At 41.7% G+C, this 72,089-nt stretch overlaps 1 protein-coding gene across 2 annotated transcripts; it reads right to left on the bottom strand.

Moving 5' to 3' along the window:
* Positions 1-32,523: 32,523 nt before the first annotated feature.
* LOC120305318 (dimethylaniline monooxygenase [N-oxide-forming] 3-like) lies at positions 32,524-59,247 on the bottom strand. 2 transcript variants are annotated; one of them, XM_039336987.1, is made up of 9 exons: positions 59,093-59,247; positions 57,593-57,730; positions 51,166-51,354; positions 46,902-47,064; positions 45,490-45,632; positions 39,481-39,680; positions 35,521-35,879; positions 34,974-35,046; positions 32,524-32,972 (listed from the first exon to the last, which is right to left on the bottom strand). In XM_039336987.1, exons 2-9 carry the CDS (start codon positions 57,722-57,724, stop codon positions 32,627-32,629), a joined length of 1,605 nt encoding a protein of 534 aa, XP_039192921.1. In that variant the 5' UTR covers positions 57,725-57,730; positions 59,093-59,247; the 3' UTR covers positions 32,524-32,626. The 2 variants fall into 2 exon arrangements, with proteins under 2 accessions (XP_039192921.1, XP_039192922.1); XM_039336988.1 differs by lacking the exons at positions 57,593-57,730; positions 59,093-59,247 and adding an exon at positions 53,373-53,463.
* Positions 59,248-72,089: the final 12,842 nt, after the last annotated feature.

The raw sequence follows: 72,089 nt of genomic DNA, 5'->3' as shown, positions 1-72,089 counted from the left end.
CGCTGCTTCATTGGCTGCAATTTCTCTCAAGGCATCTTGGAAAGAGACGTCTTCACTTGGAAGATCTTCTGTTGCAGCTCACAAATTCTCAGTCCACAAACTAAATGATCCTTAAGTCTCTCTTCCAGATCCTTGAATTTGCATGGCCTAGCTGCTTGTTGTAATGCAGCAATAAAGTCCGCAGCAGACTCACCAGGCCTCTGGTCCCTCTGCTCAAATGTGTGTCGCCATGCAATTACCAAAAGCTTCGGTTCAAAATGTTCTTGCAGCATTCTTTTCAGCTCAGAATAAGCAATTGATTCAAGTGGTGCTGGGGCGACCAGATTCTCTGCAATATCGAATGTCTCTTGCCCACAGACACACAGTAGCGTAGCAGCTTTAAGACCATCTTCTTGGATTTGGTTTACCCGAAAGTAGTTCTCTACCAGGGCCATATAAGAACTCCAGTGTTCCAGATGAGCAGTGTCAAATTCAGAGAGACGGCTTAGTTTGGACATCATTACTGCCCGGTAGCCTTGTCAACAACTCATGCTGCAAAGGGGTCCCTTTTGCCAAGCTCTCCTCCAGCATTCTCGTACTGGCAGGCAGAGTCGCACTCTCTGGACACCGAACTTCCCAGTGCTTCAGGCCTCTCTTGGTGAGTCAGCCTATCTTCTTTCATTGTTTCCCTTGCAGCAGATCCAATCTTTGTCACCAATGTTCTGTTTCCAAGTAAAAGGCATTGAGACGAGGAGGAGTAACAACAGTCTTGTCTTTATTCCATTCACAACAGAACCAAAACAATATGGCGCAGATTCCTTTAATACCCCATCTGCAGGGATAGTGTCAACCAATCAATGAAATGTATTTTCCCGTCTTGCGCATGTGCAATAGGCTGGAGACAGCCTGTCTGGTCCCGGGCATCCATGTGGCCTGCCTGGGCCTTTCTGCAGCCTCCTGCACCTGCTGAATGACTCAGCAGGCCCAGGACATAACACTAATTATATTAGCAAATGAGCAGTGATACATTTGATACCCTAAGATTAATATTGATTCCTATACCTCAAAACAACAGAAATAAAAAAACCTGCCTTTTATAATGGCTCAAAGGCTTGAAAGGTTCTTAGTGGATTTTATACATTCTGATCAAAACGGCTTCCTATCCAAAAGATACATAAGAAACAATGTCAGGACTATTTTGGACATATTGGAGTATTATGAAGTGCATAATGAAAAACAAATGTGTTTAATTTTTCTTGATGCACAAAAAGCATTCGACAATGTAAAATGGGATTTTATGTTCAACCAATTATTGTATATGGATTTCGGGGAAAATTTCCTAAATATGTTTAAATCAGTCTATTCTAAGCAGGTGGCCAAAGTAATAATTAATGGAGAACTGACAGAGAGCTTCCAAATCCAAAAAGGCATGAGGTAAGGTTGCCCACTATCACCACTGTTGTTTATATTATCTCTTGAGGTGTTAACTAGAATAATCCGACAAGATGAACAGATCAAAGGTTTAGAGATTAAGAAAGAGACATTTAAAATACAAGCCTTTGCAGATGATTTAGTTTTCATAATAAAAGAACCATTACAATCAGGGATAAGATTGATGGAAACACTGAGTACATATGGGGAAATAGCAGGCTTAACGATAAATAAATAAAAAACTAAAATGCTCATCAAAAATATGACCAAAATACAGGAAAATGAATTGGTTGACAGAATAGGTGTTCAAATTACAAACAAAATTAGATATTTAGGGATACAATTGACTGCCAGATGTGCTACACTTAAAAGGGATAATTATGACTGCTCTTTAGAAGGCCAGATCCTGAAGTTGAAACTCAAGTACTTTGGCCACCTAATGAGAAGGAAGGACTCACTGGAGAAGGGCCTAATGCTGGGAAAGATTGAGGGCAATAGAAGAAGGGGACGACAGAGAATGAGATGGCTGGATCGAGTCACTGAAGCAGTAGGTGTGAACTTAAATGGACTACAGAAGATGGTAGAGGACAGGAAGACCTGGAGGAACGTTGTCCATGGGGTCGCGATGGGTCGGACATGACTTCGCAATTAACAACAACAAATAGAACAGATCCAAAAAGACCTTGATATTTGGTCTAACCTACAGCTCACTTTTATGGGCAGAATTGCGGTGATTAAAATGAACGTATTGCCGAAAATCTTATTCTTGTTCCAATGGATACATATAAAACTAGAAAAGAATTTTTTTCAAAATTTGAATAAAATAATGCTCAAACTTATCTGGCAAGGAAAAAGAGCAAGGATTAAACTAAAATTATTGCAGGATTCAAAGGAAAGGGGGGGATTTGGCCTTCCAGACTTGGAGAAATACTACCAAGTTATAGCACTAGTATGGGTAAGAGATTGGATATTATTAAAGAACAGGAGATTGTTATGTCTGGAGGGCCATGACCTACAAATAGGATGGCACGCTATATTATGGGATCATAAATATAAAATACATAAATATTTTCGAAGACACTATATTAGATAAGATCTTATCGATGTATGGGCAAAAATTTGGCAACCAATTTATACCCAAGTACCTAGTTGGATCTCACCGTTAGAAATATATGTACACCCAAAATTTACCCAATTAGGTAAGATCATAACATATAAAAACATTTTAGAGGGGAATTGAAATCCAGGAAAACCCTCCAGGATGAAGGGATAGAAGTAGAATTGTGGGCATACCTGTAACTGCAGGTGAGATATTGGAAAGATAAAAAAGAGTTAGGCATTAAATTAGAACCAATAGAATTGGATAAAATAATATTGGGATCGGAGGATAAAATGATTAAAAAATTATACCACTATTTGTTAGATCTGGCATGTATGAGGAACAAGTAAAAGTGACTATGTTAAAATGGAGCAAGGATTTTGGTCTTAATTTTGATCTGCATATCTGGCAAGAACTATGGGCAAGAAACAAGAAGCTTACTTTGGCCACCTCTTACAAAGAAAGCCTCTATAAAATGTTCTATAAATGGCATCTCCCACCCATAAGATTATCTAAAATGTGTCCTAATGTCTCCTCTAAATGTTGGAAATGTAATCTGACAATTGGAACATACTATCATATGTGGTGGGAGTGCACGTGAGCTGGTGATTTTTGGAATAGGATCAAAGAATGGTTGGAAGAAATATTAGAGTGAGCGGTAGAGCCAAAACCAGAACTTTTCCTATTAGGTATAACCACGCAAAAGTACGACAAAGGCGTACTTTATTTAATGTTACACATTCTAACGGCTTCCAGACTTGGTTTTTGCTCAAAATTGGAGGAATAAGGAATTCCAACGGAAGAAGAGATCCTGTATAAAATCCTTTCATGTGCTGAGATGGACAGGCTTACAATGATTATGAAGGACAAGACAGAATTCGAATACTTCGAAATCTGGGACAAATTTTACTGTTGGTATGAATTAAGAAGAACGGCTTGGATCTCAAGTTAATGATAGGATTGAAATGTATATATAACTGTACATATAATTGTATATTTAATTGTATTACATAGAAGGATGAGGCTTATATAGAGGTTAAGAATGGTGCATTATCTTTTTGTACCACGAAAAACAAACTATTTGGAATACTTACTCTGGAATGTCACGCTTGTCCATTTTTGTTTTAATTGTATTACAAATAAAAAACTTAAAAAAACCCTGCCTTTTTACATAATCTAATATATTGGTTTATTCTTGTTCCAGTTTCTATTAGATTCTAGGCTAAAACTGTATAATTAGAATTTATCTTTCTTCCCCTGCATGCTAAGAAGAACTTCAACTCCTTAGTTCTAATATGCCTTTTATCACAGGATATTTTTTTTTTTTTAAAAAGCAATCCTTGTGACAAATCATGAAGCTCCGTTTTATTTAATTATTTGAAACATTTATGTAGCCGGCTATCTTTTAACCAACTCTGGAGTATAACAGTGGATTACAAGTTGTGCCATGATGCCCATCTGTAAGCCAGTACTGCTTCCCTCAGCCCAATTCTATTGCTTTGGTTGCCCAAGTAGCAGTCAGTGAATAGGATGAAGCCTGAGGACTCCTTCCTAGTGCTATACCAAATAATTGCATACTAACGTGCAGTGCTTTTGTTGTAAGAAAAAAGGTGCTGGAATTCAGCCCCCCTCCCCCCTGCCAGGCCATTCCTTGATTGGTAACCTTTATCTCCCCTCCTGAGCTGGACTGCCATACTACGGCGGATGGGATGGGTGGGATAGGCCTGGTCCCCCTCTGCCATTTTTGGACCCAGGGGGGGAGTGATGGTGAATGGCTCCGCTGCCACTGTGCGCCTCTGGAGGGGCTTTCTTTAAGCTTCACTCCGCAGATCACCTGCCCAGGCGCAGCCACCACCTCCTTGTCCTCTACCAACTCTCCCGTGGCTTGCACCATGACTGGTCGGAACAAGCCTCCCCCGCCGCCTCCCTCCACCAGTCCTTTGTCACCTGTCTCACAGAGAATGGAGAACACAGTAACTCTGTGCAGGGATGCAGAGCAGATAACAGCACTCACTTGCCGCCCTGCACTGCCCCACATCTTTGTTTTCCATTCTGGAAATAGCAGTCCCGTTTCCTGCCACTTCTCCTCCTGGCGCAGCTCCTCCCTCTTCCTGAAAGCAAAAGCATTTCTTTGCTAACCTGCTTTCCAGCTCTAGCGTGTTTCTCTTCTGCTGCAGACAACTGGAGTTTGTGGGACTAAAAAAAGTTCAGCCAGATCTTCCAACTCCTTGAGATCTTTTTTTTTCCACAAGAAGTTGGAAGGTCTGACTGAACTTTTTTTAGTTCGACAAATTCCATTGAAAAAAGATGCCGGAATGCCGTTCCATACATTCTATGACAAAAAAAGGCCCTGCTAACGTGTATGTGTATGTACAGTATATATAAGTTAGCTGTAGGCTAGAGGGTGAAGGGATTGGCTCTATAAAGGAAATGCGTGGAGTAGAGGTTTTTAATAATAATGCTGAACTTTATATTCTATTTGCAAGCAAAAATCTGAACAAAAGGAAGCAAATAGAAGGAAGAGCTGAAACTTTTTGTGTATCCTGCCACAATTCGTTTCTGGAAAGCAAAGCCAGCCCAGAACCCATCTAGGGCATTACAAAATCTGATTTACATAGCTAGGGTAAAGATTGGGTTGTGGGAATAAGTCATTTCTGCCAAAGATCAAGAATAATGTTTAAGTTTTTCTTCTTTTTCTTTCCCTCATTTTTATTTGAAAACAAAAACCCTACATGGAATTGACTATGGCAAAAGGTTCAGTTACCCGCACATTTTCCTGAAGTCTAAGTCTGTATGTGAATAGAGTTGTTCCCCTTTCATTATGATGTTCATGAACCAATTGAAAAAGGATAAATTAAAAGGAGTCTGATAACACTTTTTTTTATTGAAAATTTTCAAATTTTACAAAACAATTCCCTTCCCCACCCCCCCAACCCTCCCATACCCTCCCCCACCTCCCCAAACCTCCCATACCCTCCCCCAACCTTCCCAGAGCTGAGTACAGGCTTAGTTAAAAATTTTCAAAAAAAACTTAAAACACATATAAATCCTAAGCAAATCTAAATACATTAAATTAAACAAGTTATCTTCTCTTAAAAATAATAATTACAATCATTAAACACGTTGTAATATACTCTAAACATTTTCTAATATCATACTTATATTATTATCCATCATTCTTTATAAACTCCCTCCAAAACACAATTTTAAACATTACTTAGAACATTAAAATTCCCTTATACATATTTAAAGCAAAATGTTCCTTTAAATACTCCTTAGATAGCTATACATACAATATAAAATCTAATCTCTCCCTCTTTCTTTATCCTAAGACACAAAAATAAACATATAAACATTCATTATACCATTAAGACTAAATACTCTTTTAAATAGTACTTAAGTTGCTAAACTTAAACTTCTTATCTAAAATTTTTCATTCGATCTCCATAATCTTCTCTCCTATCAAAAAAAACTTAAAACAAATATAAATCCTAAACAAATCTAAATACATTAAATTAAACAAGTTATCTTCTCTTAAAAATAATAATAATAATAAAAAAACCATTTTTTTTATAATTACAATCATTAAACACATTATAATATACTCTAAACATTTTCTAATATCATGCTTATATTATTATCCATCATTTTTTATAAACTCCCTCCAAAACACAAATTTAAACATTACTTAAAACATTAAAATTCCCTTATACATATTTAAATCTTTACCAATAACCAATTCCATCCACAATAAACACATTCCTTATTAGTCTCTCTTATCCATAACCTCGAAAGAAGTGTTTTAAAATCTGCCCTTAAAGGTTGCTCCAAAAAGTTTATAAATCTTGCTTCCCCCACAGACTCAGGAACCAATACTTGTGAGGCTTCCTTAACCTCCTTCTTCTGTTGCTCCTTTTCTTTACGTTTATGTGTTGCAAGAGTTGTCTTCTGCTCCTTCATCTCAACTTGTTGAGGCCCCTCGAAGTGAGATTTCCCATTTTTCATTAATATAGGCTCTTCAGACTGCAATTCTACCCTTAAAGGTTGCTCCAAAAAATTTATAAATCTTACTTCTCCCGCAGATTCAGAAACCAATACTTGTGAGGCTTCCTTAACCTCCTTCTTCTGTTGCTCCTTTTCTTTACAGTTATATGTTGCACAGGTTATCCTCTGCTCCTCCATTTCAACTTGTTGAGGCCCCTCGAACTGAGATTTCCCAATTTTCATAAGTATAGGCTCTTCAGACTGCAATTCTACCTTCTTGTCTTCCAAAGCTTTAAACGTAATAGATGGCGATGAACATACCCCCAGGACCGAAATGTAGAAGTCTTTTGCTTTAAAAACAGTATTAAGTCTATAACGTATCCCCAGGTAACTCACCACCATTCCAGTCGGAGCATCCCATCTGAACAAGATTCGTCTCTTTTTAAGTTCATCTGCTAAAAAACCAAACTCCTTTCTTCTTCTTAAAATTTTAGATGGGATCTCCTTTAAAATTATAACATCTTGTGAAGCAATTTGAAACCTCTTCTTATAAAATGCTTGTATAATTTCCTTGCGCAGGGATCTTTTCCCAAAGTAAATTACCACATCTCTTGGCAAATTCTTTTGCTCTGCCACCACAGAGTTAACTCTAAAAGTTTTTTCAATTTCACTAAGTATTTCCTCTTTTTCTCTATTCAAAATCACAGCAAAGTCATTTGCAACCATCTCTCTCAGATCTCCTTGCACAGACTCTCTCAAGCCTCTAATTCTTAAAGCATATTCCATTTGTCTATATTGAAGCATAAGAATCCCATCTTGAAAATTTTCCATCTTTTTCCATGCTTTCAAATTTTCCCTCCATCAGTTCCACTTTTTTACTACCTCTTCTACGCGAGAGTTCAGCTTTTCAAGAACAGCTTTTAAAGCCAAAATTATCTCTTGCCTCAAAATCTTATTATTTTCCTCTAAAATCTCTTTCATTTCTCCCCTAATTTGAGATATAACATTTCCCATCATATCTTGCAAATCCTTCACCATTATTGACTGTGCCAAAAAAGAGGGTGAAGCTGTTGATTTAGGTTGTTGCGCTGATGATAACACCGAAGAAGAAACCACCTTAGGAGCTGTAGGAATTACTGGACGCTTTGGAGCCATCTTAAAAAAATCTTTACTCCTTCTTAAAAATTACAAAAATTAAGCAAAAGAAAAAGAGAGATTAACTCCAAAAAATCAAAAAATCCTTCAAAAGGAGATCATTATAATAAAAAGAAAAAAGTTAAAAAAAAGAAAAGGGAAAGAGAAAAAAATGATTAAATAGAAAAAATCCATTCCATTTTTTTTAAAAGTACAAAAAACAAAACAAAAAAGTTAAACAAAAATAATAATCCTTCTAAAATCCAAACCCAACATCAAAAAATCATTATAAATAATCAAATCCACATTCCGTTCCAGTCATTAAAAAAAAGAGGAGAAAGGGAAAAAAAAACACCGAAAAGCCTGCCGATCGCCATTTTACTTTCCCTTTCAACAAAGGAAAAAAAATAAAAAAGAGGGAATATAAAGATAAATCTTTAAACTTAAAATCCAAATAAAATCAAAGAAAGCAAAAACCAAATCCTCTACTCAGCTCTGTCTGCTTCTAAGAAAAACTCACCAGGTCACTTTAATCGTGGAGGTGGTTGCAGCGGCTTGTTTTGTCCCCAGAGACAAAAGCAGCTGGGAAGCGGAGACAGTCTGAACTCCGTGGGAGCACTCCTCTCACCCCCCCAAAAAAAGCCTTGGGGGTGCATAAGAGGCTCTACCACTATTCAGACAATCCTCTTCCCCCTCCCTTTGCCCGGGAGGGGGATTTTGAACCGCTGAACAGCTGATGTCCACTGTTCATAGCGATTCAAACACTTACCCAGGAGGACGGCTACAAAGTAGCCGCCATCACGCGCGCGGATCCACCAGAAGTCTCATAACACTTTTCAGACCATCAGATTTCATGAATTAAGTCACAGTTGCTATGTCTTTTAATAAAAGTCTGAATAACTGTTGAATATAATATAATAAATACTATACTTCTGATTTTTGACTAATTCTCCTCCCACAATGGGGATAATTTTTCCCAGAAAAGATTTTATGTGAACATCTATTTGGTTAGTTTGAATTAAATGACCTGCAGATTTCAAAATTCTGGAGACACATTTGATCTGGGTCACCCAGTATTTCCCCACATAGAGGACATGTGCTTTGAAAATGCCTGATCTATAAAGAGATGTTAAGTGAAACCTGAAAATGATGTGGGAAGAATTGTAATAGATTATATTCCCTGTAATATATGTAAAAGGAAAGTGTTATTTCCCATTTTCCACAGGCTAAATATTTTGTAATATTTTCCACTTCCTTTTTTTTATACGATTGGGACAGTCCATTTGTTAAACTTGAAGTGAGTTATCAAGGGAGGAGCCAAGATGGTGGACAGGCAGCAAAGATTGTAAAGAGCTCCTCCAAAAGTAAAAGCTTTTTTTATTTTCTTTTATTTTTCTTTTAACTTTTTAACCCTTTTTAACACTGCATTTTTAACCTACCCATTTTTAACCTATTTTAACCCCTTTTAAACCTATTTTTAAACCTGTTTTAACCCTTGTTTGACTTTTTATAATAGTCAAAGACTTTTTACAAAGGATATATACTTGGAGAGGCTACCATTGTTTTACCTACATTTTAATAACTCTACAAGCCAGGATTACCAAGAATGGGGAAAAGAAGAAAGAGACAGCATGTTCACTCAGCAGCACAGAGTTCTTCCAAGCCACTGAAGCAGCAGAAAATGGAAGATTTCACTGCAATTAGACAACCTGTTCCAGTAAGTAACTCATCTGTATGTGACTCATTGGAATGGGATTTATAAACTGAATTTGAAAACAAACAGCATATAGAGCTTTCTGTTTCTTTCACAGAAAATAGCTCCCCTCCCTGGAATTCCTCGCCCGCTTTTCCTGGGATAGTAACAAACTCAGTAAGGGAGAATGAAACAGATCTCCTTTCTAGACAATGTTTGCTCACAGCTCAAACTGTAAATTCAATCTATGAACTTTTATCAATTGTCACAAATAAGGTTGACTGCTTGAAAGAGTCTTTTGCAAAGTTTATCAGCAGTCAACAAACATTGCAGAAGGACTCAGGAGAACACATAATGATAGACATGGGATGGAAAAATGGAGAAATGGAAAGTAGAATAGGCCCCTTTCTCCCCTCTATAAAAGAGAGAGGAAAGAATATCCACAAAGAAAACAACACTCAGTCAGATAGTTCTAGAGGTGACCATTATAACCTCAGTTTACAGACAAACCAGGTTACCTTACAAATCTATGACAGCAGATGGAATAGAGGACGTTGGAGTGATAGAAAAGCTGTTAGGCAGTCTCTGAGCCAGCTGCTCCACTGTGAGTACATGCAGATTGGTTTATTACATACAGAGTGGCTGCCCGCAAGAAGGCAATATATGCGGATTTTGCTATCCTTCAAGCTGTCCATAATTTCCCTCAATGCTTCTTAGAATGAAGCACTTCCTCAGTACTTTTTCAATATTTCAATACGTGTTTTCTGCTCAGGGAACCTGTGCCTTCTCCTGGTTCAGTCTCTCCATGAGGGAACTATCGCTTTAAATCCATGCGGCAACAGACCTCATACTGATAAGTTTGAAACACGGGCAGTTGAATCAACCTTGAGAAAACAGAGAAGTGATCCACAAACAGAGTTATCCAGTCACTGATTCTGCTGAGGACGTGCCAGAAGAAATGTTGATAGACTTTAACGATATATTGCCAGATCCTGAGCAAGCTAATTATACACAGACTGGATGATTTAAATGAAGCATTGACAATAACTACTCATGTTAATACATCAAATAACAATTATCATAACCATCCTCCAACAGGTGCCTCTATGGAGAACTTGAACTGACTATATGAAGGCCAGTGCAAGATAAACACTTTAAACATCATGTCATGGAATGTAGCCAAGTGATATCATTTCAGAGGCCTTTACCACTTTGATTCTCTGAAAGGTAAGGATATTATATTGGTGCAAGAGACTTGGACTATTGATGATCTCCTGCTTAAGGGCCTTCATGCATATAAGCTGGAAGCAAGGCCAAGCAGAGGCCAAGGGAAACTGAAAGGAGGGCTAGGTATATTTATTTCTACCAACTTGAGAGCAATGTCCACACTTATTACCCCTTTAAACCATTCAGCTATGGCACTTCCCCTCAAGTGGGACTCCCTCCTTCACTAAGAAAAGCTGAACCCACTGCTGTATGGCTGGAGTTGGAACACTACGTTAATAAACAACTCATGGAACACCCAAATGCCAGCGTCCTACTAGGAGGAGACTTTAATGCCAGATTGGGACCAGATGATTATACATTATTCATGAAACATCATCAATACCCACCATCAGAGGTCCCTATACAAACCAACGCCCCCCTTATATGACTCTCTAAAGACATTAGACCTAACTATGCTGGCCTCTGTCTTGCCAAGTTGGCAAATAAATGTAACTTCTTCATATCAAATGGCTCACGGCCTGGTGACTATCCTGGCAAGTTTACATTCATAGCAGGGTCCAGAACTAGCACCACTGACTACATCTTAACTTCTATGGACTTAGTACATCATATAGAAAATTTTGAAGTCTTGCCTTACCTAGAAAGTTATCGTCTTCCTTTGTGTATATACATGAAGCCCTTTATCAGGCAGATACCCTCCAAGGATCATTTTATCCCTGCAATCTCTAGAGCTGGCCTAACAAGATGCTGGGTCAAATGGACCCAACAACTTGATCAGAAGGTAAGGAGAGCCCTAACAGGATAATTTTCAAAAAATCCACACAGCCTTTATATCAGCCAACCTGACTCAAGATTTATTAGAACTATATAAAAGTTTAGTTTATGAGCTACAACCATTATTAGCACATGACTGAAATTTCTCAGCTAAGAGGTCCTGTACTACCTCCAAACCATGGTTTGATAAGGATTGCGTAGAAGCCAAGAAAGCCCTTAACTTGGCATACAAGGAGTACAAAAGCAAGACTGGATATGGAAATAAAGCAATTCTTAATCAGTTACTTACACTTAAAAAACAATTCAAGCAGCCTCATAAAGCTTTTCCAATATAAGTTTACAGTTTAATTGTGAATGAGGTTTCCCCATTTTAATAGTAGTTGAAGAGAGTCCCTTTTTTTTAGTGGAGGCTGTATTTAGTAAAAGTTAAACAATATCCACCCCCACAATTCCCACAGCTGCATCAGCTTATCTTTTCTCTTCAAGAATAGTTTGAGGGTCAAATCCACCTCATCTCCAAACACTAAGCAGCAATTGCAATGTTAACTTTTCACCACTAGATGTCCTCAATAGATTAAAAAATCTTTCCCAGACACCATTTTTTCTTTTCCTTTTTTCTGTCTTTTAAAGAAAAAGGTGGAAAAAGAAATAATCTTTCAGTATAGAATAATAGTACAGCTCTAAAACAAAGTTTTTCCTGTACCCCAAAGTAGATAAAAATGAAATGTGACCATTAAAATTACAACACCTTTCTTCCCACGCAAATAAAAGCTGCTTTTTCAAGACAGGGAAATAATTCCAACGAAGCTTTTACAGGCAAAAAAAGACAAAATAAGGTGAAGAGAGGAACAGGAGGGGTCTCACCCGGATCGTCTGTGGTGGATCTTTAACGCTTAGATGTAGTTGTCGGCTGGTGCAGCAGGGTAATCGGCCATCTTACAGGACGATCTTTTGCTCCGTCAGCCCTAAGTAGATAGCTGGGACTGCAGGAGAAGCTGCCACCCTCCTGCAGTCACCAGCAAGCCCCCTTCTCAGTGGTCGCCCCTCCAGGGTGACTTTCGACCCACTGGGGGGGGGTCTACCGGTGAAGAAAACACAGCCGGAGTGGAAACGAGTCTCCAAACATGACTGGAGTCGCTGCAAACCGGAACTGGAAGTATGAGGCTACTGAAGAAATATGCACTAAAATGAAAGAGTACACTACAGAATTAAGAGCCAGAAGCCTTACTCCAAACACTCAAACTGACTTTCAGACTGCACCTGACTATTCTATAAATCAAAATACTCCAGAAGAGGAATCAATTGAGATTAAAGAGGAATTTATTTTACCTTACAAGCACTTCATCCATATCTTTGAGGATCAGAAGAATCAAAAACTGAGACGTGAACCCTTAAAGCAATGAGACTTTAAGGACAAGAGAAATAGATGCCCAATGCAGAGGATGGGATGTTGTTTACTGACTCAAATGACATTACAAGCAACAGAAGGAGATCTATCAGCTGAAAGGGAAGCTTTGTTATGGAAACCTGTCTGGCAGAAAAAGAAGGCTAGAATAAGACTGAAAAGAGAAACTTAAAATTAGATGTAATGGATTAAAAGGCACAAACTATGGACTGATTTAAAGATTAAGATTTAAAGTTAGAAGTAAGAGAAAAATGGGTGTTTATTAGAATATATATTTTAAATAGACTAAGGATGTATTTTTTAGATTAATAGGTTTATTTCCATGAAAACTATTATGTAATGGAATGAAGAAAATCCTTTAGATCTGGATTGACTCAATAATTAATTGAACATGTTAAATTAGTAAGATGATGTTTTTGTGTGATAATATGGGTGTTTTAGGCATGAAAATTACTTGGATGAAATTTGAATCTTACCTAGCAGACTGAAATGTTTTAAGATTTGATATTATTTCACTAGGTTAAAGAAATTGATTGATTGATGGAATATATATTTATAGGGTAGACTAATATTTTATTTTAATCAGGACACATAGTGTGTAGTGGAAAAAGAAATAAATAAGACCTGTGATAAAATTAAGAGATCAGAACTAGAATATATTTGGAAAGGATACCTGAAGTGATAACGCGTTTATTTAAGGCTAAAGATGACTATGGTAACTGTAAATTATAAGGTTTAGAATTTATAGAAATTTAATCTAGAAATGGATTATTTTAAATATATTATCTTATTTGAGGGAAATAGAGAGGGAATATTTAATGTATTGATTTGAGTTATTCATATATGGTTTATTCATTTATTCATATATGGTGAGACACACCACGGTGTGTCTCAAGCACTCTGTTCCAAGAAACAAAAAGCCAATAAAATATGTTTAAAAAAAAACAATTCAAACAATTGATCGCATTCAAGAAGAGGCAAGACACAAGGTCTTCCTGGGAACAGCTCATCGTGGCAGCAAAGCAAAAGAACTTTTCTTTATTTTGGCGTCTAATAGCTTGCCACTTTGAAAAAATCTATACCCATTAGACTGTCATATATCTCCTATAACCTGGGAACTCCATTTTCGGAGAATGTATGAAGACTCCTCCAGCGAGAGTACAAGGTCTATAATGAAGGATTTACCTGAGTGGCCTCCAGTATCAGAGTCTGAAATCAAATCCCTCATTGGGCAGCTCAGGATCGGGAAGGTTCCAGGAGCTGACTTCATTTCAGCCGAATTATTAAAGAATAATATGGAGTGGATACCCACTCTGGCAGTGCTTAAACTCATGGAACTACTACATTTGACTTGGACTTCTGGGACAGTTTAAAAGACAAACCATTGATTGTAAAAAGAGACTATTTTATCACTTGAAACAGGGTTGCTTCCTATCTCTTATCCAACTCCAAATTCTCAAATACAAGTATCTGGATTCAATATATCTTTTTTGTTTCATCTTCTCATGATACCTCCTGAATTTAGGACCACTTTCTGCTTTCAAAAACTGCTTCTAACCATCTGAGTGTTCCTGAAAAAATATTGGCATTTTAGTTAATTATATGATCCTAAAGAGGAGGAAATACCATATGCCAAAGTAACACTAACCATCATTGCTGCAGATACTTTAATACTGAAGACATGAATAAGAAAGCAATGCCAAACCACTGAAAGCAGCACTTGAGGCTTCTCACCTAAAAGACTGGGCTATATCAGATTCATTTGATTTCCACTATGTTCTAATACAGGGGTCAGCAACCTGCAACAGTGAAAGAGCCACTTGGATCCATTTCCCTCACAAAAAAAAAATCCTGGGAGCCGCAAAATGTGCGCGCGCACACCGCGCGCACGCGCATGCGCACAGAACACAGGGCTTGATTGAAGAGAGGAGCTTAAGGCGAAACGTGCGCCTGCCCTGCCCCCCATCCAGCTCTGGTATGAACGGCTCTGCAGTCCTGGCTTCTCTTCCCTTCGGAAAAGACTGCTCTCCCCTCACCCCGCGCTCTCCCTCTCTGGGACTTTCTTCTTGCTGCCTTTTGGCGCGAAGGTTCCCAGGGAGCGGAGGAGGAAGCCGACGGAGAGAAAGAGCTGCTGCAGTGAATGTTCTGAGGCAGCAGAAGACGGTCGCTCGGGCTCGCCTATCTCAGCCTGCTGCAGGAGGCTGGAGTTGAGGCTTCTGGTTTGCTCTGGGAGGGGTGCTTGGAAAAGGGAGGATGGGAAGCGGAAAGTGGGAGAAAGGACGCCTTCCAGCTCTCTGGGGTTCTTTCGCTGGGAGGTGAGGAAGCAGCAGTTCTGCTCCGTGGGAGGTGGGAGCAGGCAGCCTCTCCTTCAAACTTTGCCAAGTGACTCCAGGAGCGAAGCGAGCTACGAGTCCTAGGAATGTCAACTTTGCGAAAGAGGGAGGCGATGGTGGGATTAAAATAAAACGGGGGGGGGGAGGTTGAGGAAACCCAGCAGATGCTTACATCAGAGGGCCAGCAAGAAAGGCAGGGAGAGGAAGAAAGCTTTCGGGGCTTGTGCACAGACATAGCGGACTCTTTCTCGTCTCCTGCCCTTGCTGCATCTCCTGTGGAGATCATTTGCAGCTCTCTGTGTCTCTGCAGCTTGCTTCTTGAAGCGATTTCAATCAGCCCCATTCATTGCCAAGAATCCCCATGGAAGTCAATGGAGGTCTGCGGCGAATCAAAAAGCCAGCTGCAGTACCTCCACGTCCGTTGATTTGACCGGCTCAGCGGCCCGGGGACGAGCAGGAACCGATGCCCCCACTGCCCGCCGGGCTTGCTGCCTGGCCTGGGGAAACACAAGGCAGGCTCAGCGCCCCGGGGACGGCCAAAACCCAATGCCCCTGTCGGCCGCACTGCCGCCCAGCCCGGGGAGACGCGAGGCAGGCTCAGCGCCCCGGGGACGGCCAAAATCCAATGCCCCTGCCGGCCGCCACTGCCGCCCAGCCCGGGGAGACGCGAGGCAGGCTCAGCACCCCGGGGACAGCTACAAACAAATGTCCCCGCCACTTGCTGCCTGGCCCGGGAAAAAACAAGGCTGGCTCAGCGGCCCGGGGACGGCTACAAACCAATGCCCCTGCCACCTGCCGCACGGCCCGGGAAAATGCAAGGCTGGCTCAGTGGCCCGGGGACGGCCAAAACCCAATGCCCCTGCCGGCCGCCACTGCCGCCCAGCCCGGGGAGACGCGAGGCAGGCTCAGCGCCCCGGGGACGGCCAAAATCCAATGCCCCTGCCGGCCGCCACTGCCGCCCAGCCCGGGGAGACGCGAGGCAGGCTCAGCGCCCCGGGGACGTCTACAAACAAATGTCCCCGCCACTTGCTGCCTGGCCCGGGAAAAAACAAGGCTGGCTCAGCGGCCCGGGGACGGCTACAAACCAATGTCCCCGCCGCCTGCCGCACGGCCCGGGAAGATGCAAGGCTGGCTCAGTGGCCCGGGGACGGCCAAAACCCAATGCCCCTGCCGGCCGCCACTGCCGCCCAGCCCGGGAAGATGCGAGGCTTGCTCAGCGGCCTGGGGATGGCTACAAACCAATGCCCCCGCCGCCTGCCGCATGGCCGGGGAAGATGCGAGGCTGGCTCAGCGCCCTGGGGACGGCCAAAAACCAATGCCCCTGCCGGCTGCCACTGCCGCCCAGCCCGGGGAGGCGCGAGGCAGGCTCAGCGCCCCGGGGACGGCCAGAAACCAATATCCCCGCCATCTGCCGCCCGGGGAGACACGAGGCCGGCTCAGCGGCCCGGGGACGGCTACAAACCAATGCCCCCGCCGCCTGCCGCACGGCCCGGGAAGATGCGAGGCTGGCTCAGCGCCCCGGGGACGGCCAAAAACCAATGCCCCTGCCGGCCGCCACTGCCGCCCAGCCCGGGGAGGCGCGAGGCAGGCTCAGCGCCCCGGGAACGGCCAGAAACCAATATCCCCGCCGTCTGCCGCCCGGGGAGACACGAGGCCGGCTCAGCGGCCCGGGGACGGCTACAAACCAATGCCCCTGCCGCCCAGCTCGGGAAGATGCAAGGTCAGCTCAGCGGCCCGGGGACGGCCAAAAACCAATGCCTCTGCCGGCCGCCACTGCCGCCCAGCCCGGGAAGACGCGAGGCTGGCTCAGCGGCCCGGGGAGGGGCAGGAACCGATGCCCCCGCCGGCTGCTGCCCCCGCTGGGCCTACCGCCTGGCCCGGGGAAGGGCAGGAACCAATGCCCCTGCCGGCCGCTGGCCCCGCCAGGCCTGCTGCCCAGCCCAGGGAGACACGAGGCCGGCTCGGCTGCCCCTCCGCCTGGTGCAGGTAAGCCCCCCCCCTCCTCCCCACTCACCCTCCATCTCCGGGTCTGCTCCTGCTTGGCCCACTAGGGCCGCAGCTTGCGGGAGGGCTGGCCCTTTCAACGGAGGCTCTGCTGGGCCGCTCCCAGCATCGATCCTGGGGCTTCCCCGCGCGGCTCTCTGGCCACATGCACCTCGGACTGGGCCAGCCCCGGAAAGGCCCTTCCTGGCCACCAGGGGGCAGGGCATCCGGCTGCAGGGCCAATCGGGAGCAAGGGGCAAATCTGCATGTGTGTGAGAGAGAGAGAGATAGAGAGAAGGGAAGCACAAGTGCCTCTCTGTCTCTGTCTGTCTCTCTCTCTATGAAAATGGCGGAGAAGGCTCCGGAGCCGCAGGAGGTGGCTCAAAGAGCCGCATGCGGCTCCGGAGCCGCGGGTTGCCGACCCGTGTTCTAATACATTAACTAAAAAGATATTCACTTTTGGTAGTGCTTTAGAAAATTGCCAAGTCTATTTATCTCAATATTGCAATGGGACCAAAATTAGAAGTGATAATGCCTGTTTTGTAATGTAGTTTTGAAAATTTGTCTACTTCCATGCCCCATTTCAGGGTGTAGAGCTGGCATTATATCCAGTGGAGTGCTGGCATGCATCCAGTTACCTTAGGTGTAGTACTGGCATATATTCAGTTTCAGGGTGTAGTGCTGGCATATATTTAATCTTCAAATGAATTCTAGAATTCTAATCCTGCATTCTGGCCTCCCCTTATCCATTCTGAAGAGTTTGTTGATAAAGTGTCAAGAAATACAGACCTATATATTGGGGGGTGGGGTGGGCAGAAAGAGTATCCTCTGAGAGGCACTCTGGATTTGAAAGTTGTCAAACACCTTAGGGACCATGAATATTCTAGAATTCAGCTGTCTGTGCAGCTCACTCTGTCCAAGAATATTCAGGAGCTGAGCCTCAGACTTGGATTTCAATTTCCTGTGTGGATTCTATATAGCTTTGCTGTCTGCCATACAAATGTAAGGTGAGAACTATAAATTACTTTGAAACCATTCTATTTGTATGCTTTTGTATGCTTTCATCACTGATTCTGGTGCACACAGCTTCTCTGTTACCTACAGAAGTCTACTGGGCCTTTCAATTATATATAGTGAGCATATCCTGAAAAAAAAATCTCTGTGATGAAATGATAATTGTATCATTTATTGTAATTGCTTAAAAAAACAAACATTGGCAATAAAAATTTAAAAGTTTTGAACTGTAAGAAATAAGGAACATTGCATGTACAGTAGGTACATGCTATATGTTGAGTCCTTGGCGAAAAGCAGACACGAGAAGCAGTTGTAGTTCTCAGGTTTCTTTTTATTCTGTGTTCAGCTTACAGGTGAAGGCTTCAGCAATGCCCAAAAGCTCCCAGCCTCTTATATAGGCAATTCCCGGGTCAATGTGTTACTTTTCCCGCGCCAGCACCCGCGCATGCGCACAGGCGCTGGCGACAGCCTGTCTGATCCCGGGCAGCTTGCACCTGCCCGGGACTGCCTGCAAATGCCCCGAGCCCGTTTGCAAGGCTCGGGACAACACCCCTTACCCCCGGGCTAAGACTACTACCAACATACAATTATTTCTTGATGCAGTGTTCTACTCCCCAGTGCTCCCACTGTTTACTGGCTTTTGTTTAGCCAGCAATGTTATGTAATCCTCCAAGTACTTAGGAGATTTCCTTGCTCTCTGTGACCTTCTCAGCTCTGGGTTTCTGACAAGTGTTCCCTGACTGAAGGGAGACGTGAGCCTGTTCTCCTTATTTTGCCTTGGTGCCTTCCAAGGACTGTGCCCCAATGCCTGGCCTGCTTGCTTGCCCACCGGGCTCGTCAGGCCAGGGCTTCTGTCACTTTGTGACCTGGTTGACCTGCCTAGCTGTAGGCCCTCGGGCCCCTTGAAGTGATAGCCACTGCTGGGCGTCTCTGTAGAACCTCCTAGGTCCGTCCAAGACCTGTCAGGAGGCTGTCCATTCCCTAAACCCCGTTCTGTGTCCGGGCTCGTGTGGGTTTCTGTACCTTCCCAAAACTCAGTTACTCCCTGATTTGGGCTAGAGGTGTTGCGGTCGGGACTTGGTTCCTCGACCACCTCCCTGTATGTTTGACCCCCTGTAGGACTTGGGGTAAGGTCAGGCCAACTCTGGGGATTATGTGCCAGCTCTCTTGCGGGGTATGATTTATTGGGATGCTCCCGGGTATCCTCCCTGACTGGAGTACTGTGCTGTGCAGGTGAATAGTGATTGTACCCCCGGGGTGACTCCCTGGCTGGAGTAGGCGTGAATGCCTAGTAGTTGGATAGGCTCTTAGAATTCCTGTTTGGGGCACTCGCGGAATCTTGGAATGGGCCATTGGTGGCTCCATCATTGGAGGTGGGCAGCAGCTTGTTCCCCTCCCTTTGCTCTAAAGGGTCCCCCTCCCCCCGGAAAAGACCCAGGAGTCTCATCTGGAAGATCCCGCCTAGGGCGGAGTTGGTTGATGTGCCGATGCAGGACACGACCGTTGTCCAGGGCTACCTCGTAGGATAGAGGACCTGTGATCCTGGAAATAGAAGCGGGGACCCATGTATAACCAGGCCCGTAATTGCGAGTCCAAACCGGGGCACCCACAAGTAGTTGTCTAGGTGCCCTAGGATGTGAGGTAGATGAAGGCAGTCTGTCCGGATGCAACCGGTCAAGCTTCGTAGTAAGTTTGCGCCCCCAGCGAAGTTCAGCTGGGCTTCTCCCTGTAGAAGTGGACGGTGTGGTGCGGTAAGAAAGGAGAAAGTCAGCCAACCTGTGATGCCAGTCCCCATAGGTGAGTCTTTTCAAGGCGTCCTTTGTGATGCGGACCATGCGTTCAGCCATACCGTTGGTGGACGGGTGGAAGGGTGCAGACGTGGCATGACGAATCATGTTAGCCTGTAAGAAAGCTTGGAATTTGGAGGAAGTAAATTGAGGGCCGTTGTCAGACACGATGACATCTGGGAGTCCGTGTGCAGCAAAAATCCTCCTCAGTACCTGAATAGTCTTTGCAGTGGTGGTGGATGAGACAGGTACAACCTCAAGCCATTTTGAATGACTGTCAACGAGGACCAAGAAGAACCGGCCCTGAAAGGGCCCAGCGTAGTCAATGTGCACCCTAGACCATGGGGACTGTGTATCCTCCCATCTATGCACAGGAGCTTGGGGCATCTGTGGGCGAGAGCGCTGGCACAGGTGGCATGCATGCACCTTAGCCTCAATGTCCTTATCTAAACCAAGCCACCACAAGTGGCTGCACGCAAGGGCCTTCATGCGAACAATGCCAGGATGACCCTTGTGGAGGGACTCTAAGATCCTAGTCCTCATTGAGGTGGGAATGACAACTCTGTTTCCCCAAAGCAGACAACCCTGAGAAGTGGACAACTCGTTCCTTTTGGACCAGAAACTCTGAAACTCAGGACTAGGGCAGTGCTCAGGCCATCCAGACAAAACCCAAGAAAGGACACGTGAAAGTGTGTGATCTGTGTCTGTTTCAGCGGCAACATCCCTGGCATTCAGAGGGGACTCGGGCAAGGCTTGGATGGAAAGAATGTTGACAGCTGGTGCAGGGTCAGCTTCTACTACTGGCAGGGGCAATCTACTGAGGCCATCAGCATGGCCCATTTCTTTCCCAGGCTTGTGGAGTAAGGAAAAATCATACGCAGACAGAAAAATAGACCACCTAAGCATTCTAGGGGAAATGATTTGGGGAGTTTGTTTACGTGTGGTAAACAGTTCCAGCAGAGGCTTATGGTCAGTGAAGACCGTGAAATGCCTGCCATACAAAAAATAATGGAATTTTTTAATTCCAGCAACAACAGCCAGAGCCTCCCTGTCTATCTGAGCGTAGTTGCGCTCAGCAGAAGACAGTGTTCTGGAGTAATATGCAACAGGAACCTGAGTTCCATCAGACCTGAGGTGGCTCAGGACGGCTCCTACCCCGTAAGGGGAAGCATCACAAGCGATGCACACAGGAAGGGACTCATTGAAGTGTGCAAGTACACTGTTAGAAGTGAGTAAGGCCTTGACCTCATTGAAACTAGCCTCATGTGTTTGTGACCACTGCCACACTGCTTGTTTGTCTAATAGCCTGTGAAGAGGCTCAGCTACACTAGCTTTATGTGGAAGAAAGGAATTGTAGAAATTCAGGAGGCCCAGAAAGGCCTGAAGTTCGGCCTTAGACTTTGGCCTAGGTGCTTCTAAAATGGCAGTTAGTTTGGATTCAGCAGGGTGAATCCCAGCAGCATCAATTTTGAATCCCAGAAATTCAGTAGAAGGCACCCCAATTTTGCATTTGTCTTTTTTGAGCTTGAGGCCTGTTTTCCTGAACCTTAACAGAACAGCCCTTAGCCTTTCAGCTAGAATGTGTGTGGAGTCTCCTGCAATTAAGACATCATCAAAGTAGGGGCAAACCCCCGGTATGCCCCGTAGTGTGTTTTCCATTACACTTTGGAAAATCCCAGGAGCGACATTCACTCCAAACTGTAGCCTTTTTACCTTAAAGGCTCCCCTGTGGGTCACAATAGTCTGAGCTATAGCAGCATCATCATCAACAGGCAGCTGTTGATACGCTTGAACTAGGTCAAGCTTTGCAAAAACGCGCCCCCCCTTGAGGGAGGCCAGAATATGACTGACCACAGGAACAGGATAGGCATGTTGCTGCAATGCCTTATTAAGAGTGCATTTGTAGTCAGCACAAATGCGAATGTCCCCATTTGCCTTTAGAGGCGTGACAATGGGGGTCTCCCAAGGGCTGGAATCAACAGGTTCTAGAATTCCCTGTTGGATCAGTTTGTCTAACTCAGTGTCAATTTTACTCTTTAAAGCAAAAGGGACCCTTCTTGCTTTAATTCTAATGGGAGTGACAGTGGGGTCTAGTTTTAAGGACACAGGGGGTCCCTTGAATGTGCCCAGCTGGGGGCTGAAGACATCTGCAAATTCTTTGCAGACTACCTGTAGGTCGAGTGTTTGTAAGCTGTTGAGCCCCGTGATGTGTATCCCCAAGGCTTCAAACCAATCGAGTCCTATGAGACTCGTTCGTTCACCCCCTACTAATAATAAGTCTAGTGGACCTTCAACATTCTTATACTGTACGTTAAGGGTGGCCTCCCCCTTAACACACACTCTCGAATTCTGAAAATCTGTTAGCATAATGTCAGAAGGCCTTAACTTGGCCTGAGTTCCACTGCCGGAACAAATCTTCCTAAAAGTAGGCAAGGAGATGATTGAAAGGGCAGACCCCGTGTCTAGTTCCATGGTTAATGGAACCCCTTGTAGCTTCACCTTGAGTGACAGCTTTTTCTTAATGGGCTTGTGTGTGCCTGTCCTAAAGATGCTCCTTTGTGAAGCGCAAAAACCTACCCTATTCTGGCTGGGGACCCTGGTACCTTTCAGGCGCAGTTCTTCCTGAGGTTGTACCTTTCGTCGGCCCAGACACACAGCTGCAATATGTCCTTGTTTCCCGCACGCCCGGCAGATAGTGGAGCGGAACTGGTAGTCGGCTCTCCTGTGGCGACCTCCACAGCCGATGCACTTGAGGGGAGCTGAAGAGCTTCCTTTCCGGTTCTCTTCCTTCGTGGGGTGGAGACGGTCGACTTCCTCATCTGGATCCTCCTCGGAGTTCCCTTGGACTTCTTCTTGGTGCACGGATGCAACATCTGGACTGTTCCTGATCGGCCGCATGTTCTTGATGGCGCCGCCTGCTTCTTCTTCTGCGGTGATCTCTCTCAAGGCATCTTGGAAAGACAAGTCCTCTTTGGCGAAAAGCCTCTGTTGTAGCTCTCGATGCCTTAGCCCGCACACGAATCGATCCCTCAGTCGTTCTTCGAGGTCCTTGAACTCGCAGTGCTTGGCGGCCTTTCTTAATGCGGCGATGTATTCTTTGGCCGATTCTCCGGATCGTTGATCCCTCTGCTCGAAGGTGCGGCGCCATGCGATGACGGACATCTTAGGCTGGAAGTGCTCCTTCAATAGCTTCTTTTTTTTTTTTTATTGAAAGTTTTATAAGTTTTACAAAAAGACGAAAACAATACAAAACAAAAAACAACATATACAAAAAAAATAAAAAACTAAACATTACATATAAAAAAAAAACCCCCATCCCCCACCCCTCACAAACACCCTCCCTTCCCCCTCCTGAGCTTCCCAGAGCAGAATATAGGCTTAGTTAAAAATTAACAAATAAAGATAAAAATTAAATTAAAAAATTTATATTTATATATATAAAAAAAATATCTATATATAACATTCTCTATATATAAAAATAAAACTTATGAAAAAACTATGTGATATTTTTTTATACCCAGTCTAAATTGTATAAATTTTATCCATTTGTCCCAAACGGCAAGAAACTTCTCTTGCGTTTGTTGCTTTAAGAAAGCCGAAATCTTTGCCATATCCGCCAAATAGGACACTTTAAGAAACCATTCCTGCAGTGTAGGCAAAGATTCCTTCTTCCAATATTGTCCAACTAACAGCCTCGCGGCTGTAATCAAATTTAACATCAATACAACCTCCTTTGTATCACAATCTGTAACAATGCCCAACAAAAATAATTGCGGAGTAAATTTTACCCTCCTTCTAAAAATTCTCTGGATATTCCACCATATTTTAATCCAAAATGCTTTTATCTCTCTGCATGACCACCAAATATGATAATAGGAAGCATCCGTATAACCACATCTCCAACATTTGGGTTGTACGTCAGGGTACATAAGAGACATTTTTTGTGGATCAAGGTGCCATCTATAAAACATTTTATAAAAATTCTCCCTAAGGTTCTGTGCTTGTGTAAATTTGACATTTCTCACCCAAATGGTTTCCCAGATGTCCAATGAGACTGGGACACCAAAATTCTGCGCCCATCTAATCATGCAGTCTTTAATTAATTCCGTTTCTGAGTCCATTTCAACTAATACCCCGTAGATTCTCTTGATGTGGGTTTGTCTTTGATCCTTGACTTGCTTAATAAGATTTCCATCTTCTCTAAGAAAACCCAATTTACAATCCACCTTCCATTTATCTACTAGTTGCCTATATTGGAACCAAGAATAAATAATATTTTCTTGCGCTAAATCTTCCCGTAATCTTAACTGCCAGTTTTGCCCATCCCATCTAAGTAGCTGACTATAAGACACCATATCCATTTTTACACCTCTTTTTATTCCTTCTATCGCATGCCAAGGTATGGCCCATAATGGAACTTTAAAATCACTTTTATAATATTTTCTCCAAGTCCTAAGTAAAGAGATTCTTAAAATATGAGATTTAAAGACCCAATCCATTTTTTTATTAAATATTAAATAGGCATGCCACCCATAAAGTAAATCCCATCCCTCTAAATGAAGTATCTCAGGATTTGTCAAATTTACCCAATCACTAATTAGTGTTAAAACCACTGCATCGTAATATAATTTCAAATTTGGTACCTTGAGTCCACCCCTCTCACGGAAGTCTTGCATAATTTTAAACTTAACCCTTGGCTTTTTCCCTGCCCAAATAAATTTATTAAGACCCTTCTGCCACTCACTTAAGTTAATCTCATTTTTCAAAATCGGTAACATTTGAAACAAAAAAAGAAACTTGGGTAGAATATTCATTTTTATCACTGCAATTCTTCCCATGAGGGATAATTGCAACTTCTCCCAATTCTTCAAGTCCTTCTGTACCCTGACCCACAACCTTTCATAGTTATTTTTAAATAATTTTACATTAGAAACAGACAACATCACCCCCAAATATTTTACCTTATTAACAATCTCAAAACCCGTCAAGTTAGCCAAACTCTGCTTCTCCTGACTAGACATATTTTTAGGTAAGATTTTAGTCTTATTTACATTAATCTTGAAACCCGAAACCAAACCATAATGATGAATCAACTGTAATAAGTTTACTACAGAGTGATCAGGTTGCGACAAAGTAACAACCAAGTCATCCGCAAAAGCTCTCAACTTATATTCTTTTTTGTTAACTTCTATTCCTTTAATTTCCTGAGACTCTCGAATTTTGATCAATAATATTTCCAATGTTAAAACAAACAACAATGGCGATAAAGGGCACCCCTGTCTAGTACCTTTCTCTATTGTAAAAACCTCCGACAAACCTCCATTAACAATAAGTTGTGCCGTTTGTTTTTGATATATTACCGTAAGAGCTTGTAATATCTTTTCGCCAAAATTCATTTCTTCCATTACTCTTAGCATAAAATGCCAATTCAATTGATCAAATGCTTTTTCAGCATCTAAAAATATGAGCCCTGCAGGAACTTGGTTGTTCTTGTCTAAATATTCTAATAGATTAATAATTTGTCTAACATTATTTTTCATATACCTTCCAGTTATAAACCCTGATTGATCTTTATGCACAAGATGATGCACCACCCTCATAAGCCTATTTACCAAAATTTTTGCAAATATCTTATAATCCACATTTAAAAGAGATATAGGCCTATAATTTTTTGGTAAAGTAAGATCTTGATCCTCCTTTGGAATCAATGATATAAAAGCACTACGCCATGAAGGAGGAATCTCTAAACCCTGTAAGATACCATTAAAAAGATCACTTAATGGTTGGATCATCTCCTCCATTAAAGCTTTATAATAAACAGTTGTTAACCCATCCGTACCCGGTGCTTTCCCTAATTTCAATTGTTGAATTGCTGAGGCAATTTCCTCCTTAGTAATTAAGCCATTAATTTCATGTTTCTGATCCTCAGTCAGTTTGGGAAAACTTGCGTCAGCTAGATATTTATTTATATCTAGCAGTTGCACGTTAGTAGATTTGTATAACTTTTGATAATAATCCAAAAAAGATTTTTTGATCAATTCCTTCTGAAAAACTAATTTACCCTTGTAATTTATTTTCTCTATTATTCTCTGTCTCTGTTTCTTTCTTAATTGATAAGCCAACCATCTCCCAGGCTTATTAGCATTACAAAATGTATTTTGTTTCATAAACAATAAATTGGTTGCAGCTTGATCTGCTATCAACATATTAAATTGTGACCTTAATAACTTTACAGATTCTTTAATACTTTCATCAGAAGGATTTAAAATCAAGGCCCTTTCTTTTGATTTAATTTCGTCTTCAAGTTCTCTACGTTTCTGAATCTGCTTCCGCTTATGACAATTATTCATTTTTATCAAAACACCACGCATAAATGCTTTACCTGCATCCCATACCATTGACATTGAAGTCCCCTTATACATATTCAAAACAAAATAGTCCTTTAAACACTCCTTTAACTTTTGAACATTCTTCTCTTGTCTAAACAAATTTTCATTAACTCTCCAGGATCTCCTTTCCTCTTTCTCTTGAGTCAGCTCCATCCAAACTGGGCTATGATCCGTCAGTGATCTAGGAAAAATCTTTACATTCTTTACTTTATTATACAAATCCGTAGTAATCAAAAAAAAGTCAATTCTTGAAAAAGATTGGTGTCTATCAGAAAAAAAAGTGAAATCTCTCTCCTCTTGATTACATTCCCGCCAATAATCCCTTAATTCCCAGTCTTCCTTCATATCAAAAAAAGCTTTAGGTAACCTTGCTTGTTTAAGAAAAGGAGAGGAACCTTTCTTGTCCCTTTGTATATCTAAGACACCATTCCAATCACCCATTAATACCACTGATCTATAGTCAAGCAATGTTATTTTTTGATGTAACTGCTTATAAAATTGTTCCTGTTGTTGATTTGGAGCATAAAGTCCCACTATGAGTACTTTCTTACCATATATACCAAGTTCAATCATCACATATCTCCCCTGGGGATCTGATTCTACCAGACAAGCTGGTAGGTTTTGTTTAACATATATAACAACTCCCCCTTTCTTCCCAGGAGCAGAAGATATAAAATGAGATCCCAAACGAGCATTAACTAAATATTTCTGATCTTTAAGTAAGATATGAGTTTCCTGTAAGCAAATAACGTCATTGGTATGTTGCTTCAAATAATAAAAGATTTTTTTCCGTTTCTGAGGAGAATTCAATCCATTAACATTCCAGGTCAAAAACTTTGCCATCTCCCTTGGCACGCAGCCTGGAGAAGACACCATCAAGATCTGAAAGAGCTGCATGTGTTGCATAACTCTTGGGTCTTGCTCCTCCCACCGGCGGTGATGCATTTCCAGAAGAATTCTCTTTGGGCTCTTTTTTACGTTGCTCCTTCTCTTTACGCTTATAAGCTGCACGAGTCATCCTCTGCTCTTTAACCTCCATCTGGCGTTGCCTTTCAGCTTGTATCATTCCAGCGGAAACCAAACCTAATGCCTCAGATTGCTGATCGACTTCCTTGCCACTCGGAGATTTCTGACCAGATGGAATTGAGCCTGCACCCAGGACCGAAGTATAAAACTCTCTAGCTTTGTCAACTGTATTCAGTCTGTAGCGTGTCCCCGCATGGCTCAAGACAATACCCATCAGAATTTCCCATCTAAATGGCATCAATCTAGCTTTAAGCTCATTGGTTAAAAAAGCAAAGTCCTTCCTGCTTCTTAAAATTTTAGATGGGATTTCCTTTAGAATGATAACATCTTGGGCAGCAATCTGAAATCTTTTGTTGTAAAAAGCTTGTATAATCTCATTCTGCAGGGACTTCTTTGTAAAATAAATCACCACATCTCTAGGCAAATTCTTCTGCTTAGCAATCCAGGAGTTGAGTCTATAAATTTTTTCCACTTCTCTATGTAATTCTCCTTTATCCATATCCAAAGCCACTGCCAGATCAGTAAGGACCACCTCCACCAAATCTTGATTCATTTCTTCCTTGAGGCCTCTAATCCTCAAGGCATACTCCATCTGTCTGTACTGAAACATCAAGATATCTTCTTGTGAGGACTCCACCTTCCTTTCCACGTCTTGAATTTTATCATCAAAAGAATCAACTTTGTTTTCCACTTCCTCAAGCCTTGCATCGAGCTTAACCACCACATTAGCCAAACCTGAAACTGCTGCAAGTATGTCTTGTCGCAAATCATTATTATTTTCTTCCAATTTAGTCTTTATCCCCATTATCTCTTCTTTAAGATCAGATTTAATTTCTGATTTAATCTGTGAGGCAAATTGCTTCATTTCCTCTCTCATTTGGACTACAATCTCTCCCATTATGCCTCTAACCTCTTGTGCTGAAAGTCCAGGCAAAGGGGGGGAGGGTGGTGGCTGAGCCGGTGGTACATGTTTAGATTGTTGTTGTAATTGTGCAGTAGAAGTTATAGGAGAAGAAACAACCTTGGGTATTGAAGAAGGCTGCTGTCTCTTTGAAGCCATTTTAAAAGGCACAGTTCTCACTTCCCTTTCCCCTCCACACAAGAAGGGAGGAGGAAAGAAAAAGAAAAAGAATTTAAAAAGAGACAAACTATAGTCCTTGAAAATCCAGAGAAAATCCAAAGAATAAAAGATAAAAGAGCAAACAATTCAAAAAAAAAAAAAAGTTCTATACCAAAAACAAAAGCAAAATCCAGTCCTTAAAAAGAGAAAGTAAAACAAAAGGGAAAGGAAAAAAAACTCCGACACTTTCAAAACGCCATCTTAAATCCTTTCACTAATATAACAAAAAAAGGAGGAAAAATAGTCAAAATCAAATAATAAAAAAAATAAACACCTAAATTATATAACAAAAATCCTTTAAACTGCTCTGTCCGTTTAAAAATTACTCACCAAAATACTATAAACACGGAGATAGAAGCGGCGGTTTCTTTTGCTTCCTAGGAAGCAAAAACAGCTGGGAGGCGGAGATCAGCAGGAGCTCCGAGGGAACACTCCTTTCACCCCCTCTAGAAATAAATCCAGAGGGGGTTCAGGGGTTCTACCTCTATTCCTGCGTTCTCTGTCCCTTCCCTTTGCCCAGGAAGGGAATTCCGAGCCGCGGGCCAGCTGATGCACGCTGTGCTCCGCGGCTCTGACACTTCCCCAGCTGGACGGCTAGAAGATAGCCGCCATCGCCGTTGCCTCGTACCGAAAGCTCCCTTCAATAGCTTCTTTAGATCTGCGTAGCTGACAGACTCTAATGGAACAGGTGCTGCAAGGTTCTCTGTGATTTCGAAGGCGTCTTGGCCGCAGACACAAAGCAGGGTGGCAGCCTTCAAGCTATCTTCCCTCACTTGGTTCGCCTTGAGGTAGTTTTCCAACCTGGCTGTGTAGGAATCCCACCTCTCTGGATGTGAGATGTCGAACTCCGAAAGCCTTCCAATTTTTGCCATCTTCAGGAGACGGGTCTATCAGCCAGCCTACCCCCGAATGCGCACTGGATTGGCGGGTAGCTGCCAAGTCAACGCCGTTCCGCCGCTCAGGACTCACTTGGGTAAGCTTACACCTTTTTTTTCTTTTCTGTCGGTGCAAGGCATCCCACCTTCGTTGCCAGTGTTGAGTCCTTGGCGAAAAGCAGACACGAGAAGCAGTTGTAGTTCTCAGGTTTCTTTTTATTCTGTGTTCAGCTTACAGGTGAAGGCTTCAGCAACGCCCCAAAGCTCCCAGCCTCTTATATAGGCAATTCCCGGGTCAATGTGTTACTTTTCCCGCGCCAGCACCCGCGCATGCGCACAGGCGCTGGCGACAGCCTGTCTGGTCCCGGGCAGCTTGCACCTGCCCGAGACTGCCTGCAAACGCCCCGAGCCCGTTTGCAAGGCTCGGGACATAACACTGTACATGCAATCTTATTAGGTAAGATTTTCCCATGAGAAATATAAGTTAACTGGAAACTTCCTGCTGAAAATGTGTATTTGGGATTCTGTTTGCATTACCATCTTAAGTATTCTGAAACAATTTGTAGGAGATGACCAGGTGGAGCCCAAAGGTGGGCTCAAATGCATCATCAGTTTGCAGTTACTATGTTCCCACCAGAGACTTAAATCCAGCCTCCTGTGAATATCGTTAACTCTTTTCTATTTGCCTTCAGGGTTAATAGATCAGATTCTTGTGTAAAGTTAGCATGTAATAAACTTTTAGTGCTTTGAACTGAATTCTTGTTTCTGGTTACTTATACCTGACACAATTTTGTAAATGCCAATGCAAAATAAATTTAGAATAGATAATGTAGAATGATTACAATGTAATTATAAGTTTCACTATAAATAAAAAAATTGAATGAAAAAAATGCTCCTTAATTGCTATTTAAAAGTTAGGATATTAAAGCACTGAAGTTCTGGTATTGCAGTTTATTAACGAAATGTTTTTCTATTACAGTTGACTTTGTGCTAAAGAAGGATTATGTAAAACTATGTAGAGAAGAAAATGTATCACCTCATAATTTAGTTGAAACATCTGGTTGAAGGGATTGGTGTAAATGAAATTACACAGGCTGAACAAAACATTAGGATTGAATTATTTTGTCAGAAGTCTGTGAATTAAAACATCATTGAGCATTTAGGCCTGGTGCTTTACTGTATATTCTCATTTTGGGATTCACTTTATAGTGTGGGAAGATTTTCCATGGTTCGGGTTTCCACCTGGGAAGCAGACCTTCGGCTCCGACGGAAGAATTGACACAAAGTGAAGCAAACTCCCCGAAAATAGGTTTTATTGCAGAAACCGGATGGAGTAGTGATACAGCGATGGTTTCTGGACTAGCTAGTACCTTCCCAAGGTGAGGGGTCCTGCTTTTATACCCATTGAGTTATTGAGATTATGAGTTAGATTTTGTAAAGATGTTTGTTCCCCTGATTTTTTTTAGTTTGTGTTTGTTTAGACCGGGAGTGATCAATATTGTTCTTGGGAGATGTTTCTTTGTTCATGCAAATGGGTTTCTATATGTGGTTTATGTCTGTTTTGTTAGCATTATATTGTTCCTATCTAGTGGGATCAATGGGCTTGATTGTTTGTCCAAGGCCTGTGTCTGCAGTTTCCTGTCCTCAGGATGTTTCTTTTAGCTAAACAATTCTTGCCCAGAATTGCTCAGGGCGGAGGGAAGAGAGGAAAACTTTTCTTTGGTCTTTTAAATTTGGTTTGGCTTATCCCTTAAATGGTTTTTTCTTGAGGTGTTCCCTACCCTTCCTGGGTTCATCTGCATCTGTGATGGCTGGTTTATGGGTCTGGATTTCCTTGATAATTTTTTCTTTTGAAAATATTTAATTGTGAGGTTTTCTTTTCCAAAGGAAATTGCCCTCCTGTTTTAGGGTTTTTTTGACTAATTCTAATTTCTTAATGTGTTTTATTTGGGTGCTATTGACTAACAATCTATCAATAGGATTGCCCCCCATCCCATTGATAAATAGGTAATGGGCTTCCAGTCAAAGAAGTCATATATATTTTCCTGTATCCCTGCTGCAGTAAATGAAACTTTCCTCTACTCAGGGGCAGTTTTCCTATTAAAAAAATGCTAAGACTTTGCTGATTATGTAACCTAAGCTTTTGCTATGTTGGATTCTGTAAGCCTCTGACAAGATCTGCTTTAAATATTTGCCTCAATACTTAACAAAACTAATGGAACTATGAAAGTTATGAAGAAGTCAAATATTAGGCAATTTAGGTATCTTATTTATATAAGCTTATAAAAGAGGAAATATGATATTATGGATGAGATTAGAATAAGTTATATAACACAATGCTTTGACCACATTTCTGTTGTTATATGCAGCTCTGCCAATTGCACAGTGCCAACAGCAAACCAATGGATAATTTGTGCAAAAACCTCAGGTCTTTGGCCACCTTTGGAAAACCACTTCTACTTTCCTTTGTCCTTACCTCTGAGCTGAAAAAATGCATGCTCCTTTTGTCTTTACAAATAATTGTTTTTTTTAATTGGGAGCCTGGCTGTCTGCTTCCTTTTTATTCATTTCTACCAATTCAGGGAGAAGGTTAAAAATAGAGTTTTGTCCCTTACAAGATTGTGATAGTGATTAACACTGAAAAGTAAGAAAACCTAGACTCAACATCTTTCATTATTTTCTGGATACTGAAATGGGGGAAAGTTGAGTTGCTGCAACTAAAGATAAATTTATATTTCAGAATACTATTAAAGTGGAATAGTACAAAACATGTTTTCTTCTTTCCTGATAGAATAATGAAACTCTTGTAATTGCAGAATACTCGAAAGAGCCAAGATAGTGATACATTAGCAGATTTTGAAATATTCTCCTGGCTTGCCACAGACCATACCACTTCTGGCTTAACCTGATGCCTCCATAATGAGTAAGAAAAGAACTCAGACCAGTCCCAGCAGCATTACTGGAATACTTTTAAAGAAAAGCAATGCTAATATCACTGCAGAACCACCAAGCTGATAAAGGGGTGGATGGAGGCACCAGATAAGTTTAGACTGAAGAAGATTGCAGAGGGATTGCAACTACCTTCAAGTATCTGAAGTGCTGCCACATAGAACCCTTTGGGTCACTGGCCACAGTTCTCCATGCATTTTCAGCTTGGGCTCTAGGAGAGGCCAGACATCTGGCTTCTGCACAGGAATCTGCACATGCAGTGCTTGGCTGATGATCTCTAAAATTTTGTCAAATTTTACATGGACTTCATATATGCAGGTATTCAGCACTCTTTTGAAATGTTTATTATAAAAACTGAGATTATTTTGCTTTCCAATAAAACATAGTTTAGAATCCCATGACATTGTTTAGTTTGACACTGAAATTACTCGTTCAACATCATTAAAATAGCAGCAAGGAGAAATGGAATTACAAGGATTTTGAGCAAAACAGAGAAAGAGAAACACTTCTGAGAGTTAGGTACAGTTCGTGTCCTTGTGATCTTCAATGTTCGGTCCCACTGGGTTAAGATGGCATCTCTTGCTCCATCCCACTTCCCTGGCCCAGTGAGGCGAAATTGATATGGACTACAAGGGCCAAAGAAGACTTTCAGTGCCAGCCAGGGATCTGTCAAAAAGAGAAGTGGGATGTTGGGCTTGACACCTATATTGGAGGAAATTTCATCCATATAGAGAATGTAATCTGTTTGCAGGGTGTCACTCTGGCCAAACCTTAAAAGAAAAAAGAAAAAGTTTGGTAAAAGCATTTCTAAGAGGAACAAGGAAAAACTAAGGAAAGCCTCACTCTTCTTTATTTAATTTTGGTTTCTGTTAGGAAGCCTTGGGTCAAATATATGTGAGGAAAGAATATTATGGTATAATATGGTATAGGGTCTCCTGCTTGAGTAGGGAGTTGGACTAAAAGACTTCCAGGGTCCCTTTCAACTCTTTTATTCTGTATTCTGATGAAGTAAGGTGTGGATCATGAAAGCTTATGCCTTTAAATAAAATATCTTAGAAAAATGCTCTACAGTTTTTACAAAAAGCAGAGATTTTGTTTTTTGTTCCTTCTCAGCTTTAAGAGTATTATGACAAAAGATAGTGGATTCCTCCCCAAAATGGCTGCTGAATGCCAAGAGGCTTTTTCTCTCTTACTGACAATCTGCTGTTTTTGCTGCCACAGCTGGCTCTCTGGCAGTGTTGCTCCTTGGATTTGAATGGGACCTCTCAAAAATGACCCAAGACAACTTATGATTGGCTATGGACCCATTTGAGACAGGGACTTTTGAAAATTCCAGTACCTTCTGGAAGCGGGAAAGTCACTGGGCAAATCCATCTTCTTTGTCAGCAGTTTCATTTTCTTAATTACACCTGGTTTTCTAACTTTCACTTTTTGAATTTATTGTTTTACTTTTTGGGAGGGCTCTTAAAACCCAAACCAGCAGTTGATTGCTGATTTATTTAAACCCTTGCTGGATTCTGGGTTTTTTTCTTTCCCGTTAATTTATGTTGTTTTGAATAACCTTTATTCTCTCCATAAGGGAGCATGGTCCATTTCTGGATGGTGAAATGCTTTCATTTGATTTACGTTAATACTGGACTCTCACCACAGGATTTTTGTACTTTTTGAATTCACAAAATATTTGAAATTTATCTCTTTTAAATTTTCTTTTAACCCTGGATTGAAATATCCAGATAATATCTTTCTTGTTTCCTTCTGTTTTAGTATTCTTTGTTTCTTGATCAAATTACACAAAGTCACAAAGTATCAGATTACAGACAAGCAGTGGCTGAAATCCAAGAAAGGCTGTTGGACAGTATGCAGCTTCTGGTTGAAAGTTTTTTTAAAAAAAAGTTTGATGAGATGATAATAGTCATGGAAAATATGCAGAGGCATGTAGTTTTGGATAAAGATTCACAAAAGGACTCTGATCTGAAAGATGCAGAACAAGAGATTTCTCCACAGCTAGAGAACTAACTGAGTTGATCCCATGAATCTCTTTGAAATCCAAGCCTGAATATCTTTTTTCCTATGAAGACTGAAGGAGATTGGAGAATGGATTTATTACACCTAAGTGGAAACCACTTCTATTTGGATTTTATTGGGAAGATAGACACACTGTGGAGACTGAATCTATTATATTTAATTAGACAACAATTGATAAAAAATGGCATTAAGAAACAAATGTGGATATTTGATCCAGGACAAATGACTTTTAACTTTTGGGATGATTTGGGATAGGTAAGATGCCATGACAAACTTTCCACGAGTGGTTTACAATAACAGTTTGTTAACAGAATTTTGAAAACTGAATCTTGTCTTTTTTATTATTATTCTTTTTCCTGTTAACTATTTTGTCATTAATATAGTATATAGAACACAGGTCAATAATTTGCAAATAGATTTACTAGTTTAAAATTGGGGGGGCTGTTTTGCAAGGGTGGGAACCAATATTGTAGTAATGTACTAATCAGTATTCAATTAGAGGGGATAACGTGTATATTGCATTTTTTTTCTTTTTGATGCACTTTTTAAAAAATGTCTTGATTGTTTTGAGTTTTCTTTTGTTTTTTATCTTTTTTATTCAACTTTCGTTTGAATAAAATAAAATAGAATGAATACAAAGATAGTAGTGGTTTGTCGCCAAAGTATTTTTAGGACTTGATGGTATGAAAATTTCTTATATGGGTAGAGATTTAAAAGGCCATACAGTTTCTGCAATTAATACATACCATTTAAGCTTCTTCCCCATTTTTTCATCTATGTCATCCATCATAGTGGTCTTTGAAGGCAGCTTACATAATCCTGTAGAAGAAGAAAGAATTGGCTGTCATTTCTTATGATAGTCATTTTTTTTCACAGATATGATAAGCATTTCCTTCTACCCATCTCTTTATTCATACATTCTGCATTATTTTAAGTGAAGTGACTACAGAATATACAAACTGGATTTTCAATATGATTTGAGAAGATGGATATAGGTAAAGGATTATCAAAAAGAAGTTTCAAAAAAGAATAGTACCTGAATAAAATATTAAACATGGATGATCATTCAGAATATTTTGACCCTAATGTGACAAGGTAACTGCTATTACCAAAGCAGAAATTTAGATTCTGGTTATGGATCATTCATATCAGATGTTAAGTTTTACTCTGAATATAAGCCAGCTCTCTATGATTCTTGTAAGATTAGGACTGTAATTTTATTGATTTGAAGAAATGAAAGTGTCAAGTAAGATGTGAAATATGGACTTCCTGATGTACAGCTTTATCACTAACCCTTAAACACTCTTGTAGCCCAGCGAGCCTGAAGCTCAGCAGTTGGGATAGCTGATCCAAGAGATTGGACTAAGCCAATGACTGCCATGGTTGGTTTCTCCAGCAGAGGGGGGAGGATACTTTTGTATAGGGTGACTTCATTATTTCTACTCTTTATAATGGATTCATCATCCATGAAAGGGTAGGCAAAGGTGTAGCCTGTAGCAAAGATGACATAATCAAGGCCTTCCAGCACAGTCCCATCTTGAAATATTGCAGAGGTTTCTGTAAATTGCTTCACATTGGGTTTCACCATAACTGTGCCACAGATAATGCGGCTTGGGAGGTCATCATTGAAGACAGGCTCCTTTCGCAGAGTCCTAGGCAGAAAGAGAGGAGAGGAGGATTTTTAAATTGGCAGATATCACTTTTTTAAATGGGACATACGGCATAATTATATAACATAATAATATATAATAACAAGGTCCATATGTGAAGGTTCTAAATTACTGATTTATTGCTAAAGGCTATGCGCATTGCACAGGAATCTTTTAGACTTAACATTCTGCACCTGGAGAGAACTAGATAAGGGTCAATGGCTTTCAAGGGAGGTTGAACTTCATTATTTTGTGGCTATGTAAGGATTCTAAACTAATGGTTCATTTAATTCCTCACCCTGACTCTGCCAATCTCTCTCCTACAGAAAAAGAATTGTAGGGAGATCATTCTTCATTTTTTTCTGCTTCTTGGAAAGTGTTCATCCTTTCTATCTGATCTGCAACAACAGAATGCTGGTACATCTCTTTATCAACATTATAATTTGTCTCTTTTTGAACAATTTGATCTAATGCATTTGCTTGTTTTATGAACTATGGATTTATGATATAAATTCTCAGGCATTTTTTTCTTCCACAGTTTTCTTTTTTTATGTTTAAATTATTTACATTGCATTATTCTACTGTTTGACACACATTCAAACACACACGGTTCATTGTTTATTCAGCAGAGCAGATTTGAAAGAAAAAGAAAGCTTCTACCAGGAATTTCAGTTTACCTTCAAGAGAAATTGTCCATGTTGATTTTCTTAGCCAGTTGTTACTTTTAAAACTGTGCATATGTTTAGTAAAAAGACATTCATGAATGATGATAAGTGTTACCTGGACCCAAGTGCAAAACCACTGGCTTTGAGATCTTTTGTAAATATAGTTCCAGGGTGCCTCCAAGGATTGCTACCAAATTACAATTTTAATGTGACAGAGGGAAGGAACTGACATATATTTGTAACTGAATTTAATTTAATTTCAATTTCAATTCCAGTCTTGGTCTCATCACTTTTGGGATGTGACCCTATCATACCGTTGAAAGCCCAAGTTTGGCCTTTGGCCCTGAAAAGCTGCATGTTTGACTTGCCATTGAAGCCACTTAAGCATAAACAATTTGTAATATGAATAAAAACATCAAAGAATATGTCATATCTTAAAACAGTGATGAGGAATATCTGGGTTGTGGGTCTAATCCAGGGAATTCCCCCATAGCTCTGACTTCTCCCCTAAAGTACCACATTTGCTCTTCAGATTGATCAGATCCATATTTGCAGCCACTTTCTATCTTCTGGTTCAGCCACCTTGCATGAAACATTTTTTCTTCTTAGTTATCAGAATGGACCTTGGGAAATATTAGTCCCACTTCCTGCTCAGGATCTATAGTAGGCATGTCCAACCTGCAGACGATGGGCCACATGCAGCCCTGGACAGCTAATAATGCGACCCCACATGATCATAAACTTTTAACATTATTGTGTGATTTATATACTTTAACTACATTATATATTTTATATGTGGTCTAGGCAAGGCAAAAGGTTGGACATCCATATTCTACAGCATTTTTGACAGTTTTTGTTAGAGGAGGGTTTCCCAAATTATAAGCTGTACCTCTCTTGAGGAAGTGCAGACATGGTCCAGGGGAGGTGTGAAAAACCTTTTAGTTGTGCATTATTACTATAAACCTACCTTTCCCAAAGTTTAATTGTATTATTTTCATTGTTCATTTGTATTCATTTTGATGTTTGGACCTTTAAGGGAGGTATGTACATTACGTTTACATGAAAAGGAAATATGTTGGCAAAAAGTTAGGAAGCCCACCCTTACAGGAATCTTCATAGCTATATGTATTTCTGCTAATCCCTGGAGTTCACTTTAAAAAAAAAAGGCAGAGAGAAAACTAGATAGTTAGAAAAATTATCTATCTATCTATCTATCTATCTATCTATCTATCTATCTATCTATCTATCTATCTATCATCTATCTATCTCACACACAGGAAAGAGAGTGATTAGCTAACTATTTGGAATGGATAGATGGAAAAGCCAACAGCAGGAATACTGTCCAGGGCTGTAGTAGGCTGAATACTGGGGTGCTGTAGTAGCCTGCAGTGTGGACTAAGCATGTGCCAAGTGACACAATCTGGACAAGACTTTCATCATACCGAAGCTGTGCTCACCCCATTGCTGGCAATGCAAAAAGAGTCATGAGTTTGACACCCCGTGCTATCGAGAAATCAGCTCAGTGAGGTTTTCTAATATACTACTCCACCCATTTAGGTAATGTTGGTAGATTAGATCAACTGATCATCCTAACTAGATTGACCTGCATAGTGGTACTATTCTCTTCCCAAATAATTTGATCCTTTTCTCTAATACACACTATCTCTTCATTCTACCCCCTCATCTTGTTTCATAGGAATCAATATATAATGTTAATTAGGGTTTGTCTGGGAAGACTCCAAAACTTTTGTTCCAAGTTCTTTTAATCAGCCCTATATCACAGTTCATCACTGCCACAAAACAGTCATAATGCAAAGCTGTAAAGCAGTAGGTATTATTACACTGAACAGACTTCCACTCCCCAGATAAAATGTTTAAAATTATTCAAGTCTTTGCTAAGAGTCCTGAAGCTTTCAAGACCAACCCCTAAAGAAAAAGTTAAGGAATGAAATTATGTTAACTTATTGGGACATAAACATTTATGTAACATCTTCTGGATTGGATTTTGGCTTTGAGCTGGTATGGATGAGAAAATAATAGTTTTACTGAACTTTGACCATTTTCTTCTAATCTCAGTGTTTGTATAAAGTGAACTGTGTGTCTAGCGCAAATCAAACACTTCAGAAGAATATTTAAACTATTTAGCAATTCAGATAGACTGATTTATTTATACATCTCTTCTTGCAATTTATGGTATCTTTCTTGGAAAAGTCAATTTTTGTTGTTATAGTCATTTTATCTAGAAATAGATTTAGTTAAAAAGTTGATTTCTTTTCAGCAGGATAACAGGATTGACTTTTTAAGTACCCCCCCCCGCCCCCAGAATATGAAAGTACTGTTGCACACAATGTAAGTACTTGACTTTTTTCTTGTCTAGTTTCTTTGGTTTGGCAAATGTTTATTCTGCTTTAAGGAATGAAACATAACTTGTTCAGCTTTACAAATTCAATCTATAAAGATACATCTTTATTTACATTAATCCTAACATCATTAGAATTATCTAAGATTCTGTTATATTTGTTACTTCATATAATTCAAATTAAAATTAATTTACTTCAATGCTATTAAAAAGGAGGATCCTTCTATACCTCTAGATATCATGTAGAAAATATGAACACATTAATAATCTTGTAGAAATGATAGTGTGCTATTATTAGCATTGAATAAAATGGTGCCATATGTGGGTGGAACTTTTCTGATTTTATGGGTAATATAAAAGGGAGAAACTTCTGTATCAAGAGCATACAACTTTTCTGAGCCAAAAGCTGTAGATGACTTTTAAGTGGCCAAGTTTACACTACCAGAACTAGAGGATAGAAGAAAATTGAATTTGATTCAGTTGTATTTGTATCAACATTAGAATTAAATTAAATATAGTCAACACTGTTACTCTAGTCATACATTTAATCTCATTATAAGCTTTTTTGTTTATACATTACCTATTCACAGGTATCAGGCCATAGTTCTCATGTTTAAACCATCTGTTCATTTTCCTCACATACAGCCAGTCAGAAATGGCTGTTGGGAGGGCATTTTTGAGGAATGTTTCAAAGCGAGTTACGACCAGCATATCCCAAGGATAGCCTTTGTCCCAGACACGACTCATTATCCAGGATCCACTTCTAGAGCTCATGCAAACCTTTAAAAAACAAGGAGAAGATACCAAAATATGAAATCCATGTTCTGGGCCATGCATGCCACCATCTCAACTCCCTTCTATTATACAATGTATTTTTAATCGAGTTTGAAGGCTTCTAACACTGTGAGAATCCAGATTGTACAAACATTTTCTGTTTGTAGAACAATTAAGCTTCATTAATATATTATGTGAACTCAGTGTCAGAACCCATTTCCTTGTTGGGCGGGTGTTTGGTTCTGTCCCTTTCCAGCTTCTTTCTGTGGGTTCTGTCATTCTCCTGAGAGGGAGGGGGAGGCCATATGGAATGCATTGTTTCTCCTTTGCTTAGCTACAATGTATCCTCTCTTCCTTTTCTATCTGTTTGCTCTTTGAACTGTTTCCCCTTGATGTCAACCTGGGGTGAGAAAGGAATGTGCCTCTGGCCATTTGGCTTATCTCTTGCTGTGGAAGAGAAAGGTGCGAAGACCCAACAATGTCTTCACAGGCATGGGAACGGACTCTGTTATCAGCTCTGTTCCCACAGCGGACTTAACACCTAGAGATTGGCTTATTTGAACTAACTGTATGAACTATTGAGGTGGGGTTTGCTTGATGCTCCTTTAACCTTTTGATCTGAGTGGGAAACCCTCAGATCCTGCCTTCTATGCCTGCAGTCAGCTTCTCCTAATAACTGTTCCTTTTGGAATGAATGAAAGTGTTCCAAGAGTCCTGCTTTCTTGGGATGAGGTTTTGAAGCGGGTCCTTACATTAGGCAGGATCTGTAGTAACAGTCAGCCCAGAGGGAAGACCCTTACTGGGGCACTGCACAAACAATGTCTGAAATTGGCACAGAGAGGGAAGAACCTGCCCTGGGGGGGACGTTTTCCCACCAGGCAGGCCCCAGCAAATACAGCTCTCAGTCCTCGAGCTCCTCGGATGAGGTAGTGGTCGCTGAACGCCGAGACAGACCAAGGTGGTTGATGGGCATTGGCAAGAAGGAATACTGGGAGAAGAAGCCAGGAAGATGACCCTCAAACGCATCAGTCACCAGCCAGGTTGGAAAGTTGAGATGAAGAGGTTGCTTCAGTTCAGTGAAGATGAGGATGACAGGCCACCCCACTCCAACCAGTTCCTAGAACAAGCTATTGACATACTGAGAGTTGCTTTCGATTCTTGAAGGAAGAGAACACCAATCCTTGCGGGGGAACTGCCAACCCAGGTTCAGCTGAGGGGACAGATGAAGATGGGGTTGAGGCAACAATCTCAGGAACTTCTGTCGGCACCACAGAATATGCAACTGTCGCCACAGCCACTGCAGCCACCCCTGGCCGGGCTGCACCAGTGGACAGTGACGGACACCGACCCAGGAGATGGAGAGGACATCGAACCATCAGGAAGTTCCCTCCACTGGGGGTGAGGTATAGCAGAGAGCTGCATCGGTTGGAGTTTTTCTTGGCAGCTCTCCGGCGATGTTTCGAAGACCCCTTGGCCGACCGGAAAGCACAGGAGCGCATAAAAACTGTCAGACAAGGGTGGTGACCCGTATGAATACACACAGGAATTCCAAGCCCTAGCCAGTAAACTAAACTGGCTGGAGGATATACTAGTGGGTCATTTCAACGATGGCCTAAATGATGACTTATATTATGCTTGCATCCCTCAGGAAGATCCTGACCGGCTCCAGGATTGGTACATCCTAGCCAAGGAAGCAGAAATTGTCGTGCCAGAAGGCAGCGACACAGGGGGAGATCCTGGGAAAAGTCACAAGCAGAAGCCCTCCAAAAACCAGCAAAACCAGCCCCTACCACCTTGAGGTCAATGGGATGCTTCAAATGCAGGAAGGATGGCCACCGCACCGAGTGTCACTCAAAAACCCCCATCTTGAAACCTGACCGAGCCGCTGGGGGGAAGCCCATGAAAACTCCATTGAAACAGAAGGAAACTGTTATGAAGAGAGTGGAGGTTGTTGAGTTCCCAGCCCCGCCGGGCTTGACAGGAGGAACTCCAATCCAGCAAGGAGGACCCTCCAATTCCTCAGAGAACAACTCAGAAGATGAACCCCTGATAAGTGGACCCACCGTGCCCCTCACCAGAACCACAGGTTTAGCCCAGTGACACCAGAGAAAGTTGCACTTAGAGCCCTAATAGACTCCGGCTGCACTTGCTGCCTCATAAGCCCAAACCTGGTGGGGAATTTAGGGATTCTGGTGAGGAGGTTGAAGAAACTGATTTCATTTGGTCAATTAGATGGATCCATTGCAAGGGTGACACCAGCCAGTCTTGCCACATTACCCATCCAACTCACTATAGGGAACCACGTAGAGACTCTAACGTTTGGGGTAACCCCTGGAATGGAATGCCCACTCATATTGTGTATGGCGTGGTTAACCAAATGGAACCCAAGGGTGGACTGGAGGACAGGAGAGCTGACATTCCCAAAAGGGGAAGTGGAGGCTAAAGCCCAACTCAGATGAAAAAGATGGGGGGCCTCCTGACAGTGCAGGGACAGTGGGGGAGAAATAGTTGGAAAGCATATCAGTGGAATATCGGTATTTAACTGAAGACTTCAGCGAAGAGAGATCTGACAAATTGGCCCCCCATCCCACGGACTGCGCTGTTGAAATACTCCTGGGGGCAAAATTACCTCAGCCAAAAATGTATCCACGACCCCACGGGAGCTAGAGGAATTACAAAAGTTCATAGAAAAATAAATAATGAATGAAAGTGAATAAATCCCCTCTCCCTCCTTATTGAAAGGAAAAATATTTTCGAAATTGGACCTAAGAGAGGCGTATTACAGAATTAGGATTAAGGAAGGGGATGAATGGAAAATAACGTTCAACTACCCTTAGAGTGTTTTCAATTCAAAGTTCTGCCTTTTGGACTCCAAGGATCCCCTGCGGTGTTCATGCAATTAATAAACAATGTGCTCCAGGAGCACCTATATAAAGGGGTGCTTGTTTACCTGAATGATATCCTAATATTTAAACAAAAGAGGAGCACATAAAACTAGTCAGAGCAGTACTGAAAAAGCTGCAGGCAGCCCACTTGTATGCCAAATTATCTAAATATGAGTTTCATAAAGAAAAAATTGACTACCTAGGGTATCGCATCTTGCCAAGCAGTATAGAGATGTATCCTGAGAAGGTCTGGGCTGTTCTAGAGTGGGCCCCACCCAGTACCAGGAAACAATTGCAAAGTTTCCTTGGATTTGCTAATTTTTACCACCAATTCATTCTTTCCTTTGCACAAATTGCATTGCCAATTATTAACTTATTAAAGACAAAAGGGGAGGGGAAACTGAAGCCCAGCCAACCTTTAAAATGGATGGTAGAGTGTCAAACCGCATTTGAAAGACTTAAAATATTATTTTCCATAGAACCAATCTTAAGACACCCTGATATTGATAAACCATCCATAATCCAAGCTGATGCTAGTGATGTAGCCGTGGGGGCACTGTTATTGCAGGAGAACAATGAAGGGAAGTTGCAGCCCTGTGCATACAAACTCAGGGAGACGGAGCAAAGGTGGGCAGTTTGGGAGATGGGCCCTCCTAACCTAGTGGCATTTCCTGGAAGGGAACAAAATCCCCTTCCAGGTATGGACTGACCACAAGAACCTTGAAGCCCTAAAAATGCCTAGAAAACTGACTTCTAAATAAGCAAGGTGGTCTCAACATTTCCACCAGTTTAATTTCACCTTAAAACATTTGCCGGGAGAAAAGAACTTCCTTGTAGATACACTATCCAGATTGCCACAATATAACAATAATAAGGCAGAAATAACAGACCCACTTATGCCTTCAAAACAGCTGGTGGCACAAGTTACCACCTGAGCACAAGCCAAAATCCAGAAGCCGCTAGTGAGCCAACAGGGATTGAATTCAAAAAAGTGCTAGAAACCGATGAATGGTTCCTAAGCCACAAGATCCTATGCATAATGACTGATGGACTACCATGGGTGGGAGGGAAACTGTACATTTCGAAAAGCCAGAGACTGACTTTCATGCAGCTCTGCCATGACTCAAAATCAGCTGGACACTTTGGGTTTGTGAAAACCCTACACCTAGTGAAACGACAGTTTTGGTGGCCATCAATAAAAAAGGACATTGAAACTATGAGGCTAGTTGCCCAATATGTGCTGCAGCTAAGAGGAGACAAGGGAGGCCCCCAGGCTTATTGCAAACAGTAGCGATCCCAACAGTGCCTTGGAAAGAAATTGTTATGGACTTTATTATGGAGTTACCACAGAGTGGGGGGAACACAGTTATTTGGGTTGTAATGGATTTGTTTTCTAAGCAAGTACATTTTATTCCATTCCCAAAAATCGCTACTGCAAAGACACTAGCGAAGTTGTTTGTTCAGCATATTTATCGGCTTCATGGGGCTCCACAACAAATTATATCAGATAGGGGAGTGCAATTCACATCAGTTTTGGAGAGCATTCTTGGGACTTTTGGGGACCACTCAGGGACTGTCATCTAGTCATCATCTGCAAATGAATGGTGGGACTGAATGTTCGAACTCAGTACTGGAACAGTACTTAAGATGCTTCATTAATTACCAGCAAGATAATTGGACTGATCTGCTCCCATTCGCAGAAGTTGCTTATAACAATGCAGTGCATTCCAGCATAGGCTACACTCCTTTCCAGGTTGCCACAGGACAAAGTTTCAACCCAATGCCTGAATTACCCTCTAGCAAACCGACCATCCCTTCCCTGAAGGAATGGATCGCACAATTACAAAACACCTGGCCGGTTGTAAGGAAGGCTTTGAATGAAGCAAGGGAGGCTTATAAATTCCAAGCAGACAAAAAATGAGTTGAACCCAAACCATTTCACGTAGGGAAAAAATTATATCTGTCAACAAAATATCTAAAATCCCTGCAGCCCTCAAAAAAGCTAGGACAAAATTTATGGGTCCTTTTCCCATTAAAAGAATAATCAATCCGGTTACAGTAGAATTGGAACTCCCTAAGATGCTCAAACAAGTTCACCCTATTTTTCACTGCAATCTGTTAAAATGTGAACTGCAGCCCTTGAGACTGGCTGCAGTTCTTGCCCCTCCTCCAATCATGGTAGAAGGCGAACATCATTTTGAAATCAAGGAGATTCTAGATTCTAGGAAACATTGTGGTTCTACCCAATACCTGGTAGAATGGAAACAGAATGAATGGGTTCAGAAACGTCATGTTAGAGCCCCTAAATTACTTAAGTTTCATGCCTCATATCCAGATAAACCAGACTAATCCTTATTTCTGTTTTCTCTTTGTTTTATATTTCTACAGGGGGATCTTTCTTTTTTTAAAGGGGGTAGCATAAAAGTCCTAATAAAAGTTTCTTTTGGAATGAAAATGTTCCAAGAGTCCTGATTTCTTGGGATGAGGTTTTGAAGCGGGTCCTTACACTCAGTCTCTGTTATTGTAACCATCAACTGTAACTTAATATTGGCTATATATTTCCAGTTAAGCTTTGGTTTAACACAATGTCATTTTAGGTCACTATGACAGATTGGCAAAGGTCTTCCAAGACTTTAGAGCAAAGTGTCCATATTGAACAGATGGAGAATTCTTCTAGGTGGATGTATTAAAAATTGAATTTGGATTCTTCTGCTTATAATTCACCTGGATCCCCCTGTATAATCCCTAATTTCTCTCATTATAATCCTAATTTATTTCATTATGCTATGTGGAAATCAGTGTAAACATAGCATGTTTTAAGATTTTTTTTCAAATAGACCGACTAAGAAATGGCACATCTTTGGATGGGTTACTCTGAGAACTAGAACAACTAGAACTAGAACTGAGGACTATCAGGGTAGAGGCAATACCTGAGAGGCTGTGTGACTGAGCTCAACAGCAATGTCGCTCCCAGAGTTGCCCAGGCCAATTACCAGAACTTTCTTCCCCCTGAACTTTTCAGGGCCTTTGTATTCCCGGCTGTGGAAGAAGGTACCCTGAAATTTCTCTAACCCTGTGTGGAAAAAGTTTGAAATCAAATTACGACTGTAACCATTGAAAACTTCTAGCACATGAAAACATTATTAAAACCACTGATGCATAGACTGAAAGAACATGGAGGTCTGACATAGAGGTACGTCTTTAGTTTTCCCACTGATACTGTTCTTATCATCTCAGCTTCTACTATTACTGTTTCCTAGAGTAATTGATCTGGTCCCCATCAGGACACTGCCATTCTGGAGGGAGGGGGGAAGCTCGGGGCTTTTCTATGATGTATCCATTTTGCTTTGTTCCTCTTTTGCTTTGATCTTCCTGGGAACTGGGGAGTAACTGGGGGAGGGAGAGGAGGGATGAGCCTGGGGCCATCTGCTTTGTCTCATCTCCAGAGAACCAAGGTTGCGGTGGCTGGAAACAACTTGTTACCACCTTCTCAGCTCGGAGTTCCCACAGCACCTTCACACCTCTGGATTGGCTCTCTATGGACTGGGCAGCTGGGAGGGGTTTTGAACAATGGGGTTTAATCTAATGCTTTCATGTGGGAACTTTAGATCCTGCCTATTTTCTCTGCAGTCACTTTCTCTCAATAAAAGATTCTTTTCAAATGCTGCCTGCTTCAAGAGTTCTACTTTCTTGAGGGAATAGCTGAGGCGAGACCTTACAGAATGCCCGTTGCCCTTAAAAATGAAGCTTATTGCTAGCCAATGGGATTTTCTGTATAGCTTTGGAGGGAAGGATTTTAAGTAGGATAATGGCATAAGAGAAAATGGTTTTAAAATTCCTTCTCATCTGCTGTGATTCCAATCCAGTTCCCCATTACTAGCAACTATTTTTAAAGGTAAAGCTGATATATTAATGCAGTCATGCATTTTATTATAGGCTCAATTTTGCTTTGAAATATCTACAAGGAAGAAAATACAATGCACTTTAGCTGCATGAAGAAAAAGTATGAGAGTGTCTTGCATCCCTCATAGAAACAATTCACAAAGTATGTTTTATTGTTTGTGGTTTATCAAAGGTTGGTTCTGTTTAGTCATTATGAAAAATGTAAGTGACGCCCCTTCTAAGCTGTCTGATTCAGTCAAAAACAGGCATGTTTATCACAATATAGATGCTTGCCCAGCAAATATTTTACATATACCATTGAATGTGAATATGTACAATATTAAAAGGGGCAGGGCTGCTCCCTCCAGTCAGATAGTGACTTCCATTGTTTTTAATAAATACTAAGTAGGCATGTGTTGTTGCTGTTTTTCCATATCTATTTAATATATTTGTCACTTACCAGGAAAGCTATCAACTGGGATGCTTGGATACACATGATGTCCTGAGCAAACCATGACAGCATCAAAAGTAGTTGATTCCAGCTTGCCATCCTTCTGTGTCATGACATCCCATTGGCCAGAGACAGGAAAATCTGGGTGCTTCTTAATATTGGTCACATGTGTCTTTGAAGAAACATTCAAGGACATATTTATTTATTTAAATAATTTATACGGTTGCTCATCTCACAACTGTGGATCTGAGCTGCATATAGACAAAGTTTGTTTCTAAACAACATTACAATAACCCACAATATCCAAATAAATCATACATTAAATCCCAGTCATAAAACCACACCAACAACATAGCTGCCTTAAGTTCCTGGCCCAAATGGTGTGGTTCAAGATCTAAAGCAATTATATATAAATGACTACATATGACATCTAATTGGTATGAATGGATGCATCCTTATATATGAGATATATGCACATAGATTTATTTTATTTATTTATTTATTTATTTATTAAAATTTATAGACCGCCCCACTCCCGCAGGACTCCGGGTGGTTAACAATAAAAACACAATATAATTTAACAAAACAGACAATATAATAACATTCATCCAGGGGTCGGATTTTATGAACCCCAGGCCTGCCGGAAAAGCCAGGTCTTAAGCAGCTTGCAGAAAACCAACAGGGTGGGAGCGGTCCTAATGTCTGGGAGGAGCTGGTTCCAAGACGTGGGTGCCATCACAGAGAAAGCCCTCCCCCGTGGCCCCGCCGAATGGCACTGCTTGGCCGACGGGACCTGAAGGAGGCCCAGCCTGTGGGATCTAACCGGACGAAGGGAACTATGAGGTAGTAGGCGGTCTTGCAAATAGCCTGGCCCTGAGCCATATAGAGCTTTAAAGGTAATAACCAACACCTTGAATTGGACCCGGAGACCAATAGGCAACCAGTGCAGCTCACGGAGGATAGGTGTAACGTGGGTGTACCGAGGAGCACCCACTATCACTCGCGCGGCTGCATTCTGGACCAACTGTAGTCTCCGAATACTTTTCAAGGATAGCCCCATGTAGAGCGCGTTGCAGTAGTCCAGACGTGAGGTGACAAGGGCATGAGTGACTGTAAGGAGAGCCTCCCGGTCCAGGTATGGTAGCAACTGGTGCAACAGACGAACTTGTGCAAAAGTCCTCCCAGCCACAGCCGTCAAATGATGTTCCAATTTCAGCTGTGGATCAAGGAGGACACCCAAGTTGTGAACCTGCTCCGAAGGGGGTATATTTTCCCCTGCTAGAGTCAACACTGGATAGTTAACATGATCCTTGGGAGGCAACATCCAAAGCCACTCAGTCTTGTCAGGATTGAGCCTGAGTCTGTTAAGCCCCATCCAGACCCTCACAGCTTCAAGGCAACGGCCCATCACATCAGCCGCTTCACTGAGAGAGCTCGGGGAAGAGATATATAGCTGGGTATCATCAGCATACTGATGAAACCTCACCCCGTGCTGTCTGATGATCTCACCCAGCGGCTTCATGTAAATGTTAAATAGGAGGGGGGAGAGGACCGACCCCTGTGGCACCCCGCATTCAAGGGGCCTCGGGGTTGTCCTCTGCCCCCCCACCAGTACCGATTGCGACCGGCCAGAGAGGTAGGAGGAGAACCACCGTAAAATGGTGACTCCCACTCCCACTCCCCCAAGTCGTCGCAAAAGGATACCATGATCGATGGTATCAAAAGCCGCTGAGAGGTCAAGTAGCACCAAGACAGAGGAATAACCCTTGTCTCGGGCCCGCCAGAGATCATCCATCAGCGCGACCAAAGCGGTTTCTGTGCTGAAGCCGGGCCTGAAGCCAGATTGAAAAGGGTCTAGGTAATCCGCTTCATCCAGAGACCGTCGGAGCTGGAGCGCCACCACTCTCTCTACAACCTTCCCCAAAAAGGGGAGATTGGATACTGGGCGGAAGTTATTTAAAGCAGCCGGGTCCAGGGTAGGCTTCTTGAGAAGGGGCCTCACAACCGCTTCCTTCAAGGGTTGTGGGAAAGACCCCTCCCTCAACGAAGCATTGATCAACACCTGGAGCCAGCCTCGTGTCACCTCCTTGGCGGCCGAGACCAACCAGGAAGGACACGGGTCCAATAAACAAGTGGAGGCGCTCATTGCTCCCACCGCTCTGTCAACATCCTCAGCAGTCACAGACTCAAATTCATCCCATAAAAATGGGCTAAGACCTGCCCCGGTCATCTCAGAAGGCCCTGCCGAATCGGAGTCTAGGTTTGTCCGAATCCGAGCGATTTTGTCTAATAGAAACTGCACAAATTCTTCCGCCCTACCCTGTAAGGGCTCCCCGGCTTCCCGAACGTTAAGTAGGGAACGGGTCACCCTAAACAGGGCGGCGGGGCGAGATTCTGCAGACGCAATAAGTGTGGAAAAATGCGAACATTTTGCAGCTCGTATCGCCACTAAATAAGTCCTAATATAGGCTCTTGAAAATGTCCGGTCAGATTCGGAGTTACTAGCCCTCCAGCGTCGCTCTAGACATCTCTTCTGATGCTTCATCTCCTGTAGCTCCTCGGTAAACCAAGGGTCCTCTGGGATCCACAATCACAGAGAGGTCGCAAAGGCGTGATCTGGTCTAATGCCCCTGATGCCGCCTGATTCCAAGCAGCAACCAAGGACTCAGCTGGTTCGTGGAGGAGGGAATCAGGAAAACCCCCAAGCGCTATTCGGAACCCCTCCGGGTCCATTAAACACCTGGGGCGGAACCACCTAATCGGTTCCGCTTCCCTGTGGTGGAGGAGCAGGACCGAGAAATCTAACCTCAACAGGAAGTGATCCGACCATGACAAGGGAGAAGTAACTATACCCTTAAATCAAAATCACGTCTCCACTACAAGTATATTATATATACTTGTAAATATATACCTATAATTCTTCTCAGTGAAATTAAAAATTGACAAAACAACCATGTAATCCAATCCTATACAAATTTACTTAGAAAAAAAAATCTTGTGTGATAAAACTTATTCCTAATATCTATTTGTGTGATTGCTAAGAGTTGAAAGTGACTTGATGGGGCTCAATCAATCAGTCCCTAATAAATGCATTTAGGACTGCAACCTGTAATATCTATGTCTTAATCTGTGCAGTATGCTAAGTCAATCATTGACAATGCAGCACTCAGTAATGCCAAAGTGCCCATGATGCTTCAGATCATGTATAAGTATTTCCAGATTATGCTTAAATTTTATTTTAAATGGCAAAATTCTTGTAAGATTGCTAACCCTTATAAGATACCTGTTGAGAACAATAAGATATTGTGAGATCTTAGGGATGATATTTCAGGCCTGTTCTTTAAAACAAAATGGAGGCAAAGCTGTATTGAAATAGTGTCTAGCATCTGCATGAAGCCATATTAGTGAAAATTTTGTGGCTTTGACTTAATGTATTACAATTTAAACATCATGATTTATGTAGCACAATATATGAACAGCCCCTAAAATGGACCCAGTTTAAACAAACTATATTAGGAACACAGATGTCTCCTCCATAATTCATCCTCAGCTTGAATTCAACATTTATACTCAGAGAAAAAAATAGATTCTATTTCAGACCTTCTCTTGTGAAAATTAGAATAATGTTCAAATCAGGAGTTCAGCAGTTATGCAAAAGATTAAATTAGTGCCAGTTATTAATTAAATTTATTTATTACAGATTCAACTGAGAGAATCTCAGAAATTATAAATTTTCACCAAACCAAAGAAAAGGGAATGCCAGGGATATAGGCAGAAGAAATGCAAAATATTATTGTTATGCTGGTTCAAACAAGAACTGAGGCATCAGCAGCCATTTTTCTTTGCTTCTCTAATCATATCGTCCTGCCTTACCCACAGAATTTTATGAGAACCCTAGAATGCTCCCCCCCCTCATTTGTTATCCTCTCATTATTTTTCACTGTTTCCATCAATTTCCCATCCAGAAGTCTCTCAAGACTTAGCTTTGTCCCAGGGAACTGATGAGATCTTGAGATTCTTCATTGCTGATCAAATCTTTTGTGTGCATGGTTTTGTTTTTTGTAACTTTTTAATATGACTGTTTTACACTGTTTTTGCTCTGTACTGTCCAGAATCACTTCTTGGCCATATAAATTTGATGAATAAATAAATAATAAAAGGAGCCATAAAAGCAGGACAGATCAGTATTTTGGGGGTCCACAAACTAAAAATGAACAAGCAACAAAAGGCAATTGTTAAAAAATCCCTTCTCAATCAACTTATGATCACTTACCTTAAACTGTATGTATTTAAGAAGATCAAAATGCTTGGCATATAGTTCAATATATTCCTGAAGTTTGGAGTTGTGCATATAGTTAGGAAAATTCTCTGGGAAAGGAAAGTCCATATAGCACATCATTTCTTTGCATGAGTTGGTAAACACAGATCTGTAAATGCTGGCTCTGCCTTCCTCTGATGACTCCTGGCAGAAAAGGGGAAACGAAGATGAATGATATTTGAAATTTCTACAAAGAAACAGAGCTGCAGGAAATGGAAATATTTTCAGTTAAGTTGAAATTTGAGGCGCTAGATTTTTCTCAGCTCTGTTTGTAAAATAAACAAAAAGGGGCAGGAGATAAACTAAGTGTTGTGTCCTGGGCCTGATGAGGAAACTCAGCAGGCCCAGAAATGTTGCAAATGGTCCCGGGCAACCTAAAAGCTGCCTGGGATAAGACTGGCCGGTGCCGGACTTCTGCGCATGCGCAAGTTGCAAAGAAAGAAGGATTCCCATTGGCTGGACTGCCTGGGGGTTGGAAAACTATAAAAGGCCTGCGTGCCTGTTTGCAGATTGATTGGAGTGGAGTTAAGGAGCAATAAAAGAAGTTTGGTTTTACTATGTGTTGTGCTTCAATGCCTCAAATCCCGAAACACAAAACTAAGAATGGTATTTTCCATTGAGAGAAGTGATGGATCATTTTGAACTTATCCATAAAATCTAGGCTTGCTATCCCAATGTTATTTGCTTGTAACAATATGGCAAGTTCTTAGATCAGCCATAGGGATGCCCAAATAAAAGGTGTGCCAGAAGCAATCAAAATAGCTGATTGGCACAAATAAAATACAATATTCATAAAGCAAGCAATACTCATAAAACAAGATATCTATCTCTGTCAAAAAGGACAGAATTTTCTAGAGCCATTGTAAAAAGTACTGTAGATAATTAGCATAGAAAGCCCCAAGGGGAGCAGTCTTTCATTGTTGCAGCTTAAACATGGTATGTATGTAAACAGTAGCCAAATATAGAGGGAAAGTAAAATCTCAGTTGGATTGGGAAGATGCATCCAATATGCATAGGGATATTGTATATGCAACACAGCGGTTACCCAGATTGGATCCTGCAACATTATCCTGGGACACGTATATTTGCTTTCATTCATGAGAGATATAGGCGGATAGTACTTCAAACAGTTCGACTTTTGGAATCCTTCACAGCATCTGAGGCGTCCACTTATGCATAGAATAGCCCAAAGTGCACATTCTGGTGAGAGAAAAGTTCCCTGAGGATGGACTCCAGCACGAGTCTAAAAGCTTGGAAGACTAAACTTCTGGTCCTGGTGATGGACCCAGATTGGCTCCTGCAACAGTAATTACTATCTCAGCCTTGTGATTGCCATCAGTGCTGGCTCCATTGCCCTACCACAACAGCCTAGTGCAGTGTTTCTCCACCTTAGCAACTTTAAGATGAGAGGACTTCAACTCCCAGAAGTACATGGCTAGCTGAGAATTCTGGGAATTGAAGTCCATTCATCTTAAAGTTGCTACAATTGAGAAACATTGGTCTAATGTCTTACTAAGAGAAGACCCTAGGAGATGCAGGGTATTTTTCATCCCATGAAAGAAGAGCAAGTAATTGAATTTGTTGGAAGAAAGCCATTTGTGGGTTTCATAAGATTTTTTTTTTGTCAAGAAAGAAGAAAGAAAAGTGGCAGTTTCTTCTTACAGATTCTGTTTTATCTACTAATCTTCCTTTGTTTAAGAAGACTCTGTGAGGCTGGGAAATACTTAGCTACACTTGCCTCAGGCAAGTTCTCAAGGGTACAAATTGTTCTTAATAGGAAAGGGGATTATGCTTGCAATTCTATCAAAAACATTTTCAAATGTCAGAAGAGGGATCAGCAATCAGTGACATGTGAGCCAACCTTGGAATGTCAAAATTCAAAATTTAGAGCACAGTTTATTTCTAAAGAGAAATATATCTATTTCTGAGCATTGGGTGGGTGACTATGTCCTGAAGAATCTGAAGAATATTTGGTGGGGGGGGAGTGGCATTCAAGAAAAAAAATTCTTCCACCAATACTTTCTTCCTAAAGTTGAAAGAAAATGAATGCCTTTGTGCCACCGGCAGGACTACAATTCATAGTCTTTTGATTTTGTAGCCTGGTGCCTTAACCACTATACCATTTTTCAGTTTTGGATCTGTTCTAATTTATGGGAACTTACCTGATTGATCCACTTGCCCCAGTGCTAGCCTTCAGCCATTTCTTGAGGGCAGGAATGTACAACATTGTGCTCTAGCCATCCCTTGGCCACTGAGAAGGCAATCTCCACTCATCTTTTTCTGCACTAATGAAAGAGTTTTCTGAGTTGTGCTGCCTCAAGTGGTAGAATTCAAGTCCCCTGCTGCATTTCATTTCACAATAGGAAAAAAACTTCCAATCCTGGCAGTTATTGTGTTCTAATGGAAGGAATGCTGGTCACCCACTACCTCCATGAATATTTATTTTACAGGCATACAGGTAAAACAATAAAAAGATCAGAGTATGGGGGGGGGGGAGGCAAATGGTAGCCATAACTGAAGCTGTGCCTATTTTTTATGCATACCACAGACTTGAGAACAAGAAGTAGGGATCTTAAGGGGAAAAATAAAACACCTGCAATAGATTTTAATAGAAACAAATATGTAAGATTTTCCAGAACCAAATCAAGCAGATGGATCTTTTCTCTTTATGTTTTAAATCCTGAGTCAGATTGACAAGATTTCTGCCACTTTCCCCTTGTAGCCTGAGTGGCAGGAAAAACAATAACACTTGTGTTTTTCTCTCTCTTTTTCTTTTTCTGCTCCAGGAGATGTAAAAAATAGGGAATTCTACAATCAGAAGCTATGGAAAATGCAATCCAGACAGAACATCAGCTCAAAGGAGGAATCAGCTGAAATCTGGACATGAACTTCTTAAACCTTCATTTCCAGCTGGTTTATTCTTAGGAGTCCAGCAGTTTAAGGCTGAAGTGCAGAAAAGCCTACAGCCTTCAGAAAGACCTTGCCAGTTTCAAAGCAAGCCAAAAGATTAAGTTGACCAGTACTCAGTCAAGCAACATTTAATGTTACTTAACATGTTTGCATTTGGATTAATATTCTGCAGATGGCTATGAAAGATTGCACAACCAAGACAAAAAAAACCCCCACAGCTTATTCCCAGGCAGCAAAAAGAAGACAGATGTCAAAGTCCTATCAAATAACACTTATTAACTTGAAGAAAGACTTTTCATGTTATGAGCTATCCTGGCCTTGCAATATAGTAAATTTTCTTCTGCTATTTTCTGCATTAACTATTGCATTATCTTTTGCAAACATACATATAATGTAAGTATATATAACAGCAGTTGCAAACTAATACTTGTAATAATAATAGTTTCTTGAAAAATATTTATCTGGAGTATTTATAACTTACTTTAATCTTCCAGCCTGGGAATCCATACCCGCACATTTGCAGTATTAAATATACAACCAAAAAAAGTAAGTAGAAGCAAAGTGAAACATGAGCATTCAGATGCCTAATTCTTGTTTTTATATGGATCTTTAAAAATTAGCTGTAATGTTTTAATTACTCTAAAGCTTTTGCAAATTGGAAATGGAAACTGTTCAAAGAGATTAAAATATAATATTTTTGAGTTAGGCTTGACTCCTGGGGATTTCCTACACCTTTCCTGATGAAATATGGAAGCTGTTGGCCACTGCCTGTGACTTCTTAATCTAGCCTACAGAGAAATCTGATGAAGGGTAATTGGAGCCAGCCCAATGTGCTTTCACTGCAATATGCAATTAAGTTTATTAAAAATTAAAAGAGTCCATTTGGTAAACAGGGAGGGAAGGAGGGAGGGTAGAAGGCAGCATTTCTAATGTTACCCTCACATCTCTAATTGTGATATCTTACGCATTCGAGGAGGGGGTATTGCCACTACCTCATATTTGACCATGAATTTTTAGGCATTGATCTCCCTCACCCCTTCTATGTTTCAGACTCCAGGACTGACCAAGTCAAGCATAAGTCAATGCTTTTGAGTGCTCTTCTGTACCAGCAAGGTTATCTAATTCCTCTGTTAATATCTCACTTTTGCAAGGATCAGGACTGGGACATGTGTGGAAATGAGAGATGGTGCCTCCTGGAACAGAGTTCATAGCAAAGCTATACATGTTTCACAGACATCCTCTAGGGCAGTACATTTCAACCCATTGTATGCATACCACTAATGGTACTTCAGCACCTGGCAGGTGGTACGGCATGCGTACAACGGGTTGAAAAGCACTGTAAAAAAAAGTGTAAAAAAAGTGTAGTGAGGGGATGAACTGAAGAGGTGGCAGCACCGCATAGGCCTGTGGGAGAGTCAGCTGGATCTGAGGTGTTGCCGGGGCTCAGGAGAGCACCAAGAATTGGTGCACAGCTCCAACTGATTGGCACTTCTGGGAGCAGCACGCAGCCTGGGGAAGAGGAGTCAGCTGGAGCTGCACTAAAGAGAAAAGGAGGAGGGGAGGAGAGAGGAGAGGATATAAAAGTAGGTTTTGGTGGGAAAGGGAGAGAGAAAAAAGACAATGGGGAAAGAGAAGGGGACAGAGAAAGAGAGACGGAGTAGAGGAGAGGCTTCTTTGAGACAAGCAAAGGGAGAGAAGGGGATAGAACAATGCAAAAGTTAATATCAGAGAAACAGGCACAGGTTTCCCAATAAAAGTATGGTAAGTGGGGGTACAGATAGTCCTCAATCTACTACCACAATTGAGCCAAAAATTTATGTTGTTAAGTGAGAAATTTGTTAAATGAGTTTTGTCCCATTTTATGATTTTTCTTGTCACATTTGTTAAGTGAATTACTGCAGTTGTTAAATTAGTAACACAGTTGTTAAGTGAATCTGATTTCCCAATTGATTTGCTTGTCAGAAGGTTGAAAAGGGGATCACATGACCCTGAAACATTGTTACCATCATAAATATGAATCAGTTGCCAAGCATCTGAATGTAAATCATGTGACCCTGGGGTCATGCTGCAACGGTCATAAGTGTGAAAAATGGTAATAAGGCACTTTTTTCAGTGCCATTGTAACTCTTCTAACAGTCACTAAGCGAACTCTTGTAAGTCCAGGACTACCTATACTTGATAACAAAAAAAAAAAAAAGGGAAAAAAGTGATAAAGTTTTTGACACCTTGCTAGGCGACTGATGGTACTCGAATATTGCCATATCCTAAAAGTGATATCTTGTGAAAAGGTTGAAAAGCACTGCTCTAAAGTCTCTATAATTGCACTGGATAAGCCTATAAAGTGCCTGTTTTTAGCAATGAAGATTAATTGGAGCTTGTAGGAGCTGCCCTTGGAAACAATGGACCTATTGGGGATATTATGAAATGATTTAGCAGATACTTGATTGGTTAAATAAATCTAATTGAGCCCCCTCCAAGCTGCTCAGATTTCCTGGGTTTTCAATTTATTTGGATTCTCCAAATAATGAACTCCTGTTCAGACATAAATCTGTGGGAGGCTTAACAGGTATAACTTACACTGAACTCCTCCTATCTAGTCCCAACTTCCATTCATTCAAGCTGTTAGTGTGAAGAGGAACTGTGACCATTTTTTTTCTTGAATTCTACTATAGCTCTGCATGATCTGAGACCTGCTCCATATAAAGAATAAAGAGATACAGCCATATGAATGACATCTATACTCTACCTCAGTTTCCCAGCCTTGGCAACCTGAAGATGTTAAGATGTCAGATCCCAGAATTCCCTAGCTAGCAAGGCTGGTAAACTCTGGGAACTGAAGTCTATACATCTTCAAGTTGCTATGGTTGAGAAACACTGTTCTACTCAGGGCTTTTTTTGTCATAGAATGCCCAGAATGGAGTTCTGGCATCTTTTTTGGATGGAACCTTGTAGGATAGGCAAGGCGGGTTGTGTGACGTGTGTGAGTTATGGCACCTTTTTTTTTTTTTTTACAAAAAAAGCACTGGTTCTACCTATTTAAAATATTCCACGAACTGAATAATACTCCAACAAATTAAAGAGGGGTTTCATAATATGTGAGAAGGCAAAGACCACTAATAAACGTCTTTCATATTCCCGCCAAGGTTTTGTATCCCACTTTGATTTTGGTAGCATACATTCAATGAAATGAATTAGAAACTCATGTTTGCTAAACAATGCATATAACATGTTTGTTTATACAATTTCACAATAATCTTGTTTTTATAAGTGTTTCACCACCCACTATAAACAACATCTCTAATATCCCTCTAAATCCAAGATATTTTGAGATAAGATCTAAAAAAAGTATCAAATATTTTGTTAACCAAAGAAACAGACATGGGACTCTCAAGGTATAAGAAGAGCTCCAGCATACCCAAGTAAGATTCAAGCCCAGTACATTTGTCACACAAGTGGGATATTTAGATCTCACCGTGAAGTGCCACAATCCGCCAATGCTCTCACTCATCTCAAAGCATGTTGGTTCCAGTCCCTCATCCAGGCAGCATTTGATGGATGTAAGGCCACTCACTCCTGCTCCGATAATTGCTACACGGCTTACCATGGTTTCCTAGTGGGAAAAGAATTGTTCAAACCATGCTTATTCTTGCATTAAGAACCATGGTGGCACAGTGGTTAGAATACAGTACTGCAGAAATGACAGGCAGAATTCTCCAATGTCTAGGAATAGCAATAACTCACAAACCCACAGCTACACTCTGCCAGAAATTATCCAGAACCAAAGTCAAGATACAGAAGGATGAACGAAACAATGTAATCTACAAAATCAACTGTAATGATTGCAACCAATTCTATGTGGGACAAACATTATGTCAATTAAAAACCAGGATCCACAAACACTGGCTGGCAGTCAAATGCCACAATCCCAAATCCTTAATCTCTACCTACACCAACACCAAATAACACCAGTTTGATTGGAGCAATACTAAAATTATTGGCCATGCCATGCTCATGAATTCATTGAAGCTCGGCACTCCACAAACAATTCCTTTAACAGACACATTGAGCTACAACCAGTCTATGAACCCTATGAATCCAAACCAACTGCAAGGCCAGAGACAGCACTGATCCTCAACCAACCCACAGAATGCTCTTCACCCACCAGTTCACCTCACAATCACAAGCCCCTCACTGATGACTGATACCTGGCCCATCACAAGACCCATCACAGACCCTGACTTGACACACCCACACCTGAAGCCCTTATAAACAGAAGAGCACTGACACCCCCTAAACTCCTCTGAAGATGTTACCCACAAGCTTGGAGAATGAACCTCCACCCTCATCATTGTTCACTGCCAGGAATTCAATTCTGACCAGCTCAAGGTTGACTCATCCTTCCAAGGTCCCTAAATCGAGGACCCAGATTGTTGGGGGCAATATGCTCTGTAAATCACTTAGGGTTGTAAAGCACTATGAAGCAATAAATAAGTCTAAGTGCTATTGCTATTAAAAAATGAAAATGATGCAACAAAATCACAGCAATTGGACACTGATTATAACTAGATACCCACTATTGTCCCTTTATTTCTCCACAGTGATGCCAGATTACCCCATGTGAGAAATTTACCTTAGCCTCTAAGTTCTTGGCAAACATTTTTAAGGATCAATAACTTTTTAGGAGCCTCATAATCCAGATAGCTACACCTGGATTTTTCAGGTGGAAAATGCCTTTGTAAAGAAGAATCTTTCTCAAAAATATTTTGGCATTGTCCCAAAGCCTAGAACTGGCATGGACATCCCTTCCTATATTTTCCAATTTCAGGTATGCTGTTCTAAGGAATACAGAACAAGAATCAGAGACAGAAATATTGGTATAGTTTTTCATCCTTTCCCCTTCCAGCTCTTGACCTGTTCCTCTTCTTTTTGCCACTCCTCCACATATGACATACCCCCCCCCCCATCACCTTACTTCTTTCAGCTGTTGCTCTTCTCCTTGTTCTGTCAGCTTCTTTGCAGCACACAAGTGACCTCCGGCAAGAAAAGCCAAATAAGTTTCCCTGCTGGTTTTGGAGGTTGATTCTGAAAGAGAGGAGGAGTTCCTTTAGACCAAGATTACATAACTTGTGAGCTGACTGTGGTTCCTAAATGTTGGCAGCTCTTAGGGAAAGTGCAATGCACTATACAAAAGGAAAATGAACAGCTCTTTAAAGAAGAATGGGAACTACTTTACTCCTCAGGTGTCTGTTGTGGATGGTTGACTGTTAACTTGCTTCTAAATAGAGTTAGGAATGAGCCATAGGCTGGTCAGGTTCATTAGGAAATGGATACTAATAAGGCTAGGACAGTTAAATGTCATCAAATGAAAAGTGGTTAAATCAGTTTAGATCTGATTTACTGATATTCAGCTGGCAATGACTGAAACTCATACAGGAGTTATGGGTTGTGATCACTATGTGATAAAAACATTACCTAAGCTAGTGGTTGTTACCAAAAATATATCCCATGCTAGGAATCATTAGGAAAACCTCCAAAGTTGGCACATTTCAAATACTGCAAACCATTTTGACTGCTGCACCTCCAAAAGCCTGCTGTAGAGCTGGTGAAGTTCCAGAAAATGGAAATTAATATTATTAACATTTACTGAAAGTCAAGAGAAACTTTTAATTAGAAAAGGATATGCTGTTTGCATCTATTTAAGTAAAAAAAAAAAGCAGGAAAAGGAAAATAACAATCAAGCCTCAAACAGGATGTGGATCTTCTCAATCCAGGATCACAGAAGCAAACTAAATGAGAAATTCAGGCAGTAATTTTTTAAATAGGGCTAAATAGGGCTAAACTATGGAAACTGATAGAAGAACATGAATGGATGGCCAACTTGGAATGTTTTAAATGAGGATTAGAAAAAAATTACGGAGGTTATACAGGCATATACTACCTCAGGGTCAATTGGTGTAGCTCTGACTACCAGCTGTGGCAGATATAGAGAGATAAAGGGTTTGGCATCTGGTCGCTTCAGTTCAGCAGAATGCTGCCATAAATAAGGTCTGGTACAGTAAATTTCTGTAATGCCTGACTTCTTGAATCAACTGTCTATATTTCAAGTTACTTAAGTGTAACTACTCTGAGAAAGACTATAATGAAAGAAGTGGCTAAATAGCAGCTTTTTATTCCCACTCACAAATCGGGAAGTGGTTCCATTGCAATTAGAATTGAAGGCAGCATTATATGATTATTAGCCAAGAGATATATGCAGAGAAAGGGGCAAAGGTAATGGGGCACTGAATGCAATATGTTTGAGCAGGTTGCATGATAAGCCACTTGCTTCAGCAGCTTGAACACTGATGTAAATTTGAGAAAATGGGGAACTCTTGTGAAGATCTGGGTGAAAGGAAATGCAGGGCAAAAGTCTTTTTTTGGCAGAGGAGAAGCCATTTACAAACTGAACTGCAACCACTCAACATTTTTATTTTCCAACTTAGTTGAAAACCAAAGTAATCCTGGAAACTGGTTTTTGCTTTTGTGACATGCCAGCATCTTTCAGAATTGCATTCAAAACCAAAATCAAAATTTAAAGGCAATTACAAAGTAGAGAGAGTCAGAAAACTAGGAGGCATCAAGGTAAATTTCAGTGGGAACTTTGGACACCAAGTTGGGATCCCATCTTAAAGTTACAAGTGCTGCAGCTACCACCACTTATTTCTTTCATCTACAGGTTTCTGGTATTTCCCTCAGTATAAGGGAGGTGATTTGTATCAGCATGTACCCTAGAGGTTTTGGCAGAGCTTATTTCTGCTGAATCCCATAATTTTCATTAAAATTGACGCAAATACCATGAGGACAATGCTCTAGTTTCTATTGCTCCATTCTCTGTTAGGAAAGATAAGGGAAAGGAAAATAACACAAGTAGTATTTTGTCCCCAAATTGAGCAATCCTTTGGACATGCTTACGAAAGTTGGACACTTGTACAATCCAGCATTTGAATGTTAACAGTAAAATCATGTTATATATGACGTATAGATATAGACTTCAAAAAAGATGTCTTCTTGGAAATTCTAGGAATTATAATGCCAAAGCATCTGGAGGGCAATATAGTTCCTTGAATGCCTAGGGCAGCATTGCCTCACTTACATGCCTTCCAGATATATGGACTTCAAGTCCCAGGATACTGCAGAAGTTGAAGTCCACATATCTGATGGGCCTCAATCCTGGGAAGGCTGGGTGGAGGAAAGCTATATTAACAGATCTGCATTCTGTTTTCCATGAACGTTGGCTTTTAGAGATTCATTTAAAAATGGTCTATCACAAGTAATAAGGACAATAAATCCACTAGGTAGGGTTTTACCCCTCATTTTTCCATGTACTCAGGATTGTGAAAATATATGCTCATGTCTTTTTTTACCAACTAATGAGCATTTCCACTGCCACCAGCATTTCTACTTGCCAATCCTTCACAAAGGAGCTTGAAGCCAACTCATATTCTGCTGACCTCAAAATACAAAGAACAAGGGTTTTTTCCCTAATGGATGTAGCCATAACTTGTATATTGCAGTAGTGGATAAATTACAACATGCTGCAGCTGTTGAGGGAAAAGAAGGAAAAGTCTGAAACAACACATGCTGGAAAAGACAAGCACCAAGAACTGAATGCTTTATGGAGGTGCGGTAGGAACTGTGAAGCATCAGCTCAGAAGGCAGGTGGTGGCAATGGGGAAACAATTTCTCACAATAGAAAGCTTGTCTATTCACAAAATCTGTAGAGAGAAATGATTCAAAAGAAAACAGTTTTACTGTGATTTCCCAAAAATGTCTAAGAGTCTCCTAAACAGATTGTACCTAAATATATATATGCTTTTCATATGTATGTGGCTTTTTCATACCTTTAATCATAGGTAGCTCTACAGTTGCCCTGACTTCACCCCAAAGCAAGGGATTACAGGGTCATAAAAAGAAAACAAAATGATAGGTAGATTTTTTTTTTTAGGTAGTTTCTTTTTTTCCTTCCTTTTTTTGTAAAAAAATAGCTTGTTCTGTTAGGAAATGGCTTACTGTTTCCTTGTATGATTAATTACACACACACTTGGCAATTCCTTATCCTCTTGTGTAGTTCAGTTTTAACTTGAATAATAGTGCACCTTCCACGCCTTCATCTTCACTTCCTGAATCTTCCGCAAGCAGTTCAAAGCCAATCTGTCACCTGTTCGACAACAGGGGAAGTGGGAAAGAAAAGTGCTTTTTAGCATACAGAGAAAGTCTTGGCTTCCCCATTGCCAAAAGGTAAATGGCCATGAAAATCAGTGGCTGGAGTGTGTTTGCAGGAGCCTCAAATGGTCAGTAACAGCAGGGCACACCTTTATGCCTGTAAGGACCCACCCCACTTTGCATCTTAAGAAGACAGAACTCTTGGAATAATTCTTCCAACAGGAATCCTTTATTAAGAGAAAGTGGTTGCAGGCGTTCTAGACAGGACTTGGGGTCCAAGCTCTCCCATTCAAGGTTTTAAGGGGTTCCCCAGTAGCCCCACCCAATCAACCCCCTCTTTCAGCGACAGTCTTGGGCATTACACTTCCACCCCCTTTTCATTACTGCCCGGCTGGATGGAGACTTCAAAGAAACTACATGAAAGGAAATGGTTCCATTCTTATGGTTAGTTCTTTTGCAATACACACATTCAGTTCCTTAGAAGTATACTGAAGGAAGTGAGGGCCATAAAGCCCCTTTGTTCACCCCCTTCTCTCCCTCTTATGGCAGAATCCAGAGAAGGCAGAATTGGGGTTTTCTATATTTGATAACTAGAGATGAAATATAATTGGAACCTGGAAGGGTTCACTGCCGATGAACCTTTCAGTGTGGTTTGTGCACTGAAGCAGAGAAATGCGGGCATCATTTAAGAAGAACTTCATTTCATTAGAAATTATGGATGAGGCATCTTTGTGCCAGGACAAGTGTGACAGGATGAATCCTCAGAGAGATTCCCCATTGTATCATGTCCAAACTGGAAGCAAATTGAGTTAGCTGCCCAGTCGTGACAAAAATGTGGATGTCAATGCTGTAAACATTGGATGCTCCTGCTCTGACAACTGATGAAAATTGCAGCCATTTTCTCTTTGCTTTTAACATGTTTTTTCTGGTATTTAGAAATCAGGTGCAGAAGGGGAGGGGTAAATGCTCGAGCTCAGCTAGCCATAATAATAATGCTGCTTTATGGGAACCCAAGGATGAACTGATAATGTTTTGGCGGGCTGAGGAGCTGGAGAGAAAGCCCGCATTTTAGGCTAATTGGAGAATGTGATTTATGACAGCTTATTGGGGGGTGGGAATTGCACTTTATTACTTTGTATCCGGGGGAAGGGAATTTACTTTTGGGGTTCAACTATGTAGTGCTGATACTTTGTTTCCTGAATAAAATATTCTTTAAGGAAAAATTTTTGCCTTGAAGTTCTTTTGATGGGTTTCATCTATTGGAACCATGACATTAACTCCAAACCTACTTTCTACCTTAACCACCTTGGGGTCCTGAGCTCTAGTCACCTTCCCTAAGTCGGGTGATAGGCTGACAAAGACTCAGGGAAGATCTCAGCATGGAGAAGGAAGAAGCACCTGTAACCAGCACCCCAGCCATGGCTGCTGCCTCAGCAGAGAGAGCACAAGCCAGCACACCAGCGGACAAAGAAACATTTGATGCCTTACAGCAGGGGGCAAGACCAGAGACATGAGACCTGATCTGGTCATTGGAGTGGACCCTGCCCAGTGGAGATTGCAAGCATCTCGAAGCAACCCAGCCAAAAGCAAGTTTTTTGAAAGCGTCTGAAGCCGACTTGCAGGCAGGAGCCTCTCAAGGATCATGCTCCCTGGGCCATAGGGGAGCCAAAAGATTGGCAACCACTGAGGACTCTGGAAAATGGAAGTTCCTGTCTGCAATCCATAGCCAATCGGTAGAGAAGTTAGTGGAGAGATTTGAAGGGCTGGACATGCGGAGTGGGGAAGAACATTCCCACTCTTCACATGCCACAAGCTACCTGTGCTTCACATGGAGCACAGGTAGCTTCCCCACCTCAAAGCCACCAGCACTGACCTCCAGCCCTTCGAGAAAGGAGAGTGCCAGCCGCTGCTCTAAACATGGCAGTCCGAGTTGTCGCCACTCCTCTAAGACTCCAGAGCACTAATCACAACACAAGAGCCCCAGCCACTGGAGTAGCCCTGGTTGGCATGGGTTGTTGCAATCCCTCAACAGGCACCACTGCCGTGATGGTTCCAGGTGGTAGGATCATGATGACAGCCCTGACGGACGGCCCCACTATCGAAGCCCAAGCTAACACCGGAGCAGCCAAAGTCCAGATAATCACTAGTACTGTGAGAGCCTCGACTGTCACTACTATCACACAGCCCTGTGCATCACTGTCAGCACCACCCAAGCCCAAGGCCTACACAGGGAGGAGACCCAAATGTGAGCATTCAACAAGATTTAATACAACAGCTGGGCAGAAACAGGTTGGGGCACCGCAACCATTGGGGGCCCTGCAGCAATTGGGGATGCCACAGCTGCCGCCGCCTGGAGGTCAGCAGCCGTTGGGAGCACAGCAGCAGTGGGGGTGGCAACAGCCCCTGAATGTGCAACAACCGCAGGGGGGTCTGTAGCAATTGGGGATGTCGCAGCCACCGATGGGAGGTCAGCAGCCATTGGGAGTGCAACAGCCGCAGCAGGGAGGCCAACAACCACTGGGAATGCAGCCGCAATGGGGGGGGGGCAGCAGTCCACGATGGTGCCACCCCTTAGAGCAACTTTTGATGGTGATCCGGAGAAGCTGATCTTCTTCCTTAATCAAATACTTTCCCACATGAATCACAATGCCAATTTCTACCCGAATTCAGCTGCTACAGTCAACATGGTCGTGGCCAATCTGGAAGGGGAAGCATCTGAGTGGCTAAACAATCTGTACAACGAGCAAGCTCCTGAACTGGGGACTCTCCATCTATTCCTCCTTGGATTAAGAACCAGATTCAAGGACCCAGCCATAGGCCTCAAAGCAGAGAAACAAATTCCCAAGATAAAGCAAGACAGTAGATCTGCTTTGGAATATGTATGAGAATTTCACAAGGTAGCAGGTCGGATAGAAAGGTGGCTGAGCAGTCCCGAATGCATCACTTCAAGGAGGGGCTAGATGATTACCTTTCCCAGGCCTGTGTCTATCGGGCTGCCCCTAATCAATTGCAGGAGTGGTATCAGGTGGCAGTAAGGTTGGATGTCAAGCTTGCTCACTACAAGAAGCCACCACCTCCGGAAGCCGAGCCGAAACCAGAGCAAGCCAGATGGCCTCCTCCCCGAAAATCCCCAGCCATCACAGCCATGGAATCCCCCAAGCCACCTGCTGGTCCATCAATCAAATGCTTCATGTGTGGACAACAGGAGCACCGAGCAGTGAGTTGCCCAATCCTGTACCCACAACAGGAAAGCAGATCGGGGCCACCAGTGAGGAAGAAACCAATCCAGCAGCCGGCAAAAGAAAAATCGAACTGGATCACCCAAGAACCCATTACCCAAGTCATGTCGCCCACATAAAAGTGTGCCGAGGCCCAAGCTGGACTTGCCACAGCTCTGCCCTCCTATGACAGCAACAACGAAGGAGAGAACAACCCGATGGTGAGTCGACCCATTCCACCTTTTTCTCCCACTGCCAAATTCATAGTCCCCAAGACGGGTGTACAAGTGGATTTGAGAGTGCTAGTGGACTCAGGGTGCTCCCAGTGCATTATTAGCTTGCCACTTGCCCTTAAAATGGATATACGGGTGAGGTTGCTCTCTAAGCCTGTGAGATTTGAACAAGCTGATGGTTCTTTAATGGAAAGAACTTTAGTCACACAATTGATAGAGCCGATACGCTTAGAAATAGGTGAATTGGGAATTCATTCGCTTCATGGTGGCTCCGAAGATGACTGAGGCTGTGATTCTAGGTCTAGCCTGGTTAGACAAATGGAAACCTTTTATTTGGTGGGAAAAGGGAATGAGACTGTGAGATTACCTATAAAACCCAAACCCCCTCTTAATTCAGCCAATGTTACTGGAGAGTCTAGGCCATCTTGAGTTAACAAAGATAGCTACCCTGCAACAACCAGGTGAGCCACTCATCCCCAGTGAATACCGGGATTTAGTGGAGGTTTTTAGTGAGAAAGAATGCGACATCCTACCACCCCATCGACCCAATGACTGCACCATTGAACTATTACTGGAAGCTAAACTCCCAGGGCTGAGGATGTACGCCATGACCCCCCCTCGAAATTGATGAACTGCAGCAAGATGTGAACAAGAACCTAGCAAGAGGATTCATTGAGCCAGCCAAATCTCAGGTGGGGGTTCCGGTGTTATGTAAAGAGAAAAAAGACTGCTTGCTTCGTCTCTGCATGGACAGTAAGGGATTAAATGCTGTGAGCATAGAAAACAAGTACCCCCTACTAACAAAACAAGAAGGACCTACTAACCCATCTAGCAAAGGGGAGCATCTTCACTAAATTGGATCTAAGAGGGGCACTGAAAACTCCCAGCAAGCTGTCCCCGAAGCAAATACAGTGGGTGAAATATTTTAAGCCATTTAATTTTACCCTGAAGTACATATCAGGGAAAAAAACTTTTTAGATGATGCTTTATCCAGATTGCCTCAATATAAGAGCCAGCATGAAGAGATTAATGAAGCAATCATATCTACACTGCAAGCTGTTTCTCAACTAATGCCACGAAGAGCCCCATCTTCGAGAGTCTCAAACCCCGATGACCCTGGGACAAGGAAATTAAAACAGGTACTTCTCAACTATCGGTGGTTCAAGGACAATCAGACCTCTTTGACATGCAGGGATGGATTGGCTTACACAGGGGAGAAGTTGTATTTGCCTGAAACCCTCCATCTCAACACTCTCCAGCATGGTCATGATGTGAAACAAGCTGGACACTTTGGCTATTTAAAAATGCTGCATCTGGTTCTTCGACAATTTTGGTGGCCGGGTTTGAAGTGGGAGGTGGGGAACTATGTCAAAAGCTGTGCTGTATGTGCCACCATGAAAAGAATTCTGGGAAAAACCCCTGGACTATTACAACTGATTGCAGACCCTTCCAAGCAATGGGAAGAAATTGCTATGGATGTTATAGTGGAATTACCTGAAAGTAGGGGGAATATGGTGGTTTGGACTGTGACAGATCTATTTTCAAAGCAGGCTCATTTCATCACCTGCAAAGGACTCCCATCAGCCCAGAAACTAACCAAGATGTTTCTTAAGCACATTTATAGGCTGCATGGTGCGCCAAAGCGGATAATCTCAGACTGAGGAGTACACTTTATTGCCAAGTCCTGGAGGGGTTTCCTCAGATTAATTGGTTCGTCGCAAGGATTGTCATCAGCTTTTCACCTGTCTATGAATGGGGCTTCAGAAAAAACAAACTCAGTGGTGGAGCAGTACCTGTGATGCTCTCTGTGGATTATCAGCAAACAAACTGGACTGATCTCCTCTCTTTCGCAGTGGTGGCTTACAATAACTCTGTTCACAGCAGCACCTGATTCACACCTTTTAAAATAGCCACAGGAAAAGAGTTCAGCCCGATACCTGAATATCCTCATGGACCTTCGGCTTCCCAAATACTTGACCAGTGGGTGAAGGGGTGGGAGGAGGTTTGGGACAAAACAAAAATCACTCTGAAAAAGGCTTCTGAGACATATAAAATACAAGCAGATAAAAAGAGGGCTCCCCAAAGGTCATTCCAGGTTGGGGAAAAAGTTTACTTATCCACAAAATATTTACAACTTAAGTTGCCTAGTAAGAAGTTGGGACCGGAGTATCTAGGTCATTTCCCCATCGTAAGAATCATTAAACCAGTCACGGTGGAGTTAAAGCTTCCCAGACTCTTAGGAAAAGTCCATCCTGTATTCCATTGTAGCCTACTGAAACCTTTTCGGGTTCTACCTGATGACCTCCCTCTAAGAAGGCACTTGGCCCTCTGGTGGTAGCTGGACAGACTCATTATGAAGTGAAGCATATTCTTGATTCTAGATTTTTTTAAGGGAAAGTTACAGTACTTAGTGCAGAGGAAAGGATATCGATTGTCTGAAGCTACATGAGTAAAGTCTAGTGATGTAAAAGCTGACAGGCTCATTAGTAAATTCTATGAAAAGCACCCTAATAAACCGAGAGGCAACACCTAACCTATGATTTTGTTTGAATTGCAGGATTTATCCTTTTTGTAAAGGGGGGGGGGCAGATGTCAATGCTGTAAACATTGGATGTTCCCGCTTTGACAACTGATGAAAATTGCAGCCATTTTCTCTTTGCTTTTAATATGCTTTTTCTGATATTTAGAAATCAGGTGCAGAAGAATAATGTTGCTTTGTGGGAACCCAAGGATGAACTGATAACATTTTGATGGGCTGAGGAGCTGGTAAGAAAGCCCACGTTTTAGGCTAATTGGAGAATGTGATTTATGATAGCTTATTGGGGGTGGGAATTGTACTTTGTTACTTTGTATCCGGGGGAAGGGAATTTAGTTTTTGGGTTCAACTATGTAGTGCCGATACTTTGTTTCCTGAATAAAATGTTCTGTAAGGAAGAATTTTTGCCTTGAAGTTCTTTTGATGGATTTCATCTATTGGAACCATGACAGTGGAATTGTAGTGGTAGAAACAATATATATGAAAGTGCCTAAAAAACTTTGTTGTTGTTAATTGCGAAGTCGTGTCCGACCCGTCGCGACCCCATGGAAAATGTTCCTCCAGGTCTTCCTGTCCTCTACCATCTTCTGGAGTCCATTTAAATTCACACCTACTGCTTCAGTGACTCCATCCAGCCATCTCATTCTCTGTCGTCCCGTTCTTCTATTGCCCTCAATCTTTCCCAACATTAGGCCCTTCTCCAGTGAGTCCTTCCTTCTCATTAGGTGGCCAAAGTATTTGAGTTTCAACTTCAGGATCTGGCCTTCTAAAGAGCAATCGGGGTTGATCTCTTCTAGGACTGACCGGTTTGAACGCCTTGCAGTCCAAGGGACTCGCAGGAGTCTTCTCCAGCACCATAATTCAAAGGCCTCAATTCTTTTGCGCTCAGCCTTTCTTATGGTCCAACTTTCACAGCCATACATTGCAACTGGAAAAACCATGGCCTGGACTATACGCACTTTTGTTGGCAGGGTGATGTCTCTGCTTTTTAGAATGCTGTTTAGATTTGCCATAGCTTTCCTCCCCAGGAGCCTAAAAAACTAGAAGCAGTGAAATAAGTCAGAGAAAATAGTGAACTAAGTAGAAAACCAAGCACAGAATAACTTCTGGAGAAGAGTTTATTTGTGACAGAAGTTGAGGGGGGGGGGGGAAACATTACACAGCATACAAGAAATAGCAGGTATTATTTGGAATCAAATCTGTGAAAGCATGCAAAATAAAACACAGAAGTTAATAATAAGTGGTGATACTTTCACACAGTTCCTGTTCACCTGCACAGGAGAGCTTCTGCTGTGTCTGTACTACTTCAGTGAAGCTGAAATAATGCTTAATGCATAGTATTTCCCAACCTTATAAGGAAAGAACAAGAACATACTATTCCAGAAATCCAACAAGAACATTGTGAAACTACCACAAATTCTTCGTATTTAGTGGAGAATGGTTGAATTTTTTTTCTTTTGTTACATCCCTTTGAGCTTTTCATATCCCTTGGAAGGATCTATAATGCAAAGGGGTGTATAATTGCGCTCATGTATAGCAGAAAGACAAAAGAACTATAAATCCTCCTGAGTTCTGATCAGCTGTTGGTCCAATCCATGTTATCTTGTGACAGAAGAGGATACAAGGACAGCTTGTTGAAGTTCAGAACAGCTGGTTTTTTTAACATAACTCCAGCATAACTTGGCTATTTTTTGTGCATTACAGTACACTGATAAGGAAAATTTGCAAGGAGCAAAGATATAAGAAAATGGATACAAATGTGTACAAAATTATCTCCTTCTCTGCAGTAAAAAACAGAGCATGTGTGCAATTCCAAAAGCAATTATCACAACATTCTAGTAATCAAAGCAAAAACAACCCCTTTTCATTGAATATGTACAGCAATTCTCATAAAGATAACATGTTTTGTCACCTTGGAAGATTCTCAATATTCTGTTAGTATTCACATTCTAAAAATGCCAATTGTGGGAAAAATAAGAGGAAGGAGTATTACATATCTTTGCCATCTTGAGATATTTATAAAAAAAAACAAGGGAATTTTCCTGCTCTGTATCCAAAGGGAGCTGTCATATTTCAGCTGGAAGGTTCTCTGGCTTTGCCCATTAGTTGTTGTCCTCAGATCCTATCAACTACTCTTTCCCCATTCCTTCATCCACCAAAGTTAGGTACCTGTCAGCAATGCTTTTGTATTAGCTGAAGGACCTTTAAAATTGAATGTCAGCAATATTTAATACGGTGATATATTGTTATGCTTCAATATAACCCTTTCTCATTTTTACACATTTCTCAAGTGTCCTACATAATAATTATAAAATTAGGGTTGGCAGGTTCTTAACTGTACTTTTAACAGGCTTGTGTAATGTCTGCTTTTCATGAACTTTATTTTTTCAGTTTGTCTATCAGAAAACTCACACAGAAAGGTGAACACAAATATCATTTACTGTTGACAATGAATGACAGATTAAATCAGTTATTAAAATATCTTACCCATTCATGGAAACATAAACTGGCATCAGGGCAAAATTATACTCAAATTAATGCTAGAAATCAATGCATAGAAATAAAATCAATAAATAGGAAAGAAATAATAAATAGGAAATCTTTAATTAAAGGCCCTAAGCCCTGTAAAGATTTCAAGTTATGGGATGAATTTGAGTCTGTGACTGCTCAGGATGTTGACAGAGAGGTGGGAATGATGAGCGCCTCCACTTGTTTATTGGACCCGTGTCCTTCCTGGTTGGTCTTGGCCGCCAAGGAGGTGATACGAGGCTGGCTCCAGGATCAATGCTTCGTTGAGGGAGGGGTCTTTCCCGCAATCCTTGAAGGAAGCGGTTGTGAGGCCCCTTCTCAAGAAGCCTACCCTGGACCCGGCTGACTTAAATAACTTCCGCCCAGTCTCCAATCTCCCCTTTTTGGGGAAGGTTGTAGAGAGAGTGGTGACGCTCCAGCTCCGACGGTCTCTGGATGAAGCGGATTACCTAGACCCTTTTCAATCTGGCTTCAGGCCCGGCTTCAGCACAGAAACTGCTTTGGTCGTGCTGATGGATGATCTTTGGCGGGCCCAAGACAGGGGTTATTTCTCTGTCTTGGTGCTACTTGACCTCTCAGCGGCTTTTGATACCATCGATCATGGTATCCTTTTGCGACGACTTGAAGGGGTGGGAGTGGGAGGCACCATTTTACGATGGTTCTCCTCCTACCTCTCTGGCCAGTCGCAATCGGTACTGGTGGGGGGGCAGAGGTCAACCCCGAGGCCCCTTGAATGTGCGGTGCCACAGGGGTCGGTCCTCTCCCCCCTCCTATTTAACATTTACATGAAGCCGCTGGGTGAGATCATCAGACAGCACGGGGTGAGGTTTCATCAGTATGCTGATGATACCCAGCTATATATTTCTTCCCCGAGCTCTCTCAGTGAAGCGGCTGATGTGATGGGCCGTTGCCTTGAAGCTGTGAGGGTCTGGATGGGGGTTAACAGACTCAAGCTCAATCCTGACAAGACCGAGTGGCTTTGGATGTTGCCTCCCAAGGATCATGTTAACTGTCCAGTGTTGACTCTAGCAGGGGAGAATATACCCCCTTCGGAGCAGGTTCACACCTTGGGTGTCCTCCTTGATCCACAGCTGAAATTGGAACATCATTTGACGGCTATGGCTGGGAGGACCTTTGCACAAGTTCATCTGTTGCACCAGTTGCGACCCTACCTGGATCGGGAGGCTCTCCTTACAGTCACTCATGCCCTTGTCACCTCACATCTGGACTACTGCAACGTGCTCTACATGG

This window comes from Crotalus tigris, unplaced genomic scaffold, assembly GCF_016545835.1.
Source record: "Crotalus tigris isolate CLP2741 ecotype Arizona unplaced genomic scaffold, ASM1654583v1 scf7180000017667.1391209, whole genome shotgun sequence".
NCBI lineage: Eukaryota > Metazoa > Chordata > Lepidosauria > Squamata > Viperidae > Crotalus > Crotalus tigris.
Note: the sequence above shows the minus strand (reverse complement) of the source record. Positions and strands in the feature narration are given on the sequence as shown.

Bases quoted from the DNA above. Each gene is read 5' to 3' on its own strand.
- LOC120305318 (XM_039336987.1), bottom strand. From the start codon at position 57,724: ATGGTAAGCCGTGTAGCAATTATCGGAGCAGGAGTGAGTGGCCTTACA. The intron at 47,065-51,165 runs GTAAGTGATCAT...GTTTCTTCAAAG, and splicing joins TTAAATACATACAGTTTAAG to ACACATGTGACCAATATTAA. The intron at 35,880-39,480 runs GTAATGTATAAA...CTTTCTGCCTAG, and splicing joins GGCCTGATACCTGTGAATAG to GACTCTGCGAAAGGAGCCTG.